This window comes from Hakea prostrata, chromosome 10, assembly GCF_041222555.1.
Source record: "Hakea prostrata isolate BN-2017 chromosome 10, UWA_Hpros_2, whole genome shotgun sequence".
In the NCBI taxonomy this organism is placed as follows: Eukaryota; Viridiplantae; Streptophyta; class Magnoliopsida; order Proteales; family Proteaceae; genus Hakea; species Hakea prostrata.
In genome coordinates, this window is record NC_142609.1 from 13600339 (window position 1) to 13671248 (window position 70910).

General features: G+C 36.6%; 8 protein-coding genes, 1 non-coding gene and 1 pseudogene across 11 annotated transcripts in view; 9 read left to right on the top strand and 1 right to left on the bottom strand.

Annotated features, from left to right (window-relative positions):
• The first annotated feature begins 272 nt into the window (after positions 1-272).
• LOC149002001 (F-box protein At2g32560-like) lies at positions 273-5640 on the top strand. Of its 3 annotated transcripts, XM_089137849.1 has the most exons (7): positions 273-418; positions 523-572; positions 818-1810; positions 2084-2166; positions 2324-2502; positions 2725-2799; positions 5070-5640. In XM_089137849.1, exons 3-7 carry the CDS (start codon positions 1142-1144, stop codon positions 5291-5293), a joined length of 1230 nt encoding a protein of 409 aa, XP_088993975.1. In that variant the 5' UTR covers positions 273-418; positions 523-572; positions 818-1141; the 3' UTR covers positions 5294-5640. The 3 variants fall into 3 exon arrangements, with proteins under 3 accessions (XP_088993975.1, XP_088993974.1, XP_088993976.1); XM_089137848.1 differs by having other exon boundaries at positions 273-572; XM_089137850.1 differs by having other exon boundaries at positions 273-572; positions 2087-2166.
• Positions 5641-9271: 3631 nt separating this feature from the next.
• On the top strand, positions 9272-9838 carry LOC149002002 (17.8 kDa class I heat shock protein-like). The gene has a single exon (XM_089136698.1). The coding sequence runs from the start codon at positions 9338-9340 to the stop codon at positions 9800-9802; it is 465 nt and encodes a 154-aa protein (XP_088992824.1). The 5' UTR covers positions 9272-9337; the 3' UTR covers positions 9803-9838.
• Positions 9839-14405: 4567 nt separating this feature from the next.
• LOC149002003 (18.1 kDa class I heat shock protein-like) lies at positions 14406-14967 on the top strand. Its single transcript, XM_089136758.1, has one exon. The coding sequence runs from the start codon at positions 14406-14408 to the stop codon at positions 14871-14873; it is 468 nt and encodes a 155-aa protein (XP_088992884.1). The 3' UTR covers positions 14874-14967.
• A 6604-nt stretch (positions 14968-21571) lies between these two features.
• LOC149002004 (18.1 kDa class I heat shock protein-like) lies at positions 21572-22040 on the top strand (annotated as a pseudogene).
• A 164-nt stretch (positions 22041-22204) lies between these two features.
• On the top strand, positions 22205-22726 carry LOC149002005 (18.1 kDa class I heat shock protein-like). The gene has a single exon (XM_089138620.1). It carries the CDS (start codon positions 22205-22207, stop codon positions 22724-22726), a length of 522 nt encoding a protein of 173 aa, XP_088994746.1.
• A 4182-nt stretch (positions 22727-26908) lies between these two features.
• On the top strand, positions 26909-27515 carry LOC149002006 (18.1 kDa class I heat shock protein-like). The gene has a single exon (XM_089136745.1). It carries the CDS (start codon positions 26909-26911, stop codon positions 27374-27376), a length of 468 nt encoding a protein of 155 aa, XP_088992871.1. The 3' UTR covers positions 27377-27515.
• Positions 27516-36734: 9219 nt separating this feature from the next.
• LOC149002007 (salicylic acid-binding protein 2-like) lies at positions 36735-38266 on the top strand. Its single transcript, XM_089137767.1, has 3 exons — positions 36735-37297; positions 37388-37507; positions 37767-38266. The coding sequence occupies exons 1-3, from the start codon at positions 36797-36799 to the stop codon at positions 38136-38138; spliced, it is 993 nt and encodes a 330-aa protein (XP_088993893.1). The 5' UTR covers positions 36735-36796; the 3' UTR covers positions 38139-38266.
• Positions 38267-51089: 12823 nt separating this feature from the next.
• Positions 51090-51173, bottom strand: TRNAS-UGA (transfer RNA serine (anticodon UGA)). Its single transcript has one exon. It is a non-coding gene; the product is annotated as a tRNA-Ser (tRNA).
• Positions 51174-55218: 4045 nt separating this feature from the next.
• On the top strand, positions 55219-55686 carry LOC149002009 (18.1 kDa class I heat shock protein-like). Its single transcript, XM_089136550.1, has one exon. It carries the CDS (start codon positions 55219-55221, stop codon positions 55684-55686), a length of 468 nt encoding a protein of 155 aa, XP_088992676.1.
• A 13840-nt stretch (positions 55687-69526) lies between these two features.
• Positions 69527-70910, top strand: part of LOC149002010 (salicylic acid-binding protein 2-like) — a 1573-nt gene continuing 189 nt past the window's right edge. The window contains exons 1-3 of the mRNA XM_089137751.1: positions 69527-70074; positions 70165-70284; positions 70543-70910. The exon at positions 70543-70910 is cut by the window's right edge and continues 189 nt beyond it. Coding sequence (XP_088993877.1) covers positions 69574-70074; positions 70165-70284; positions 70543-70910 — 989 coding nt within the window. The 5' untranslated portion in view covers positions 69527-69573. The remainder of the gene's footprint in view (positions 70075-70164; positions 70285-70542) is intronic.

The following is a 70910-nucleotide window of genomic DNA, read 5'->3' on the forward strand; positions in this document are numbered from 1 at the left end:
TGGTCCGGATTGGTCTAAAAGATGATTCCCAGATCTCAATCCAGAGGTAAAATAGCCCACACCTCGCAGTGCAGTGAATCTCGCACTAATGAATAGTTATTGAGATAAAAAATTGCTTTAGGACTTCGGAACTTTTGCCTAGTTCTTGCAAAACTTTATTATTGAGAGTGGAACCATTGTGGAATGGAGAGAGAGGTGGTGATTTGGTGGAAACTAGCCATGGATCAAGTTGGGTTGGGTGGGTTTTGGTTCTTATGGAGGGCATTGTCGTTTTCAGTGCCTTCTGTTTCCACTTTCCATTTGTCTGGGTTCCGTTTTCCAGTGAGAGAGAGAGACAGAGACAGAGAGACAGAGAAGAGCAATGCGTAGCTTGGTTTTGATGAAAATAATAGATGAGCTGAAGGTGGACCCACCATAGGTTCATCTTCATCTTCATCTTCATCTTCATCATCAATTTCCCATCTCTTCTCCTGTCAAATTTTATTATCTTCTCTTTCTTGATCAATTTTCTGCTTTGTACAGGTGTTAGTTGCAACTACTTTGAGGGCTGAGACCCATCCGTAACTACTCAGGTCTGTTCCTCTGTTTTTAACCTTTTTATTTACTTTGTTCTGTGTTTGCTTTATAAAAAGTGATTTGGAAAGTTTTGGTGTTTGTATCTGCGTCTAGATCTCGCTCTCTTTTACATTTCATGCTTCGAAACCCTTCTAGTATCTGATCTTCACAATTTTTTTTCCCATTACAGTATTTTTTTTTTGTTCTTCAATTTTCTTCTGCTTTTTATTTACTGACCGCTGGCTTTGGCTCTTTACTGCAGTTCAATCTCTGGATTGATGACCACTGTACGTGGATGCTGCGTTTGTCTCTTGGGTCATTGACTACATAGCTTCTCTGTTAAGTCTTTGTCTTGGCAAGGCCCCACTTGAACACTCTTGTGGGTGTTGTGGCCAGAATTTAACTTATTCATCCACACTTTTAGAGGAAGTAGATTCCTTCTTTTTTTTACTTCCGTCTTTTCTTTTCCCCTTCTTATAAATGGCTACCATAATACCATTGCTTTTTAGCAATTGGTCCTTTCTGCCTCTTTTATCATTTGTGCGACATTATTTGGAACTACCCATCTGAGAATTCCTCATATCTGATGCTTTTCTTCCTGATATCATGCCTCTCCTTTTTTCTCCTCTCCAAGTCCTTTCCTCTCAAGCCCCTTCCACCATGGGCAAGTGAGATGAGGTTACTGTCTCTTTGGTTCTGGAAAGAGTTGTCTTGTTTCTTTGTATCTTGGCTAAGAAAGAGTTGGGTAAGTGGCTTTTTCCTTGAAAACCCATCAGCTATGTCCATGAAAAGGAAGAGTTTGTCTGCAAAAGTGGAGAATGTGGAGGAGTCTGAGGAGGCATCTGTATTGGATTTGCCTGAATTGGCTTTGGAATGCATTCTGGGGAAGCTTCCTCCTGAAGGGTTGTGTACTATGTCAGGGGTCTGCAGTGCTTTGAGGGATAGGTGTAGAAGTGATTTTCTGTGGGAGAGGCACATGAAGGAGAAATGGGGACGATTGATTGGTGCTGCAGCTTATCGTGAATGGCAGTGGCAAATTGCTTCTAAGAGGGATTCAGGTGTTGCGGAAAGATGCAGTCAGAAGAAGCGCTTGATAAGGTCCCTGTCTTGTGCTTGGCCTTTTTCATGGATCAAATCCAAGGTGGAGAGTAGTAATAAGCAAAAGAGTTCCTTGCCTGCTGATTCATTGATGTCTTGGTATCTCTCTCTTGAGAGTGGGAAATTCTGGTTCCCTGGCCAGGTTTACAACCGTGAGGTATTGAGTTTAGATCCACAAACTTGTATGATTTATCTGTCTTTCATATTTGACATTTCATGTCCTTCTCTTTTCTGTTGCTTTCACTCTATGTTTTGCTTCAATTTGCTTTAATTTAACAGAAGCCATAGGATTACAGCCCTAATTGATCTGCAAGCTCCTTTCCTCTAATTTGTTTGCCTGTATAAGTCTCTCAATGAAATGGATTTAGTGCTGAATGACAATCTTTTCTGTCGGACATATAACTGATTATTCTGTGCTTCTCTTCTCTAGCAGAATGGGCATGTTGGGTTTATGTTATCATGCTATGATGCAGAACTTAGCTATGATTCTCACACAGACACCTTTCATGCAAGGTAATAATTGGGATAGTCTTCTCACCCAATTTCTGAAATAATGTTTCTGAATTTTCTTTAATTTTTACTCTTAAGTTTACAAGCTAAGGATAACAATAGTGGTGTATGTTACCGTTTAGCTTCATCTCCTTATTTGCAAATGGGTTTTCTCTCACAGATACCCACCACATGGGCGTCGGACCGTTGTGATAGAAGATAGGGTGCAATGGCACAGATTAAGGGCACCACCTGTTGATACTCTTCCACATGATCTTCATGTCTCTGACTGTTTGCATGATTTATTCCCTGGGGATCATATTGAGATTCAGTGGAGAAGAAACAAAGAGTTCCCTTATGGTGTGTTCAATAAGACCTCAGATGTTCTACACTTCCAGATTTTGTGGTTTTTTGTCATTATCACAGTGCTAGATTCAGTTTGCTTTCAACCTTTCAAAATTAGCCTTTTTATGTCTCCATTATTCTTCAATCAAATGTGGCTTTCTGTGCTGATTTACAGCTGAATTTAACCCGTATGTAGTTAACTAAAATTAAGACCTAATTATTTGTGTTTCATTCCAGGTTGGTGGTATGGCGTTGTTGGTCACTTAGAAACATGTAGCGGGAATGAGAATCTCTGCAACTGTTATTCTAGTGGTAAGAAAACTGAAGAATTTATTATTTTTCCATTTCTCTTCCCTCTGAACTAAAAAGATTTCTGTTACCTCATAGTTAGATCCCATCTCAACTAGAATACTGGAAAGACAAATCATATATGTAAAGAATACAAACATAGAAATAAGGTTTGAAGCAGAATAATAAATTCCCTAGTAGACAAGGATAATCTATAGATAACATCTCTGTCTGAATAGACAAGTGGATAATAAAAATGTTTTGGATTAGGTCCAAATGTTGGTACTTTTCTTTCTTGAAACCTCTCAAGCCGGTGGACAAATATGCCTCCTTCCTTGGAAATTGCAATCTATGTTCAAGTAATTAGAATCAGCAACATGATCAGCCTCAGTGGATTTTGATCCAGCTGAAATTTTGCCTGCATTCAGAATGCAATTGGATTTGCCAGGTGGGTTGGGCTAATTGCGGTTAAAATCTCCTCCCAGCAACTCTTTAAGCTGCTTGAATGGACTCAATACACTCTTAACCTCCCTCACCAACAGCAATTCCGTACGACTAAGCCAATCAAGGCTCCTTGATTTTATCTGTTTCTTCAATCAGTGTTAACTATATCCAATTTTAGCAGATAAGACCACAAAGGATAATAAGTCCATGTTTTATTGAAAATACCTGATAAACGGTTTTTGTGTTACTATTAAACTTGCAGAGGCAACTACTTCTGTTTGGTACTTTCTTCAAATGCTGTTTGAAGTTTTGTTACATTTGAGATCCACCTGGATTAGAAACTTGTGAAAGACCATATAGTTACTTTTCTTATCACTTCTAGTACCCTAGGCATGTAAACTAGATTCTTCTTGGACTCCAATTTTTGCTTATCTTTGCAAAGCAGGTAGGTAGTTACTTTAAACCAAGCAGATTTTCTTTTATAGCTGTTGGTTATTCTGGCCTTGATTGTTTGGTAGTATGTTTGCTTATATGAGTTACTTATAAACTTGACATAGTAGATTCAACACCTGGTCAATGTTTGGGATTGGCTCAATGGCAATAGTATCTACTCTGATGCTAAATTTCAAATGGCATCTGGGGGATACTCAACTTCTTCACCTTATCTGTTATCTTTAGGTTTCTCTCTATATTATATGTGGCTGGAATCAGTGTCCAGTTCACTCTCTCACGGAAGATGGATTAAAGTCTCCTTGCCTTAGAGCCAAACACCGCCTACTGGTTTACCCTGTATCAACGGCCTTTTGCCTTTACTAGGGGCTTAGGGTATGGACTGGGCTCTCTGGCAATTAGATCCTTCCCAAAGACAGAGCATAGTTCAGCTCATCCTTTTAGGGAGTTTGCAGATGAGTTCTAAGCTATATTCAATAGATACATGACTATGCAAAAAATTCAGTGAGGCCTAAGGAGAGGCAGAAGGAGAGGCAGAGGCAGGGCTGTCGGCATGCCATCCAAATCCTTCCACCAGAAATTAAGGGGAATTTTTTTTTTTTTAAAAGAGTGGGTTTGGAATTGCCAACTTTGTCTCTAATTCTACTGTCTTAGCATCTTTTGAGAGATGTATTGGTAAAGTTGTTCAATGTAACTAACCTGTCTGAGGAAACTGGAATCTTGTCATAAACCTTAGAGACCCAGCAGAAGTACCCTTTTTTGGGCAAAAGGCCATGCTAGGGGAAGTGCACAAGTTGCTGGTATTTATTGCAGAATCCTGTTTTTCCTCTTGCAGAGGAATTAAGCACGGTTGTGCTAGCAAAAGAAAGAAAAACCCCGAGAACCGGTTCCCTTCCGATCACAGTCATGCCCATATATATGAATTCTGATGGACCATTTTCTGCATTTTTTGTTGATGGATTCATTTTCTTGATTTTTCATTCAAATCGTTGCATAAGATAGGATATCAACTTGGTGGATCCAGAAAATGATGGGTCCTTGCTGTCTTACTAGTATGTCACTTTAGATGTCAGAACCACCTTATGGACCACCAGTTGGGGTGTTATTGCAGATAGATACAAGTCCTGGTTAATCATATGATCAAATGGTCATGGGTTTGAGTCTGAAAATGACCTTTATAGGAAAGCAAGGCTATTTGTCCTATAGCTGTGTACATTATGACCCTCCCCATACTCTGCTTTTGGGGGGGTGGGGTCTTCTTGTACTGGGTACACCCATCTATTGACTTTCTATTGTTCCACTTTGATAACATTCTGCAACTTCATATTTTGCACTCTGAAAGCTTTTAAGCTGTAATATATTTGGTTGTTTATTAAATCTTACACAACTCATGGTGACAGATACTGTCGCCTTGGAGTTCAATCAATACACTCCAGGATCACGATGGAGGCGAGCCTCGATAAGCAGGAAGCATCATCGGGAAGAAGGAAATGAGGCAGATGGGTTTTATGGAGGAATCAGAAAACTGTATAGCATGGAAGAGATCTCAATGTGGAAGCGGCTTTGGCCAACAGAAGTCTTAGGAATAGGTTCGCATAGCCATAACTTACAGAAATTTAACTAAATATCTGAGCCTATTTGATGAGCCAAAGTCTCTGAAATTAATGACTCAATATATTGTGTCTAAGATGAGCAACAGGCTTTGGCTTTTGATGCATAGATGAACAGAATCCATAGCCATTTCATGCAACTCTCCTATCCATGCTTGAGGCCTCCTTGGCCTGAGTCTTAGGATCATTGCAAATACAACTGTACCATATTAACACATTATAGAAACTCTAGTTTTGTTCTTCTATCAAATCAGCTAAACCTGTACAAAACTCATTCTACCAGTTGTAAACTTCTTTTGCTGATTATAAGCATTCATGCATCACTGTTCTTCTTTAAGTAAAGGAAACATCTTTTTTGACATGTTGAACTCCTGGAGATCTAAGGTATATGATGTTTAGTCAAAGTGGCCACTAGGTGAGCTATGTTTATTTTGAAATGGGTTTTGCACTAAATTTGAGACTTTAGGGATTGGGACTAATGTGACTCCTGAAAGCTTGTTGATTAACAATCTTGTGCTCATTTTGAATTAAAGCTGTTTTCCAACAATGTTGTTATCACTATAAGTAATTTTTTTTCCCTCAAACTTCAGATGTGACTTCTTATTGACAACAATTGGTTCCAACAAGGGAAATCTGAAAGCCCAAAATGGATTTCAACACCAATTGTTGATGCCATCATAAACCCTTGATAGAGTGTTGGAACCAAAATATCCAAGCTCTCCAAAAACACTAAGCTGCCCATGAGTACCTATTTTATGAGAGTTGTGAAGGCAGGATGCAAATTTTGACATCCCATCATTCATAAGATTTAAATATACCTTATTTACTTAATCTAGTTTGCTTAAGCATAAGATTTCATCTGAAGAATTATAATTAGAAAATTTTTACATATCAACAAGTTTTTCCACTTTTCAAAATGAAAATTTCCGTCCAAACAAATGCTACAATTGATAAATATTAGGGAAAATTTCAAAGACACTGCAAAAATAAATAGTAAAAATCATAGATACCTCCAAAATAATATCAAATTGGCAAAGACACCTTGAAATGTGTCTCAAATTAGCAACCTGTTGGAATAATAAGTTGAATTAGAGGAAAAGACAAATATATTCTTAGTAGTACTTCTGTACTAAAAATTAAAATTAGGATTTTAATTTATTCTATATATTATAACTTAGGAAAACTACTATACCTTTTATCTTTTTTCTTCTCCCATCAGTCTTTGTTCTTCATTTCTCCTCTTCCATTCTTTTTTTTTTTTCCCTTCAATTTTTCTTCATTACCCCCCCTGAAATCAAGTAAAAAAAAAAAAAAAGGGTGGCCACCACTTTAAATCCCAACGGCACAATGCTGTGCATTAAATGCGTAGCACTGAAGCACAACACATTGGTATCTACAAAAAAAAAATAATAGCATTAGTAGGTAAATTATAAATTTTCAGGAGTGGTTGGGACTTAAAATTACAAAAAGAGACATTAAAGAGCATAGACTTGATGTCTACCAAAATCATAATTAAATTGATAGGCCATTGTTTATTGGGTGGGGCCTGTAGGTAGAGGGTTGCCTCTTCATCATTGAGCCAAATATGTTGAATTTGACCTGTCTCTAATTTGTAGTATTGTAAATCTTTCTTAATTATCCATAGCAAAGCATATAGTGTACAACTTGTCTTCAAGCTCCCTGAATTAGAATAGATGATTTTGCCATCATCCATAATTTATATGCTCCAACTTGCTAGATTCAAGAATTCATTACATACCCCTGCACACAATAAAGTAAGAGAGTGAGTAATATATGTAGCGGCCAGCGAGGGAGTTATAGCAGTTTGTACTTTTTTGTAATTGGTTATTTTCGAAATGATCACAAGGTGTTATGTTTAGGTCTATAATCCACATGTTGATACTATTTATTTCAATTGCCTATTATTACATTATTTCTTTCAATCCATATAAAGTAACAAGTGATTACAAAATCTAAGAAAAATCAACGGTTTTTGTGTTTGTCAAGTTGGAATTCAACTAGAAAGCTATTGCAGAGTTGCAATAAGTTTTCATGGACTAGGTGTTCTATTCGTAGTCCAAAGGGTTCCACCACCCATATTCTCTTGGTCCATTTGCAAGAAATGAAAATATATTAAAGAGTGTATGTTTTATCTTCGCACAATTCACAAAGATCGTGCATCAGCGTCAATTCAGATAATACATATCTAATTGGTAGCCTTGCATTTAAGAGACGCCAAAAGAAATATTTGAGTTTGGGATGTAATGGTAGTTTCCAGAACATTTGCCACCATTGTGTATTAACATTGAGCACTGTAGGGTGCTTCTGTTTCAAGAGAGCCCTAGTTGCTAATTTAGTAGAGAAATCATCATTATTACAGATACATGAGGTCCAGACATCATTTGAGAGTGTGAGAGTGTGAGATTTAAATATTTGAAGTTTAGAAATACTCTTTGTTCACTGGTAAGTATTTGGCCATTTGGGCAACATCGGAGTCTTTAGGTTTACGTTAAAAGTCTTTCGAAGGAAGATGATAACCTAATCAACTAGATACCACCATCACTATAATTATTAATTTATTACCTAAACCCATTTGAGGGTTGCATAAAGGCATCAGGCCAGAAGAACATCAAGGATTTGCTTTATCATAGGCAAGTGATTAAAGGAAATACTAGAAAATCACAAGACATTAAAGGTAATTTAAGAATTATAAATTGTATATCCATTTAATGGAATTTGTCAATGGAATGTACGATTGTGTTAGTTTGAGAGACATTTTGGGGGGTTTCTTTGCTAATTTGATATATTTATGGGTTGGTGTGATTTTCAATATTTATTTAGAGTGTTCCTAAAATTTTCCCTAAATATTATCTAGAGAGAATTCTAACCACTCTTACTCTTCTTTATTCGAGGGTAGTAAAGACATTTTAAATAAAAGGAAACTTCATATGCACTTCTTTGCAAATTATCATGTTTATATTTTCTAAAACTTATTCATTACGCTTCAAATTATTTTATCAAATGACCTAGGTGCCACCCAACCCTCCTCCCTATTTGGTATAAAAAGTGTGGGTTATGTTTTTTTTGTTTTGTTTTTTTCTCTACGTTGGCGTTTCATAAAACTTGTTTCCATAAGTAAAAACAATACCTACATACGTTTGATAAAACCTGCTTTCATAAGTAGAAACAATAATCGCAGGCATTTGATAAGATTTGTTTCTTGAAACAAATTTAGAAATTATAATAAAACTCGACAAATTCTTCGTTGTTAATTGTATGTTTACAGTGTCAAATTTCATAAATACCCCTTCTAAAACTGTTTTAGTTAAAGCCAACTCGCATTCAATTTTTATTTAGAAAGTGTTTCTCAAAGCAAAATTTTTCACAAATTTCAATTTATACGAAAATCATGCGAAATAAAATGGTTTTCGGCTAATTTGTCTCCTTACAACGTACAACCCAAAAAAGATACCAACAATTGTTTTTTAGTGGTTAATTAAATGGGTTCTAAGTAGTTATTCGGTTCGAGTCCGGATCAGCTCCCCCAAGTGTTCCCGACCACACAAAAGCAGTGGGCCCACGGTGAAAAACACTTTTTGAAAAAAACAAAAAAAAAATTTAAATTTTACCCATGGGCCCAATGTTTTGTGTGGTCAGGAATCCATCGGGGAGCACTCTGTGCTACCCGACGGGGTGAGAATCCAGATTCATCCGGTTCCTGGGCTAGGAATCAGACCCAACAATCTTGGGCTTCCTTTTATTAAATTAAATTAAATTAATAAAATTAAAAAAAAAAAAAAAAAAAAAAGAAAAAAGAGAAGAAAGATTAGCATGTCCGAGAAGGTGCTTGAATGTTCAGGAAATTCGAAAGTTTCGTAGAAGACAGAAGCAGAAGAAACACCTGGGAAGTACTGGAATTTTCCTTTCTATGTTCTATAAATACAGGATTAATGTCGTTCATCCGCATCGCTCAGGAAGTCATAACCAAAGAATCAAGCAATCTGCGAAGCTCCCGTAATTCGTTTCAATTCATAAAATCAAAGCTTTAATCAGTGGCAATGTCGCTCATCCCAAGCTTCTTTGGTGGCCGGGGAACTTTCTCCGATCCATTTTCAATGGATCTCTGGGATCCATTCTCAACTCCCCTTTCTGTTCCTCGTTCGCAATTCTCCAACGAAACAGCTGCGTTTGCGAATGCCCGAATCGATTGGAAGGAGACCCCAGAAGCCCATATCTTCAAAGCTGATCTTCCGGGGATCAAGAAGGAAGAAGTGAAAGTGGAAGTGGAAGAAGGCAGAGTCCTTCAGATCAGTGGAGAGAGGAGGAAGGAGCAGGAAGAGAAGAATGAGCAGTGGCACCGTGTCGAGCGTAGCAGTGGTAAGTTCCTGCGAAGGTTCAGGTTGCCAGAGAATGCAAAGCTTGATCAGGTGAAGGCTGCCATGGAGAATGGAGTTCTGACTGTCACCGTGCCCAAAGAACAAGTGAAGAAACCAGAGGTGAAAGCAATTGAAATCTCCGGCTAGAAGCTCTGTTTTGCTTACACCGCTCCCTGACGATTCAAATATAGGCTTCCTAAAGGAAATAGAAAAAGTTTCAAATATGGGTTTGGATTTTCAGAGAGTTCCCTTGTACTTTTGAATTGGCCCAGGGTGTAGGTTGTATTCAGAAAAAATAAAGTTCCATATTGAATTTGATATTAGGTTTGTTGGTTTGATAGCGTTTTTTTGGTTTTTTTTTCTTCCTTGAGGGGCCTGTGGCAGTGAGAGTGGGCTTTTTTTCTTATTAAATTTTTAAATGCCTGGAATGACTTAGAATTTTCTTGTTTTCTCTTTCACTCTGTCAATCCAGAAGACCAAGAGCTGATATGTTACTAAATGGGAGCAATGATTCTTATTGTGTTCCAAACAACAAAAGGGGAAAGGGATTTATCATAGTCCTCCAAATCCTTTGTGGGTTAATTGATAAAAAATGCGAGATCGAATCAAGGAAGAAGACTTCTAAAACTGTTTCCCTTCGTTTTTTTTTTTGGGGGAGGGAGTCCTACGATATTAGTATCAGCAAGAGAAAGAAGGACAATTCCAAATATATCATCATATTGTCGCATTCATTGATTTCAACTGGGCACAAAAAAATCAACAATAAGCCAACCATCATTTTTGAAATTGTACATGATTTCTAGTGCCTTGAATTCTGTGAATCACTATCTCAGCCTCCCCTGTTGACCCTCTCTGTTTCTCACAAGAAGAAACTGTAACTCATACATGAATATTTTGTGTATGCTCAATTATGTTAGAAAATCCTCTTCATTCATTCATTCAAAATAGTTCAAGCATGTAGCCCCCAAAGGATGACCTCTACACAAAAAGTATGAATTTGATGTTCAACTTGATGTTTTAGATATGAAAAGCAAAGAATGACTCCTGCTATAAAGAAGCCCATTTGTCACTTGATGCAGCCAAGGCAACCTTCAGATTCCACAAGGTGGCATCCATGCACCTGAATGAATTGGTTAATGATCCCCCATTTGCATCTTCCTCTTCTGTAGATGAACCCTCTTTACTTGTCAGATGTTATAATATAAACACAAATGATGCTTGGTCTTCAAATTCAGCAAGAGGAGTTTATAAGTTGCATTATTTGGGATCTTAAAGGAAGTTTCTTGGCAGTCAAATGCTTTATAAGATGCAGCCCTTGGTTAGAGCCATGGATCTTGAAGCTTTATAAGGGAAAACATTCTCCTCTTTAGCTCTTTACAACTGAAGCATATTTGCTTACACTCTGATTATTGACAAGCAATAAAGTTGTTGAATCTTCTTCCATGTTTCGGCAATTGGGCTTCTTTAGAAAATTGCATCTAAAAAATTTTATATCTTCTTCCATGAGAGGGAGCACTATGAACTTTCTAGGATCTGTATGAGATTTTGCCATCAATGACTAAGTGTCTTATAACCTCTATATTTGGGATTTGAAGATTTTGAGTGAACCAAGCTCCTTTAGCAAACAAATAACTTAGGAATGCGTGATCGACACTGCCCTATTAACAAATGCTATACCTATTGCATATCGGATCAATGGGAATAGTGGAGTGCACCAAAAGCTTGACCTGATGGAAATTCTTGATGGTAGCACCTCTAAACTAGTCTTTTAACTTTAGGAAATTTTACCATCTCATATCCTTTTCCAAATTGCTTGTGTTACAGAGGAAATTGCCAAATGAGATAGTAAATTGTTAAACATACCATATAAGCATATGACGAAAATTAGTTCCTAGTTGCACTACAAAGAAGATGATTTGGTGAACCTCAAGGGGTAGGCGTAGTTGGCTTACAAATGTCTTATAGTATGAGGTCACAAGTTTGAATATGTTGGGTTTGACCCATCTTAGGTTCAGCCATATCATATTAGGTGGCATTTATTGGATGAAGAGCCCACTTTCTTATAAAATAAAAAGGAGAAGAAAATTATCATGTGAAGAAACCAACGAAAATTGAAAGAGGCTTGTTGAGTACTTTTTTTTTTTTTTTTTTTTCTTCTAAGAAAACAACGGAATTAAGGACTCAAAGAGAAACTAAAAGGAAGCAGCATCACAATCCGCCTGAAAGATCTCCTCCAACCCGTGGGGAACATCCTGAAAAAACACCCAAGAGAACTCCAAATCGAGTGGAAACTTAGATATCCAATCAGCAGCACGTCCAACATATACGCATCACGTACTCACCATCTCATGCAGCAAAACACCAATTCGCTCAACTAAACGACCAAACCTCCCACGATCCACACAACATGGATCCAAAAGCTCTATTGCTTTCTGAGAATCCGACTCCAGCTGTAGCGGCAGGAGATGACTATTCGCCGCCAGCTCCAAACCTTGGCAAATGGCTTCAAGTTCTGTTTCAAGGACACAACTTGACCGAACCCTTCTAACAAAACCACCAATAAAATAACCCGTAGAATTGCAAAATAAACCATCAATGCGAACATCCACACCCCTACGTCGAAAGGCAGCATCCATGTTTCCTTTAATCCAACCACCGTGAGGATTAAACCTCAAAGACACTCCAGAGCCTACCGACTGCTTGAAACGAGTACAAGAAGCCCAGACATTTACCACCGATTTCCCGTATTCTAAAGCTAACTGTCTTCCAAGAGAAAAGTGTTTTGAAAGTGACTTTCATCTTTTGCTTTTTGGAGAGAAAATATAGAGTATAAGCCACTGTTTGAAGAAACGTTTTGAGCTTCTTTTTGGAGAAGAAGAAGAGTAGAAAAATATTTCAGCAAGCACTCTCTTATTTGTTGTTTATTTTGGAGGTTATGTTTATTTAAGCTTTTGGGTAATTTATTTCTAGCTTTCAAGATGTGAGAAAGAATCATTTTGGTTATATTCTTGTTAGTTTCTTCAAGTGTTCAATTTTCTCTTTGATGGTTGTGTTATCTTAAAGATTTTGTAGAAAGCTTGAGAAGAAGTGTTGTTTATAAACTCATTATTTATCATATAGTGGAAGATTTTCTAGGCTAGGCCATGTGGTTTTTACCTTCGTTTTAAAGGGTTTTTAACGTTAAAAATTCTGGTGTTCATGTGGTTGTATGCTTGACTGTTTGTCTTTGTTTTATTTGTTTCCATATTGCAAGTTCTTCATCTATTGTCTTTAATTTACAAATAGGCGGAAAAAATTGTTTCCCAACAAAATGTACTTGCGGTGAGAGGTAAAGCCCTATTGTATATTTAAAAGCTATCAATTGCAATATAGTTGAAGCACATGTAGTAGTATGCACAAATCTTAGGGCGGGTTTGATAACGTTCTTAAAAAACGTTTTTGGCGTTCTTCTGTTCTTTGGAAACGAAAGAACAAGTTAGAAGCGTTTGATAAAATGGTTCGTTCTTTTGTTCTTTAAGAATGGACCGGTCAGAAACGTGTTCTAAAGAACGCTTTTTGCAGAACATAAAAAAGATGTTTTTACAAAAGAACATAAACGGAAGTGATAAAATTGGTTCAAATTGAAGCCTTAGAACAAGTTTATCAAACACCAACTTATTTTTTAACAAAAAAAAAAAAAAATCAACATATTATATTTTAAGTGTTCTAAAACTATTTTTAAAACGGATTTATCAAACGCCCATCTTCAAGTAAAGAACAGTCTTTTAGCATAGAAACATTAAAAAACGGTTTTGCATAAGAACTGGTTTCTCAGAATGGAAAAGTTACCAAACACATACTTAGTTTCCCAAAAAATAAACAAAGAAGATGACTTGGCCAAACATGCTATTCCATTATTTATAGGATTTAAATTTACTTTGATTACTTAAATTCTGGTTCTTTAAACATAAAGTTTCATCTTAAATTTATAATTAGAAAATTCTGAACTTTTAAGGAAAAGTTTTTTTTTTTGGGTAAACAATGAACAAAATAAAGTTTACATGAAAACAAAAATTGATCGATAAGACTAGATGAAATATTATATAATTTTTTTTAAACAGTAGTTCTATTATATGTTCGAGATGGAGGTATTACATAATGTAAAACGGAGCTTTACCGATAGCTTCAAGGAGAATCGAACTTTGACATCTTTCATAGATGTATTAATGTGTTACCGATTGAGCCACTCTTTGAATTTAAATAGGAAAACTTTTAGCCATTATTTTCTTCTTTATCCTTGTAATTAAATGAAGCCATACTCTAGGTGTGCAACCCGGGACGAACACTGGATTAGTCAGGGCAAAGCCTTGAAAACCGGGGTTGACCAAAAAAAAAAAAAAAAAAAAAAAGCCATACTATTCACGAAATCCGTAGGAAAAACAAATCAGGGAAAAGCACCTGGGATCCATTTGGGTGGATAGGGTTCCTGGCCAGGAACAAAAGGCCCAACAACTTTGGGCTTCGCTATAGAAACGAAGAAAGATTTGGAATGCTTGAGAAAATGCTACAATGTTCAAGAAATCAGAAGTCATTGTAGAATCCGAAGGAAAACTCTAGAAAGTACTGGAATCTTCCTTTATTTTTATAAATACGGCACTGATGTCGTCCATTCACAACGTACAGAAATTCAAACGCAGGGAATCAAGCAAGTTGCAAAGAAACCTCTCAAGTTCGTTCCAATCCATCAACCAAGTTTAAGTCGCACCTGGCAATGTCGCTCATCCCAAGCTTCTTCGGTGGCCGTGATCCATTTGCAATGGATGTGTGGGATCCATTCGGCAACTTCCCCTTCTCAACTTCCCTTTCTGTTCCTTCGTCGCAATTCTCCAACGAAACTGCTGCATTCGCCAATGCCCGAATCGATTGGAAGGAGACCCCAGAAGCCCATATCTTCAAAGCCGATCTTCCGGGGATCAAGAAGGAAGAAGTGAAGGTGGAAGTGGAAGAAAGGAGAGTCCTTCAGATCAGTGGAGAGAGGAGCAAGGAGCAGGAAGAGAAGAATGAGCAGTGGCACCGTGTCGAGCGTAGCAGCGGTAAGTTCCTGCGAAGGTTCAGGTTGCCTGAGAATGCAAAGCTTGATCAGGTGAAGGCTGCCATGGAGAACGGAGTTCTGACCGTCACCGTGCCCAAAGAAGAAGTGAAGAAACCAGAGGTGAAAGCAATTGAAATCTCTGGCTAGAAGCTTCCGTTCCTTTACGCCGTCTGTGGTTACAAATATGAGTTCAAGATTTTCAGAGATTCTTGCTGTAATTTTGAGTTAGCGCCACCTAGTATTAGGGTTGTATGATTTATGAGCGTTCTATGGTCATATATCAATATGTAAACGTCAACATAATGATATTGGACTATTGGTTATAGGATCATGGATTTAAAAAATAATTTTTTTTTTACATATAGGCTCCTCGCGTTTGACATTTATAAGAGCTATTTATATTTATTTGCACGTAATAGTTAAAATTCAAAATATTTTTTGATTTACGTATAGGCTCATTAATATTTGCCCCTAGTGTATTATAATAATTCACAAATGTTTTTTAATCTAATCTTATTTTCAACTTTTAACCATACATAGAAATAGGTGAAGGAGAAATCTCTTCATCCACTTTTTACTTAGTTAACCACAACTAGATCTGTAAACGGTTCGGATTTGGCTTGGATACACCAGTATCCGAATCCAATTAGAATCACTATTTGAATTTGAATCTCAATTCGGCAAAAATTTAAAGAAGGTGTCCGAATGCTAATATGAAACTTTATCGGATATCCGCTAATAACCCGATTCTATAAACTGACTATTGATTGGTGATTGTTATTATTTTTTTCTTTCGATTTACAATTTTTGGTTGCCGATTACCGATATCTAAATCCGATTATCAGTCATTTTTTGTGAAAAGTGTTTAACTTTATTCTAACCGGATAATTTTTTATTTCCGATTATCCGTTTACCCAGTTTCCAAATTCGATTATCATCCATTTTCAGAGAAAAATATGTTGAATACTTTATTATATCTGAATATTATCCAATCCGATAAGCAATTATTCGAATCTGAATTCGGTTGCTTAATGGACGAATACAACTATTTTTCGGTAAGAAAAATTTTGGATACAGACACCCTTAAACGAATAAGAATGGGAATTCGGAGGTAGATTTTGGCTATCCATTTACAGGTTTAGCCACAACTCACATCTGGGTCGCTAGTACCTCCAGCCTTTGATGACCTCTTAACTTTCAATCAGGCTTCAAGTGCTTACCTTTTTGTAAGTATGTGGTTTGAATTTATAAGTTGAGAGATTTACGTAGTAGAAGAGTTTTATAAGAGATTGATTAGGATTGGGAAGTTCCGGATGGGGTATGTTGCTCTAAAAACATGTTTGACACAAACGAACACCTGTAAAAAACGCACTCAACTAAGTTGGTTAGGGAACATCTCCAACAATTAAGTTAATGAAAGCGCATAGCTTTAGAATAAGAAAACAAGTTGTAGAGCTTATAATGCTCGAAAGAGTAATCCAAGAAGGTGTACCTGATAATGGTGAAGTTGTGGGTATTTATAATTTAGTAGGTTACTTTGATTGTGTGGTGATAAAGCTCAAGTTGAACTCTATAATCTTCCAAAAGAAGAGGAGAAATCTTATCCATTGAGAGAGTATTATTTGGTTTGGAGTTGTGGAGTCTAATCTTGATCTTAATAACAATTCAAACTATCCGACATGATTAGGATCTTTATCCTTATTTGTGAGGAGGTTGTTCATGATTTATATTGTACACGTTGCTTAGTGCATACGTTACATATGTTTATTTGTACTGGTCCAACCAAGGCTTGGTCAGTCAAGTTTTATCCTCGGTCGAACCAGGTCGGCCTAGTATTGTTCGACCACATCATAAGCCCAGTCACTTGGTCACGTTAAATTCGTGCTTGGGCCAAGGGACTAAGTTTTCTTGGTCAAGCTTTGATCTGGTCGAGTGATTTTTTATTTGACTTGTGCTCAGTTAATTTTGAAGACAACGCAAACGATGAATTCAATGTTGATGTGACAGTAGAGCAGAGTAATACCTGCAGTAGGGTAGGATGCTAGAATTGGATCTAATTGTTTCTTTCTTGAATTACAGCTCAGAAAGTGGACTTTCTTTGATTTGCTGAGCATTCGCAGGATTATCTCCGATTTTGTTGAGGAGAAAAGCGTGACGGTCTTCAACGCCGGTGATCTTAGTGAGATTTGTTGTTAGGTCATTCAAAGGGTTGCGAAGACGGTAAATGCTTATCTTGGTGAGATTGCAACTTATGGAGAACTCAGTACATCTGCTTACCTTCCTTATGAGGCAATCTAATCTCGACACCGGAAAATGATTCATCTGGGAAGTGAGCTTTCGAAACTTTGACGCTTCTCCTGGACTTATGGCTTCTTTGAAAATCCTATATGGTGAGTATCATAGCTGGCCCCACTTCTCAAATATCTCATCTTAGCTTCCAGATATGGAAGGGCATGCAGTTTTATCTTTCATCCAAAGCTATAAAGCTTGTACTTCCCATCAATCATGGAATCATAAAATGGATAATTCTTCATCCACATATTACCAAAATTAATATTGATGACTCCTTTTTTAAGGAGAAGTGTCTCGTTGGCTATGGTGAAATTACGAGTAATTATCTGGGCAAGATGCTATTTGGTTTTGGGAATGGTTCTTCATCTCAAGATGTACTCACTCTTGAGGCTCTGGTCATGCGGCAAGCTATGCTTTGGGCCAAATATTTCAAACTGCCTTCAATAGTTATGGAAAACAACAACCAAACATTAAGTGCCATCCTCCAAAAGCATCCTAAGGAGGTATCTTGGAAGTTTTATCCAATAATCTCAGATTTTAAAGGGTGACAAAGACTTTTCGTTATATCTTTTTCATTCATGTCTTTAGGGAGGCAAATTTAATGGCAGATGTTTTGGCTAAGGAAGGGGTGTTATCGCAGGGAGCTTTCTTATACTTGCACCCCCCTACTCATGTTAGGTGGTTAATGCTATTTCATGTATTATCTCTAGGTTGTAATCACAGTTTTTCTATCTAATAAGATTTTTTCTTAAAAAAAAAAAAAAGAAAAAAGAGAGAGCATGCTTCTGACTCAATCGAGCTCTTGAGACGACTAGATGTGGTTTTTGAGAAGAACTGAGGAAAGGGGATTGACTTGTTCAAGTTTGCAGAGTTAATGATGTCCTCTTAAATTGACACTTGTAGAGAAGAAAATAGGCTATAGTAAATATAATCAAACTATATTGAAAGTGTGTGCCTTTCTTTTATTTTTTTGGTCAATCAATTTGTTAGGAAAGGGTAAGTAAAAATAAGGAAACTTCCTTTGAGGTTGTTTTTGTTTCAGCGAAGTTTGTTATGATCAGAATAAAACTCATAATAAGAACTATCCTTCTAACGTTAAAACAAGAACAGTAAAGAACCTTCTTTAAAGTATTCAGTTCTCATTTCTCTTTTGTTTTCATCAGATGATACTAAGAGTGAAATAATCATGATATTGAGATCAGAAAACTAAAGAAAGCAAATTAACGAGACCTTGCCTATAGCTTTTTCAAGATTAGAATACATAAAAATTAAACCAACAATAATGAATGCAATGCCAATCTCAACAAATCATGATGAAACCAAACAAATTGTGATTGAATGCAATTTCACCTTTTTCACGCACGTTATTTCTTAAGTGCATGATTCTCATAATATGTAATTCCAAAAGGATCGAATTTTAACTCATCAATCACAAACATACCATAGGGCTGCTTTAGTATTCCTAATATGACTTATGTACATGATGACTTTTTGATCAAATTTTCATAAAACGGGACCAATTGTTGCTCTAAAAACCTGTTTGATAGCGCAAGTGAACAACCTGCAAAAAACGTGTTCGACCGAGTAGGTCGAAGAATGTCTCAGACAATCAAGTCAGTGGAAGCATATAGCTTTAGAAGAAGAAAACAACTTGCAGAGCTCACAGTGCTCGAAAGAGTAACCCAAGAAAGCGTACCTGATAATGGTGAAGTTGTGGGTATTTATAGTTTAGTAGGTTACCTTGGCTGTATAGTGATAGAGCTAACTTGAACTTTATAATTGTTGCTAACTTCCCAAAGGAGAGGAAGAATTTTATTTACTGAGAGAATATTACTTGGATTGTAGTTGTGGAGTATGATCTGAATTTTAATACCAATTCAAATTCTTTCGGATTCTCTACTAACTCATTTTATGTCTGTGGGTGAAAATGGGTCATCGTTATATATTACAGTTGTTACACATGATAAAATTTTGAAATCCTAATTCTTTAGGATTATTTACTGACTCGTCTCATGTCTCCAAGGTGAAAATGGGCCATTGTTTTATATTACGGTTCCTACACATGATAAATATCTAAATTCAAATTTAAAAATTAAAACTTTTAAATTTAAAATTGAAATTCAAACATGAGATTCATATTTGACTTGGTTTATCATCCCCTCAAACTATGGGTGGCAGCAAGAGTAGTTTGGTTTTGAATAGGTGGAGTGAGAGCCCTTTGGCGAAGATGTCTATTGTCTTTTTTTTTTTTTTTTTTTTTGCAAAAACTGAAAAACTTCAACTTGAAAGGAAATACAGACATGTCAAAGGAAAAAAAAAAAAAATACAAAAAATAAATGCATGAAAACACAAGATTCTATCCGAATCAAAGAATGGAAATTAACCAAATGTCTTACATGCAGTAAACAAGGTCATTCAGGCTAAGGAATGGGACGAACCCAATCCCTTAGAATAATGGTTGTAACAACCACAACAACAAGTAAGCATAAATAATACGATATACGTATCCATCACAAACGCCCCAAGAGGCGACGCTGCAATAACGGACATAGACACTCCACAAGAGCGGAGAAATAACACACCACAAGGGCGGAGAGATAACACGCCACAAGGGCGGAAATAACCTGCGGAATGCTCTATCAAATCTCGCATCTACCTGAATGTTTCTTCTTCTTTTCTCTAACAAGCTGAAACTTCCACTAAATGGGGAAAAGAGAAAACAGATAGACAGAGAAGAGAGATTGAGAGATTTTTTTCCCCTCCTCTCTAAACCGGTTGGTCATGGGAGAGAGGGAGGTGCGGAGTAGAACAGGGTGGGGGTATAGATGGAGATAGCGAAACAGAGAGGCAGAGAGGTCGCGGGAGACAAAGAGAGAGAGAGACGGAGAGAATGAGAAACCTGAGAGTTTTTTTTTTTTTGAACCAATCACGGGAGAGAGGCAGAGGGAGAGAGGGAGGTGTGGAGCAGAATAGAAAGGTGGAGAGGGAGAGAGGAGTAGAGGTAGCAGGTGGAGGTGGAGAAACAGAGGGAAGTGTGGAGCAGAACAGAGAGGCGGAGAGGGAGAGAGGAGTAGAGGTATTAGGTGGAGGTGGAGAAACAGAGGGAAGTGTGTAGCAGAACAGAGAGGAGGAGAGGTAGCAGGTGGAGGTGGGGAGACAGACCTCAAATCGCAGTGGGGACGAACAGTGTCTTCAGAGCGGCGCTAGGGTTTTCTTGACATGAGCGGCGCTAGAGACGCATCGATCACCATCCACGACTCACGATTGTGTGGATGCTGATGTCTATTGTCTAGTCATTTGATTAGACAAATGTTATTTGAATTTTATTATTGAATACAAGATTTCATGCAAAATGATAATCCAGCTCAATGTATATTATGTTCGAGGATGAAGAGAATAGAGTTTGCAAACATTTAAGTTGTTGATAGACTATCATAGTATATTTGGGAAGGCATTGAAATCTCTATTTTTGAGTCTAATAAAATGTAATATAACCATAGCAATTCTGAAATAAAGGAAAGATTTGATTTTTCTTTTAAAAAAAGAATTCAACGAGTAAAGGAAATATGTAGTGATCAAATAAAACTTAAAATAGAAACTAAAATATTAGAAAATATCAAATGTAATTTAAAGTTGGAAATTGAGAATCACCTAATATATGCCAATCATTATGTATGTTACCAAATTTCCTATCAATTAACATCTAATAGGCTAATTTGTTTGTTAAACTTTCATAATTGTAATTGTAAAAAGTTTACGTGGAACATGAAAGTTTTAACAACCATAAGTGTGTAGTTCCACCAAATCTAAAATTTATTCTAAAATATAATATTTAAATATATAATATAAATGTAGTTAATGTTATATTTTTGGCTTCTTAATTTTAATGAATGGTAAAATAGACTTTACATATTTGATGTTAACAGTCATTTAACATCATTAAAAATGGGGGAGCAATAATAATCTCATAAAGAAAAAAAAGATTTTATTAGTAATAAAACCAAAGTACAAGAGGGCAATAATAATTTTATCCTTTTAAATTTTGATTTTTTAAATCCATTTTCTAATAAAAATAGGCTGTGCAAATTGTACCAAACACTATTATTTCAATTTATTTTAAGTAAAAATCAAAAATAAAAATCATGCCAAAAAAATGCCTTAAAAGTCCAAACGGTGGAAAAGTTGCCAGCCAAACAAGCCACAGAAAGTATAAGAGTGTCTGTGCGAGCGTTTGGTCCTTTTCGTTCGCGCTAGATTAGGAGACTTTTACGAATGATTGAGAAAATGCTAGAATGTTCGGGAAATCCTAGGAAAACAAACCTGACGGGGAAAAGGAAATTCTAAGTTTCTAACCAACCTTCTCGTCCGATATTTTCACGGAAAATGATGGAAAACACTGGAAAGTACTGGAATTCTCTTCTTCGTGTTATATATATTGGAGCCATGGCATTCCACATTGTTCAGGAAGTCCTACGCGAAGCAGAAGTTATCTGTAGAAAAGCCTCCGCAATTCGTTTGAATCCATCCATAAATCAAAGTTGAAATCAGTGAGAATGTCGCTCATCCCAAGCTTCTTCGGTGGCCGTGATCCATTCTCAATGGATATCTGGGATCCATTTGGCAACTTCCCCTTTTCAACTTCCGTATCTGTTCCTCGATCGCAATTCTCCAACGAAACAGCTGCATTCGCCAATGCCCGAATCGATTGGAAGGAGACCCCAGAAGCCCATATCTTCAAAGCTGATCTTCCGGGGATCAAGAAGGAAGAAGTGAAGGTGGAAGTGGAAGAAGGGAGAGTCCTTCAGATCGGTGGAGAGAGGAGCAAGGAGCAGGGAAGAGAAGAATGAGCGGTGGCACCGTGTCGAGCGTAGCGATGGTAAGTTCCTGCGAAGGTTCAGGTTGCCTGAGAATGCAAAGCTCGATCAGGTGAAGGCTGGCATGGAGAATGGAGTTCTGACTGTCACCGTGCCCAAGGAAGAAGTGAAGAAACCAGAGGTGAAGGCAATTGAAATCTCCGGCTAGAAGCTTCCGTTCCTTAACGCCGCGTGTGGATTTTCAGAGATGCTCTTCTCTTGTTGTTGTAATTTTGAGTTAGCGCCAGCTGGTGTTGGGGTTGTTGTATGAGTACTTATGAGCGTTCGTTCTATTGTTATCTATCATTCTATCAATATGTAGATGTCAAAATAATGGAATCACAATTTCACCTTCCCCCATTTGCCCTAGCTTTCATTATACATAATCTAGCGTTCATTATACACAACTCTTTTTCTGCGTTTAGGACTTTTACCTGGAAAACCTTCTTATCATGTGATGTTTGGGTGAATCTAACACCTTTTAGTGAAGAGATTGTGAGTTCGACTCTTGCTAAGGTATGTCAATATGCCCGAATCGATTGGAAGGAGACCCCAGAAGCCCATATCTTCAAAGCTGATCTTCCGGGGATCAAGAAGGAAGAAGTGAAAGTGGAAGTGGAAGAAGGCAGAGTGCTTCAGATCAGTGGAGAGAGAAGCAAGGAGCAGGAAGAGAAGAATGAGCAGTGGCACCGTGTCGAGCGTAGCAGTGGTAAGTTCCTGCGAAGGTTCAGGTTGCCAGAGAATGCAAAGCTTGATCAGGTGAAGGCTGCCATGGAGAATGGAGTTCTGAATGTCACCGTGCCCAAAGAACAAGTGAAGAAACCAGAGGTGAAAGCAATTGAAATCTCCGGCTAGAAGCTCTGTTTTGCTTACACCGCTACCTGACGATTCAATTCCTAAAGGAAATAGAAAAAGTTTCAAATATGGGTTTGGATTTTCAGAGAGTTCCCTTGTACTTTTGAATTGGCCCAGGGTGTAGGTTGTATTCAGAAAAAATAAAGTTCCATATTGAATTTGATATTAAGTTTGTTGGTTTGATAGCGTTTTTTTGGTTTTTTTTCCCCCTGTCAGTGGGTGTTTGTCAAGAATTTTATTTCTTGAAATCTCTCTGAAATGTAGGTGTTGTCCTTATGAGCATGATTCTTAGATTTATCATTCAATGTAAGTAAGGAGGGAAGAATCTTATTTGGATATGTTCAGCGAAAAGAAGGATCTATTCAGTCGTTCTTCAACCAATCCATTACAGATAAATTCTCAATCTCGTGGAAAAAGAATATTCTACAATCTCGTGTAAGGATGACCTCTACACAAAATGTATGGATTTGATGTTCAACTTGATGTTGTAGATATGAAAAGCCAAGAATGAGGCAGGAACTCATTTGTCACTTGATGCAGCCAAGGCAACCTTCAGATTCCACAAGGTGGAATCCATGCACCTGAATGAATTGGTTAATGATCCCCCATTTGCATCTTCCTCTTCTGTAGATGAACCCTCTTTACTTGTCAGATGTTATAATATAAACACAAATGATGCTTGGTCTTCAAATTCAGCAAAAGGAGTTATAAGTTGCATTATTTGGGATTTCAAAGGAAGTTTCTTGGCAGTCAAATGCTTTACAAGATGCAGCCCTTAGAGCCATGGAGCTTGAAGCTGTAAGGGAAAACATTCTCCTCTTTAGCTCTTTACAACTGAAGCATATTTGCTTACACTCTGATTATTGACAAGCGATCAAGTTGTTGAATCTTCTTCCATGTTTCGGCAATTGGGCTTCTTTAGAAAATTGCATCTAAAAAATTTTATATCTTCTTCCATGAGAGGGAGCACTATGAACTTTCTAGGATCTGTATGAGATTTTGCCATCAATGACTAAGTGTCTTATAACCTCTATATTTGGGATTTGAAGATTTTGAGTGAACCAAGCTCCTTTAACAAACAAATAACTTAGGAATGCGTGATCGACACTGCCCTATTAACAAATGCTATACCTATTGCATATCGGATCAATGGGAATATTGGAGTGCACCAAAAGCTTGACCTGATGGAAATTCTTGATGGTAGCACCTATAAACTAGTCTTTTTAACTTTAGGAAATTTTACCATCTCATATCCTTTTCCAAATTGCTTGTGTTACAGAGGAAATTGCCAAATGAGATAGTAAATTGTTAAACATACCATATGAGCATATGACGAAAATTTGTTCCTAGTTGCACTACAAAGAAGATGATTTGGTGAACCTCAAGGGGTAGGCGTAGTTGGCTTACAAATGTCTTATAGTATGAGGTCACAAGTTTGAATATATTGGGTTTAACCCATCTTAGGTTCATCCATATCATATCAGGTGGCATTTATTGGATGAAGAGCCCACTTTCTTATAAAATAAAAAGGAGAAGAAAATTATCATGTGAAGAAACCAACGAAAATTGAAAGAGGCTTGTTGAATACTTTTTTTTTTTTTTTCTTCTAAGAAAACAACGGAATCAAGGACTCAAAGAGAAACTAAAAGGAAGCGGCATCATAATCCGCCTGAAAGATCTCCTCCAACCCGTGGGGAACATCCTGAAAGAACACCCAAGAGAACTCCAAATCGAGTGGAAACTTAGACATCCAATCAGCGGCACGTCCAACATATACGCATCGCGTACTCACCATCTTATGCAGCAAAACACCAATTCGCTCAACTAAACGACCAAACCTCCCACGATCCACACAACATGGATCCAAAAGCTCTATTGCTTTCTGAGAATCCGACTCCAGTTGTGCGGCGGGATGACTATTCGCCGCCAGCTCCAAACCTTGGCAAATGGCTTCAAGTTCTGCTTCAAGGACAAAACTTGACCGAACCATTCTAACAAAACCACCAATAAAATAACCCGTAGAATTGCAAAATAAACCACCAATACGAACATCCGCACCCCTACGTCGAAAGGCAGCATCCATGTTTCCTTTAATCCAACCACCGTGAGGACTAAACCTCAAAGACACTCCAGAGCCTACCGACTGCTTGAAACGAGTACAAGAGGCCCAGACATCTACCACCGATTTCCCGTATTCTAAAGCTAACTGTCTTCCAAGAGAAAAGTGTTTTGAAAGTGACTTTCATCTTTTGCTTTTTGGAGAGAAAATATAGAGTATAAGCCACTGTTTGAAGAAACGTTTTGAGCTTTTTGGAGAAGAAGAAGAGTAGAAAAATATTTCAGCAAGCACTCTCTTATTTGTTGTTTATTTTGGAGGTTATGTTTATTTAAGCTTTTGGGTAATTTATTTCTAGCTTTCAAGATGTGAGAAAGAATCATTTTGGTTATATTCTTGTTAATTTCTTCAAGTGTTCAATTTTCTCTTTGATGGTTGTGTTATCTTAAAGATTTTGTAGAAAGCTTGAGAAGAAGTGTTGCTTATAAACTCATTATTTATCATATAGTGGAAGATTTTCTAGGCTAGGCCATGTGGTTTTTACCTTCGTTTTAAAGTGTTTTTAACGTTAAAAATTCTGGTGTTCATGTGGTTGCATGCTTGACTGTTTGTCTTTGTTTTATTGTTTCCATATTGCAAGTTCTTCATCTATTGTCTTTAATTTACACATAGGCGGAAAAAATTGTTTCCCAACAGAATGTACTTGCGGTGAGGGGTAAAGCCCTATTGTATATTTAAAAGCTATCAATTGCAATATAGTTGAAGCACATGTAGTAGTATGCCCAAATCTTAGGGCGGGTTTGATAACGTTCTTAAAAAACGTTTTTGGCGTTCTTGTTCTTTGGAAACGAAAGACGGTTAGAAGCGTTTGATAAACGGTTCGTTCTTTTGTTCTTTAAGAACGGACCGGTCAGAAACGTGTTCTAAAGAACGCTTTTTGCAGAACATAAAAAAGATGTTTTTACAAAAGAACATAAACGGAAGTGATAAAATTGGTTCACATTGAAGCCTTAGAACAAGTTTATCAAACACCAACTTATTTTTTAACAAAAAAAAAAAAAAAATCAACATATTCTATTTTAAGTGTTCTAAAACTATTTTCAAAACGGATTTATCAAACGCCCATCTTCAAGCAAAGAACAGTCTTTTAGCATAGAAACATTAAAAAATGGTTTTGCATAAGAACTGGTTTCTCAGAACGGAAAAGTTACCAAACACATACTTAGTTTCCCAAAAAAATAAACAAAGAAGATGACTTGCCAAACATGCTATTCCATTATTTATAGGATTTAAATTTACTTTGATTACTTAAATTCTGGTTCTTTAAACATAAAGTTTCATCTTAAATTTATGATTAGAAAATTTTGAACTTTTAAGGAAAAGGTTTTCTTTTGGGTAAACAATAAACAAAATAAAGTTCACATGAAAACAAAAATTGATTAATAAGACTAGATGAAATATTATATAATTTTTTTTAAAAAAACAATAGTTCTGTTATATGTTCGGGATGGAGGTATTAAATAATGTAAAACGGAGCTTTACCGCTAGCTTCAAGGAGAATCGAACTTTGACATCTTTCATAGATGAATTAGTGTGTTACCGATTGAGCCCCTCTTTGAGTTTAAATATGAAAATTTTTATTCATTATTATCTTCTTTATCCTTGTAATTAAATGAAGCCATACTCCAGGTAAGCAACCACGGTCGAACACTGGATTAGTCAGGGCAAAGCCTTGAAAACCGGGGTTGACAAAAAAAAAAGAAAAAGCCATACTATTCACGAAATCCGTAAGAAAAACAAATCAGGGAAAAGCACCTGGGATCCATTTGGGTGGATAGGGTTCTGGCCAGGAACAAGGCCCAACAACTTTGGGCTTCGCTATAGAAACGAAGAAAGATTTGGAATGCTTGAGAAAATGCTAGAATGTTCAAGAAATCAGAAATCATCGTAGAATCCGAAGGAAAACTCTAGAAAGTACTGGAATCTTCCTTCAGTTTTATAAATACGGCACTGATGTCGTCCATTCACAACGTACAGAAATTCAAACGCGGAGAATCAAGTGAGTTGCGAAGAAACCTCTCTGGTCCGTTGCAATCCATTAGCAAAGCTTTAAGTCGCAGCTGGTAATGTCGCTCGTCCCAAGCTTCTTCGGTGGCCGTGATCCATTCTCAATGGATATCTGGGATCCATTTGGCAACTTCCCCTTTTCAACTTCCGTATCTGTTCCTCGATCGCAATTCTCCAACGAAACAGCTGCATTCGCCAATGCCCGAATCGATTGGAAGGAGACCCCAGAAGCCCATATCTTCAAAGCTGATCTTCCGGGGATCAAGAAGGAAGAAGTGAAGGTGGAAGTGGAAGAAGGGAGAGTGCTTCAGATCAGTGGAGAGAGGAGCAAGGAGCAGGAAGAGAAGAATGAGCAGTGGCACCGTGTCGAGCGTAGCAGTGGTAAGTTCCTGCGAAGGTTCAGGTTGCCTGAGAATGCAAAGCTTGATCAGGTGAAGGCTGCCATGGAGAACGGAGTTCTGACTGTTACCGTGCCCAAGGAAGAAGTGAAGAAACCAGAGGTGAAAGCAATTGAAATCTCTGGCTAGAAGCTTCCGTTCCGTTACGCCGTCTGTGGTTACAAATATGAGTTCAAGATTTTCAGAGATTCTTGCTGTAATTTTGAGTTAGCGCCACCTAGTATTGGGGTTGTATGATTTATGAGCGTTCTATGGTCATATATCAATACGTAGACGTCAAAATAATGATATTGGTTATAGGATCATGGATTTAAAAAATAAATTTTCTTTTACATATAGGCTCCTCATAAATGACAACAAGACTTGTGAAGCCTGAAGGATGGCTAACCTTACATATGGGCACCTCGCGTTTGACATTTATAAGAGCTATTTATATTTATTTGCACATATTAGTTAAAATTCAAAATATTTTTATTTTACATATAGGCTCATTAATATTTGCCCCTAGTGTACTATAATAATTCAAATGTTTTTAAGCAAACCTTATTTTCAACTTTTAACCATACATAGAAATGGTTGAAGGAGAAATCCATTCATCTATTTTTTACTTAGTTAACCACAACTAGATTTGTAACCATTCGGATTCGGGCTTAGCTACACCAGTATTCGAATCCGATTAGAATCACTATTTGAATTTGAATCTCAATTCGGCAGAAATTTAAAGGTGTTCGAATGCTAATATGGAACTTTATCGGATATCCGTTAATAACCCGATTCTATAAACTGACTATTAATTGGTGATTGTCATTATTTTTTCTTTCAATTTACAAGTTTTGATTACCGATAACCGATATCCGAATTTGATTATTAGTCCTTTTTTTGTGAAAAGTGTTTAACTTTATTCTAATCGGATAATTTTTTATTTCCGATTATTCGATTACCCAGTTTTCAAATTCGATTATCATCCATTGTCAGGGAAAAATATGTTGAATACTTTACTATATCTGGATAATTTTTTATCCGGATATTATCTGATCTGATAAGCAATTATTCGAATCTGAATCCGTCAGTAAGAAAAATTTTGGATACAGACACCCTTAAATGAATAAGAATGGAAATTCGGAGGCAGATTTTGGCTATCCATTTACAGGTCTAACCGCAACTCACATTTGGGTCGCGAGTACCTCTAGCCTTTGATGACCTCTTAACAGGTAAGTTATTTTCTATTAGTTATTTTTAAAGAATAAAAGTTTAATCAGGCTTCAAGTGCTTACCTTTTTGTAAGTATGTGGTTTGAATTTATAAGTTGAGAGATTTACGTAGTAGAAGAGTTTTATAAGAGATTGATTAGGATTGGGAAGTTCCGGATGGGGTTTGTTGCTCTAAAAACATGTTTGACAACGCAAACGAACAAACTGCAAAAAACGCACTCAACTAGGTTGGTCAGGGAACATCTCCAACGATTAGTTAATGAAAGCGCATAGTTTTAGAATAAGAAAACAACTTGTAGAGCTTATAATGCTCGAAAGAATAATCCTAGAAGATGTATCTGATAATGGTGAAGTTGTGGGTATTTATAATTTAGTAGGTTACCTTGGTTGTGCGGTGATAAAGCTCAAGTTGAACCATATAATCTTCCAAGAGAAGAGGAGGAATCTTATCCATTGAGAGAGTATTATTTGGTTTGTAGTTGTGGAGTCTAATCTTGATTTCAATAGTAATTCACACCATCCGACTTGATTAGGATCTTTATCCTTATCTTTGAGGAGGTTGTTCATGATTCATATTGTACACGTTGCTTAGTGCATACGTTACATATGTTTATTTGTGATCCAACCAAGGCTTGGTTGGTCAAGTTTTATCCTCAGTCGAACCAGGTTGGCCTATTATTGTTCGGCCACATCATAAGCTCAGTCACTTGGTCACGTTAAATTCGTGCTTGGGCCAAGGGACTAAGTTTTCCTGGTCAAGCTTTGATATGGTCGAGTGATTTTTTATCTGACTTGTGCTCAGTTAATTTTGAAGACAACGCAAACGACGCATTCAATGTTGATGTGCAGTACGAGTAATACCTGCGTAGGGGTAGGATGCTAGAATTGGATCCGATTGTTTCTTTCTTGAGTTACCACGAGTGGACTTTCTTTGATTTGGGCATTTGCGGGATTATCTCCGGTTTTGTTGAGGAGAAAAGCGTTGTTACTTCTATTACGCCGGTGATCTAGTGAGATTTCTTGTCTCATTCAAAGGGTTGCGAAGACGGTGGATGCTTATCTTGGTGAGATTGCAACTTATGGAGAACTCAGTACATCTGCCTACCTTCCTTCTGAGGCAATCTGATCTCGGCACCGGAAAACGATTCATTTGGGAAGTGAGCTTTCGAGACTTCGACGCTTCTCCTTGCCTTATGGCTTCTTTGAAAATCCTATACGGTGAATATCACAGTTGGCCCCACTTCTCAGATATCTCATCTTAGCTTCCAGATATGGAAGGGCATGCAATTTTATCTTTCATCCAAAGCTATAAAGCTCGTACCTCCCATTAATCATGGAATCATAAATGGATAATTCTTCATCCTCATATTTGTGGTACTGGTTCTTACAGGGGTTGATTTGGAAATTTTCGTGGCCGATCTAGAGTTTTTAGAGGACCTGAAAATTATCAACATAATCGTGGTGCTGGTTTTTGTTGCTCATTTTGAGAGAAATTATGGGAATGTTTGTCAAATTTGTAGTTGTAGTGGTCACTTTGCTCAATCTTGTTTTCAATAAGCACCGTCTCCTCAAGCGCATTTTGCTTCCTCACCTCATGGATGGTTTCCTGACACTGGAGCTACCCACCACATGACACCTAATCCTCTTCTTTGAGTTTCATGAAAATTGCTTTTATGTTAAGGATTGATTCTCGGGGAATATCCTTCTCACGAGCCTCATTGAAGGTGGTCTCTATCGATTGGATCTTCATTTAACTCTTGGTTCTTGCACTGCCCTGTCTGCTATTCGAGCTTCCCCATCTCTATAGCATGCACGTTTTGGTCATGCATCTGACCCAGGAGTTCAACACATTTTACAGCAAGCTAAGCTCTTTGTTGCTTCAGATCCAAATAAATGTATTAACAAGACTGTTTGTACTTCTTGTCAACTTGGCAAGGCTCATCAAGAACCTTTTAGTTCTTCTGTTTCTTCTACCACTGCCCCCTTTACAATTGATTCATTCGAATCTCTAGGGGCCTTCACCAATTTTGTCTCTCATTGGACATCACTATTATGTGCTCTTCATTGATGATTTTACTAGATACACTTGGATTTATAGTTTGGCAAGAAAGTCTGATGCACTCACAACTTAGTTGTTTAAAAGTTTAGTGGAAAATCAATTTGGTACAACTATAAAGAACTTTCACTCTGGCTAGGGAGGTGGATATAGAAGTTTTACTCGTTTCTTATCTTCTTGTGGTATTCATCATCATTTTTCATGACCACATACTTTTGCCCAAAGTGGAATTGTTGAGAGGAAACATCGACATATTATTGATATGGGTCTTACTTTGCTTGCTCATAGTCATTTACCCTTTGAACTCTGGACTGATGCCTTCATTATTGTTGTCTATATTATCAATTGTTTACCTACTTCTTCTTTTTTGTCATTTCAGTCTCCTTTTGAATGTCTTTTTCATGGTTCTCCTGATTACTCTTTGTTTAGAGTCTTTGGGTGTGTTTGTTATCCATTACTTTGGTCTTTTAATTCTTACAAATTTAGTTTTCACACTTCTAAGTGTTTGTTTCTTGGAGGTGTGCCATGGATGTTGAATTTAATGCTTTACTTGGTTATGGCATATGGGACCTTACCCCCTTACCTTCTAATCGTCACCCTATTGGATGTAAATGGATTTATAGAATAAAGCAAAAATCTGATGGTAATTTTGAATGATACAAGGCACGGTTGTTTGCTAAAGGTTTTGCTCAAGAATATGGGGTTGATTATTCAGAGACCTTTAGTCTAGTTGTTAAAACCACTACCATACGTTTACTTCTTTCTTTGGCCATTTCACGTGATTGGGTTATTCGTCAGCTTGATGTCACTAATGCTTTTTTGCAGGGGTCCATCTGTGAGGATATATATATATATATGGTGCAGCCCATTGGTTATTTCAATCCTCAATATCCTGATTATGTATGCAAGCTGAAGAAATCACTATATGGCTTGAAATAAGCTCCACGGGCCTGGTTTCATCGTCTCTGCTCCTTTTTGGAGTCACTTGGTTTTTTTGGATCTAATACCGATTCTTCTATTTTTTATCGGATTGATTCCTTTGGCCCTCTTTACATTTTGATCTACGTTGATGATATTTTATTACTTGGGCCCAATAAGTGTTGCTATTGATACTCTTCTGGCCAAGATTTCTAAAGAATCTGCCATTAAGGACTTGGGTCCAACCCACTATTTTCTTGGTATTGATCTTACACCAAATGCTGATGGGCTTTTGTTATCTCAAAGAAAGTATTTGCTTGGGCTTCTCTAACGAACAAATATGGTTGATTGTAAACCCGTTGGCTCTCCCATGGTTTCTTCTTCATCCCTGTCTCACTATGATGGCATTCCTTTCTTAGATCCAACCGAATATAGAAGTGTTGTTGGTGCCTTGCAATATGCTACTCTCACTAGACCCGATCTCACTTACTCGGTCAATAAGCTCTACCAATTTATGTCTTGCCCATCTGATGTTCATTGGGCTGCAATCAAGCGTGTCTTACGCTACATCAAAGGGACCTTGTTTCATTGGTTACAACTATATCGGGCTTCTACTATGGATTTACATGCATTTTCGAATGTCAATTGGGCTGGTTGTGTTGATGACCGCAAGTCCACTGGTGAATTTCTTATTTTCTTGGGCTCCAATCTCATCTCTTGGCAGTCTCGTAAGCAATTTGTTGTTGCCAAATCAAGTACTGAGAGTGAGTTTGGGGCTCTTGCCTTAGCTATGGCCGAGATTGTTTGGATTCAATCTTTGTTGCGCAAATAGCATCTTTCCTTGTCCTCGCCTCTCGTGTTGTAGTGTGATAATATCGGGGCTGGTTACTTGTCTTCTATTCCTATTTTTCACGTTCACACAAAACACGTTGAGATTTATTTTCATTTTGTTCAGGACAAAGTTTCTCAAGGGATCTACTTGTTCGCTTTATATCTACTTTTGCGCAGTTGGCTGATGTGCTGACCAAGGCTCTCCCTACTCTTTGTTTTCTTCTCTTACGTGCCAAACTCAACCTCTTGGATGGTAGATTGAGTTTGCAAGGGGGGGGTGTTAAGGGAATATCCTAGTAATGTTTGTATGCCACTTGGCAATTTATTATTGGATGATTATAATGTATCTTTATCTATTAATAGAAGTAAAAACACTTCAGATTGATTATGATCTGAAGATTTCTAACAGCCATCAATGATTCAGTGTCTTTATAAGCTCCTTCATATTTGGAAAATGAAGATTTTGAAAGACCCAACCTACTTTAGCAAACGAAAGACCCAAATGTGTGATCCACAATCTGCATTACAACATTATGCACCCCAAAAGAAAATGGTGTTGGCGGTGAACCTCAAAGAGTTTGCAGTAAAGACCAATACTTTATAATATGAGGTCAAGGGTTTGAATCTCTATGATGCTAGGATGAAGCCTTGTCTTATATTTAAGCAATCATAAAACTATCTCCTCAACTGTCGTATATTTAAGTAGTTATAAAATTGTCTCTTCATATATATATATAATTTGAGGTTAAGGGACTATGGATAGGGACAAGCCTTGTCGTAGACATAAGCAATCATAGGTATATCGCAAATCGGGATAGGTCAAGTAGTTATAACCAACTTGTCTCCTACAGAGCATAGTTGAGGGTACATAGTAGAACAAACAAATCTAAATAAATAAATAAAAATAAATCAAGGCTTAGGGTCAAAGACAAGAATTCTAAATCCTGAATCACATTAGGACGGGAATGGACTTAACTAAATGTAGGGATGCAATTGGAATTAAGGACATGGATAGGGACAATCGAAGACAAAGACAATGATAGGCTATAAGGCAACATGTGATGAGTCAAGGCTTGAGCCAATTGGTCCCTCTTTGCATACATTAGGGCAAGGCTAATATATTAGTCTCTTTAATTCATTAAAAAAAAAAAAAAAAAGTGCACTCACGGGTTCTTGATTATTCAAGTTAACATGTGGTGAGTCCTGGAATCTTTTGATTTTTTTGTCTTACAGTTACATGTGATGAGTCCTTGAAATTGGTCTGTCTTTTCATACCAGGCTAATATATTAGAGTCTCTTTAATTCATTAAAAATAATAAAAAAAACCGGGGTGCGAACCCAGACCTCCCTGGGTTGGCTTGACTATTCAAGTAACCCATCATTGTGGTGAGTCCTGGAATCTTGGTTATCTATGTTTGAGCAAAAAAAACGTTGGTTATTTATAGTGTATATTGTTATTCTTGTTGGCTTTTCATATCAGAGAAATGTCCAATAATATCTTTAATTTATTAATATAAAATGCACTCACCATAGAATGGATCTAAATTAATGAAAACGAGGTCGAATCCTCAATTGAGATCACGAAGTTCTACGGTGTCAATAGAAGATCTCAACTACTGCAGCTCGCAATCTTGTTATCCATGTTTATTGACATTTTCTATTATACATAACAATCAATCTTTTCATATTAAGTGTGTTTTAGTGTGTGTAATGTTTCAAGTTGAATATTTGTCCTCTATTATGATACTCTCTTCATACATATAAGTATACTATATATAATCTCTTTACTTTATTTATAAATAAAAAATGCACTCCCCACGGTGCAATGGGTTCTTGATTATAGTTAATATGTGGTGAGTCCTTGGAAGTTGGTTATTTAAGATGGTTTAACGAGGTTTAGGGTTTATTTATTTTATTTTAAATATAATAAAATTAAAATGCATGTGTTCTATTGTATGCAAAGTTTCAATTTGAATTATCAAAAAAAAAAAAAAAAAAAAAGTTTCAATTTGAATATATGTCCTCTATTATTATACTATCTTCATACAAGACAAAATTACTATAACTCTTTAAATTTATTATAAAGATAAATGCACTCACCATGGAATGGATGTAAAATTGAAGAAAACGAGGTGAGATTCCCAATTGAGATCACGGATTTTGCGGTACTGATCGAAGATCTCAGCCACATCAGCTTGCAATCTTTGTTATCCATGTTTCTGTTCTTGACGTTTGCTATTATGCATAAGAACTCTATTCATATTAAGTGAGTTCCATTATGTGCAAAGTTTCAATTTGTATATTTGTCCTCTAGTATGATACTATCTTCAGACCAAACAAGTATACTATAATCTCTTTAATGCATTGTAAATAAAAAATGCACTCTCCATAGCACGATGGGTTCTTGATTCAAGTTAATATGTTGACAGTTGATTTATCAAGATGGTTTATCTATTTTATTATAAGTATAATAAAGTTAAAACGCATGTGTTCTATTGTTTGCAAATTTCAATTTGAATGTTTGTCCTTTGTTATGATCCTGTCTTCATACCAGACAAATATACTATAATCTCTTTCATACAAGGCTAATATATTATAATCTCTTTAATTTATTATAAATAAAAAAAGTGCACTCACGGGTTCTTGATTATCCAAGTTAACATGTGGTGAGTCCTAGAAACTTGGCTATTTATGTTTGACAAAAAAAAAAAAAAAAAAAAAGTAGTTTGGTTATTTAATAAGATCCTGATGAAATCTCGGTAAAAGTATGGAAGAGCTTAGGAATCCATGGACTAGTTTAGTTAACTAAGTTATTTAATAAGATTATAAGTACAGGGAAAATGCCAAATGATAGGAGGAGAAGTGTCATTGTTTCAAATTTACAAAAACAAAGGAGATATTTAAAGCTATAATAACTATAAGGGTATTAAATTGATGAGTCATACTATGAAATTATGGGAGAGAATAATTGAAACCCGTTTGAAACACTTAACTACAATTGCAGAAAATCAATTTGGATTTATGCTAAGAAGATCTACAATGGAGACTAGTTACCTAATTAGGAGACTTATGGAAAGATATAGATATTGTAGGAAAGACATTCATATGGTATTTATTGACCTAGAAAAAGCTTATGATAGAGTTCCTAGAGCATTAATTTGGCAAGCATTAGAGAAAAGAAGTATTAGAAATAAATATGTAGACAGTTAAGAATATGTATGATAGTTCAGTGACAAATGTAAGAATAGTGGGGGGATAAGTAATGAATTCTCAATTATAGTTGAGCTACATCAATGATCAACTTTAAGCCCATATATATTTGCACTTGTAATGGATAAATTAAGCAAAAACATTCAAGATGAGGTCCCCTGGTGCATGTTTTTTTGCTGATGATATTGTGTTGATTGATGAGACTCAAGTGGAGATTAATACCAATTAGGATAATGGAGAACAACTTTGGAATCAAGATGCTTTAAACTAAGTAGAATGAAGATAGAATATCTAGTTTATAACTTTAGTCATAATCGAGCAGGCGATGAGATAATAATACTTGACAATAAGGAGATTCCTCAGAGTGAATGTTTTAGATACCTATGTTCAATCATAAATCAAATTAGTGATATAGATGATGATGTTTCCTAAAGAATTAAAATAGGATGGATGAAATGGAGAGGTGCGTTGGGGTCTTGTGTGATCGGTGTATTTCTATTAAAGCTTAAAGGAAAATTTTATAGGACTGTTGTTTGACCAATTAATGATGTAAGGTGCAGAGTGTTGGACTGTTAAAAAGAATCATATAGATAAACTCAGTGTAGCAAAAATGAGGATGCTAAGATGGATGAGTGATAAAAATAAGAAGGATAAGAAACTGAATGATCATATTAGAGTTGGTTTGGGAGTTGCTCCCATAAGTGATAAGCTTCAAGAAAGTCGGTTGAGGTGACACGACCACTTTTAATAGATACTTATAAATGCCCTTGTACGGAGAAATTATATAATCCATATTAAAGGGACTAGAAAAGCTAGGGGTAGACCTAAGATAACCTTAAGAGAAGTGGTGAAAAATGATACGCATAACTTCTGCCTTATAAATAGCACGACCTCAAACTAGATTGATTGAAATGTAAGAATTCATGTAACTGACCCCATTTAGTTGGGACAATACTTATTATTGTTGTTGTATAGTGCAATGGGTTCTTGATTGAAGTAACATGTGGTGACTCTTGAAAGTTGTTTATCAAGATGGTTTTTCGAGGTTTAGAGTTAATCAAATTTATTATAAAATGTTATAAATTTGAAACGATCATGTGTGCTTGCGTTAGCCATTAAATTGAGATTCCCACTCAAATTGGAGATCATGGGGTCCGGACTTCAAGATTATCTATTCAATTTAATTAAAACAATCAACTGCACTAAGCTAAATAACTCGAGTTCCAACCCTATAAATAGTGGAAGAGGGACGAGACTAAAGTTATACAGAGAAAGATAAGACAGTGAGCTTTGGATCGTTTCAGAAATTAGGAGAAGTCGAAAATGGCTAGTTCTAGGAAGAGTGAAATGGGTTTGTCCGCCATGGTTGTGGTGGTGGTGGTTCTGTTGTTGCAGGTCTTGCTGGTCAATGGAAATGACCCGCAAGAATGCAACTTCCAAGCAGATCCTTCATGCCCTCAAATGCCCACAGGATCACTGGGTCATATCGTTCTTGTACATGGTGCTGGGCAAGGACAATGGTACTGGTACATGGTTCAACCCATGTTGGAGGCCGCAGGCTATTTCGTAACAACAGTTCAACTTGGACCTTCAGTCACCATGGCTAGAGATTCAATAGAAAACGTTACATTCTGGAGTTACTCCCAACCATTGTTTGATTTGTTGAAATGCATAGATCACAAGGTTTTACTTGTGGGTCACAGTGCAGGAGGTTTAACCATAGCTGTTGCAATGGAGTACTATCCCAAGAAAGTACATGCAGGTGTCTTTGTCGCTGCTTACATGCCTGATACAGCACACAACGTCTCCTATGTCCTTGATATGGTTGGTATCCCTAAACCCTAAACCATTTTCATTCTTTTTTCTTCTTCTTGAGCCATCTCAACGACTCTCTTCTCCCTTTATGTGCAATAGGGAAACAAGTATTCGCAGTACTGGGAAGACACTTGTATCGCCACCAGTGGGAACGAGACTTGGTATTATTTTGGTGACAGATTTTTGACTCGAAGACTCTATCAAATGTGCTCTGCTCAGGTACCTCGGCCCTTCTCCTCCTCCCCACCCTTCAGCACACACACATTAAACTGTTGGGAGTGCAAATATTTTACATGCCAGATTTATTTAGATTTTACTGGGAACATGAGATGTCATCTAAGTAAAAGATTTACATGCCATATTTATGTAGATTATGCTTGGAATCTTTTCATGTCATATATGTGTAGATGATGCTTGGAAGATGAGGTTTCATCTTATCAGAGTTTATATACATAACTATCATTTTCTTCCCTGCAAGGTTGTCACTCTAATGTACACACAGAAAAGGCCAGGATCGTTCTTTAACAATGAACTGGCTGAAGTACAACTTACAAATGAGAGCTATGGCTCAATTGATCGATTCTACATAGTGACCAGAGACGATTTAGCAGTTTATACTGAATTCCAACTTGAAATGATCGCCAATTTTCCCGTGAAAGAGAGGAAGATTATTCGAAGATCTGGTCATGAAGTGATGCTATCGAGGCCTGTAGAGTTAACTGCTAGTATCTCAGACATTGCTAGACAGTATTCAACTTATCTTGAGAATGCTGATGCTGCTGGAGATGCAACTTGGGTAGAGATGAAAGCAAAACTGAATTCAATCAGACGTAGTCTCTGGCACGCTTGAACCGACTTGTCGAACAATATGGTCTACTTGTTATGAGCTTTTCGTTCTAGAGAGTTACTATGGTTTTCTCGTTAGGGTTTCCTGCCAACAATGTTAAGGATGAATAAATATTGGAATCAACTATCGTAGCTATTATTACTACATAATTGTGCTTTCTATCCCCAACTGAGTCGACGTATTATATATATATTTTAAAACATGGGCGAGAATTACATAATATAATAAGAGGAAAAGCCTATACCAAGCTAATTTCTAAAAAAAGACGACCAAACTGCTCCTCCCTAACAAACGATTGCAAACAAACTAGGGAGCGCCTCAACATCAAGGTTAAGTTCACCGATCGATGGCATCATCGACGCCAACCAATCCGCACATCGGTTGGTCTCGTGGACATTATAGACCACCCACCAGTGTTGGAACCCTTCTAAGAGCACCTGAATCTCTTTTATTAGTTCAGCAATGATCCAAGGAGAACCAACTTCTCCCTGAATGGCCTGCACGACATTCAAAGAATCGCAACAAATCTCCACCCGAGAAGTTATGCTTCCTGGCTTCTAGAATACCACACCTGATGCCTCTCAATTCACATGGTAGAATGTTGTTGTTAGCGACACCACCTCCTATGGCAAACACCACCTGACCATTCCCCAATCTTCCGATGGCACCATATCCTGCTTTATGACCCTTCACCGAACCATCGGTACTTGTTCACAACCAGCCAACCCTCCGAAGGACAACCCCAATGGTGAATGGACAATTCTTTGTGGAAAAAGGAAACATCAATACCCCCAATGCCTGAAAAACTCTCTGTTAACACCGTTTTCTTCCACCTGCAACTTTTGGTCATCGAATCTATATTGAACCAACTACTTCACACGAGCACACACCTAGGCTATGCGCTTAGGCTCTAGATCGAATCGAATTTTGACGAGGATTTTTTATTTTCCATCAACTTTTAGGGAAGGGTTTTGCATGAAAAATCTACATGGATTAGGAAGAGAGTGAAAATTAAGTAACCAACCTGGTCTTTATCCCTCCAAATTGGATCTCTGGCAGTGTGATTGTTTTTATTAGAATCGGTTGGTGTATCATCTTGCCAGTTACCACCTGGTGGGGGGATTCACATCTTCTGTAATTCCCTTCCCTACAAGTCCCTGCAATTCCCTTCTAGGATTGTGCCACGTGGCATTTAAGTAATCCAACAGTTACCCAATTTAAACTAAATTTGAATTTTATTTAAATCCACCCATAAATTTGAATTTTATTTTGACTCTATTTTGTTGGGTAACTGTTGGATTACTTAACTGCCACATGGCACAATCTTAGGAGGGAATTATAGGGAATTGTAGGGAAAGGAATTACAGAGGATGTGAATCCACATAGAAGAGAGAAAACTGCTGCAAATCCGAGTTTTTTTTTTTGAATTTTGTGAAGAGAGAGGTGAGAGCCATGAGCATAGAAGGGAGAGTGAGAAACGAGAAGATCGCATAGATTCAAGGATTTTTCTAAATTTTAGGAAGAGAGAGGAGAGAGGAAAATATGATCCAGCAACACATAATGTACAATACACAATGAGAAACAACAAACTTGAGATAAAAGTATGATCTTGTGATCTGTATCAAACCTCTTAACAATCAGTATAGTGAATAGCTCAGCCCTTTATATCACTCAGCTCTTTGTTATCTTCTTCATCCTCTTTAGTAGAAATCAAACATAAGAAAATATTGAGAATAAGACACTTATAATAAATAGCCCTTATTTCTGTCTTGATAAAAGACAAATGTATTAAAACATCTATACAATTTTCATCTCATCTTTTCAATAGATCAATCAGAACTTCGGTAATGATAAGTTGTGAAGTAATGATTCTAATGAAGTCATCATTGTATGATGTAAAAAATCACATAGTAATACCTAATGGCAACAATATATAGGATAGATGAACTAGTAATAACTTCAAATACATCACACAACCAGGCTCGTACAGAAGAAGATTCAAAGAGTGATATTACTAGAACTAAATTGGAAAGGCTAGAATATACTACTAAACCTGTAAATAGAGGCAATCGAATCAAACTGAAAAATCTAACAAAAATGTTCCAAAACCCACATGGAACAACAGTCATTAGAAAGATGTTTTCTGGGCGCTAGCCAAACACCTGATCCATCAAATGACCCAATCTATATAAGTGAGCATTAGAACTAACCAATTTACTCATATAAAGAATAAATAAAAAATGGCATTCTCTGAAGAAAAAAAAAAAAGGACTCTCTTTAAGTGTTTATTTTTCATTGACATTAAAAGGGGACCTCATTTACATGAACAAGTAACTGGTACCCTTGGATATCCTTAACAGTAGAAGAAAAACAGAGTAGACTCCTCATTCATTGAAAGATCATAGCAAATTCATTTAATCTCATTCAAAAGGGAAAAAAAACACTATGTGGGGGGTGGGGGGGTGGGTGGGGAGAAAATTTCAGCAGACTCATTGACACTTGCAACCAGTGCTTGGTAAAGACTACAGAAAGAGAGATATTTTACAAAAAAGGGAAACAACAATGAAATTGGTTTTAAGGAAAAAAGAGAGGAAAAAAAGAATGAAAAAGGAATCACACGAATCCTTTTAGTGAGATAAATACCTCCAATTGCAGGTGAACGAAGATGAAGAAGTGTAAACTAGAGACTCGCTGATGAAGATGAAGTGGAAACCCTAAAATGATTGCAAATGAAGTTGAAATTGGAATTTGTTTTCTATCAAACTCGTATTCAACAATAGAGGGAGCTTGTGGCTTTGGTTGTAGAGAGAGGATTCTTCGCTTGCTTAGGGCTTAAGAGAGATGAGACAAGAGACAAAAAGTCGAGAGAGAAGCATACCGTTTTAGGGCTTTTGATAAAGTTAGATGGGAAAATGACGTTGATACCCCAATTCAGCATCAGCTTCCCTTGTGCATTGCATTTTCTATGAGAATTGCTTCTGTGCCCAAGAAGCTCCAATTTTAATTGGAGCTTCTTGTTGGCACATAAATTGTGTGCCAAACATCCGGTTCATCACACTTTTGCTGAACCAACCCACTTTTTTAGACCGGTTTACCATACAAGAGTTTGACAACTTTTGTGCCAAATGGACAAATGACACATAATAATGCGCCAAAATCATTGACAGGCAATCGTTATAGCCCATTTCACGTTAAAAATGATATGGATCTTGGATCTTGCCTCTTGCGCTTAAGGTCCAAACAAACTTTCTTTAACATCTTTAACCTCTTTAAAGAGTAAAATAAACTCATAATCTAATTATTAAAAAAAAAAAAAAAAAAAAAGATATCAATGTAGACACATAGAAAAACTATCATTTTAGTTGGAAAAAAACAAAAAATAAAAAAGAAACATGTATGTTTTAACATAAAAAAAAAAAAAATCAAAATGAAGACCATAACTCCAAAATATGGGCGCGAATAAAAAGTTAAAAATCAAAAGATTACTAAATGGTGGGCATGATCTAGCTGAGGTCATGGTGGCTAAGAAGACTGTAACACAACCTATTAGTAAGGCCAAGAAAGAACGGTCCTAGATTTGAGTAGTATTGCTCGTCTTAGTGATTGCTAACATAGTAGTCAGTAACACTTGTGTTCACATATTTATCTTCCATTTGAGGTTATGGAGAAAGATAATAACACAACTTGTAAGTAAGGTAGGAGAGAATGGTCCCAAATTTGATTAGAATTGCTCATCTTAGTGATCCCTAACATAGTATTCAATAACCTGTTGCCATATTTATCTCATACTTGAGGTTTTGGAGAAAGAGGGTATCAATGCAAATAGGAGGGAGAAACTGAGAAAGGGAAAGTATAATTGTAAAAGGTAAAACTTAAAAAACTAAAATTCAACATAATTATAACGGCTTACAAAGGTTTGGGCATTTATAACTGTTCAATCCGGTAATGGTTTGGTGCATTTAGTTACAGGTCACTAATGAGTTGACCTGAACCAGCCCAAAATTGTTTGGCTTTTGACCCCTCAGCCTGTACCCCTTCCAATATGTCTTGGTTTGGTTTGATTTGGGCCATAACAGGCCTGTTCATTATGGTCTTAACGGTTTGATCTAAAAATTGACCCCCTTAATTCACCCTAGCCACTGTGTTGCGTAATAGGACTCTTTCTAATAAACAAATCGAATTACCATTTATTTTTAGAAAAAAAAATGTTGAATACTTTACTCAAATATATTTGAATATTATCAGATCTGATAAGCAATTATCCAAATTCGAATCTGCATTCGAATCCGATTGCTTAGAAGATGAATACGGATATTTTCCTGTAAGAAAATTTTCTAATTAAGAGTCTGAATTTCGACTATCCATTTGATACGGAGAGATTATGATCAGATCGGGTTCATACCTGGTCCGACCCTCGACCCCGATCGAGACGTAGAGAAGCGACTCGCTCCCGAGCGAATCGGATCCAGAAGATGGCTTGCTGAAGAAGAAAGCTTATTCGGCTGCAAGCGTGCCCTAATCCTACTTATGGATTAGGGTAATCACCATAATGATGGCAGACTCGAATTGACGGCTGCGGATAATCATTATCGAAGGGATAATCATCACATAACCTAAAGGTTATCTCAGGAGTCCTCTACTAGTCCAAACTAGTAGAAGTCTATTGCTCAACGGATCTAACTGTTAAGATCCAACGACTACCCGAAGAAGGCTCAAGTGCATCCAACGAAGGAGATTCGAAGGTACACTCTATATAAACCTCACTACCATACAAGGTGAGGGGATCGAAAAGAATACTATCTGAGACTCGAGGTTCAGATACATACTGATAGACCTAAACTATCAGCGATCTGCTATCTAGATCACCTTTCCCAGTTCTTCATTCCTTAGCTCTGCGCTTCTAGCAGAGCCGTTTGTGATTAAGTTCATCAACTGATTTAGCCTTCGGAGGTGGACTCCCGACCCCAGCGGTCGGGTCACATCTGACGCTTTCGTTTTGCAGGTCATCACGAGGAGATCTAAGGGCTGAGCAGATTTTGGACGCAATCACTCATAAATGACAATAAGACTTGTGAAGCCTGAAGGATGGCTAACCTTACATATGGGCACCTCGCGTTTGACATTTATAAGAGCTATTTATATTTATTTGCACATATTAGTTAAAATTCAAAATATTTTTTGATTTACATATAGGCTCATTAATATTTGCCCCTAGTGTACTATAATAATTCACAAATGTTTTTTAATCTAATCTTATTTTCAACTTTTAACCATACATAGAAATAGGTGAAGGAGAAATCTCTTCATCCACTTTTTACTTAGTTAACCACAACTAGACCTGTAAACGGTTTGGATTTGGCCTGGATACACCAGTATCCGAATCCAATTAGAATCACTATTTGAATTTGAATCTCAATTCGGCAGAAATTTAAAGGTGTCCGAATTCTAATATGGAACTTTATCGGATATCCGCTAATAACCCGATTCTATAAACTGACTATTGATTGGTGATTGTTATTATTTTTTTCTTTCGATTTACAATTTTTGGTTACCGATTACCGGTTTCTGAATCCGATTATTAGTCATTTTTTGTGAAAAGTGTTTAACTTTATTCTAACCGGATAATTTTTTATTTCTGATTATTCGATTACCCGGTTTCCAAATTCGATTATTATCCATTTTCAGAGAAAAATATGTTGAATAATTTACTATATCTGAATAATTTTTTATCTGGATATTATCCGATCCGATAAGCAATTATTCGAATCTGAATTCGGTTGCTTAATGGACGAATACAACTATTTTTCGGTAAGAAAAATTTTGGATACAGACACCCTTAAACGAATAAGAATGGGAATTCGGAAGTAGATTTTGGCTATCCATTTACAGGTCTAGCCACAACTCACATCTGGGTCGCTAGTACCTCCAGCCTTTGATGACCTCTTAACTTTCAATCAGGCTTCAAGTGCTTACCTTTTTATAAGTATGTGGTTTGAATTTATAAGTTGAGAGATTTACGTAGTAGAAGGGTTTTATAAGAGATTGATTAGGATTGGGAAGTTCCGGATGGGGTTTGTTGCTCTAAAAACATGTTTGACAAATAAAAACGAACACCTGTAAAAAACGCACTCATTTAGGTTGGTCAGGGAACATCTCCAACGATTAAGTTAATGAAAGCGCATAGCTTTAGAATAAGAAAACAAGTTGTAGAGCTTATAATGCTCAAAAGAGTAATCCAAGAAGGTGTACCTGATAATGGTGAAGTTGTGGGTATTTATAATTTAGTAGGTTACTTTGATTGTGTGGTGATAAAGCTCAAGTTGAACTCTATAATCTTCCAAAAGAAGAGGAGAAATCTTATCCACTGAGAGAGTATTATTTGGTTTGGAGTTGTGGAGTCTAATCTTGATTTTAATAACAATTCAAACTATCCGACATGATTAGGATCTTTATCCTTATCTGTGAGGAGGTTGTTCATGATTCATATTGTACACGTTGCTTAGTGCATACGTTACATATGTTTATTTGTACTGGTCCAACCAAGGCTTGGTCAGTCAAGTTTTATCCTCGGTCGAACCAAGTCGGCCTATTATTGTTCGGCTACATCATAAGCCCAGTCACTTGGTCACGTTAAATTCGTGCTTGGGCCAAGGGACTAAGTTTTCTTGGTCAAGCTTTGATTTGGTCGAGTGATTTTTTATTTGACTTGTGCTCAGTTAATTTTGAAGACAACGCAAACGATGCATTCAATGTTGATGTGACAGTAGCGCAGAGTAATACCTGCAGTAGGGTAGGATGCTAGAATTGGATCTGATTGTTTCTTTCTTGAATTACAGCTCAAAAAGTGGACTTTCTTTGATTTGCTGAGCATTCGCAGGATTATCTCCGATTTTGTTGAGGAGAAAAGCAAGACGGTCTTCAACGCCGGTGATCTTAGTGAGATTTGTTGTCAGGTCATTCAAAGGGTTGCGAAGACGGTGAATGCTTATCTTGGTGAGATTGCAACTTATGGAGAACTCAGTACAACTGCTTACCTTCCTTATGAGGCAATCTAATCTCGGCACCGGAAAATGATTCATCTGGGAAGTGAGCTTTCGAAACTTTGACGCTTCTCCTGGACTTATGGCTTCTTTGAAAATCCTATACGGTGAGTATCATAGCTGGCCCCACTTCTCAAATATCTCATCTTAGCTTCCAAATATGGAAGGGCATGTAGTTTTATCTTTCATCCAAAGCTATAAAGCTCGTACCTCCCATCAATCATGGAATCATAAAATGGATAATTCTTCATCCACATATTACCAAAATTAATATTGATGACTCCTTTTTTAAGGAGAAGCGTCTTGTTTGCTATGGTGAAATTACGAGTAATTATCTGGGCAAGATGCTATTTGGTTTTGGGAATGGTTCTTCATCTCAAGATGTACTTACTCTTGAGGCTCTGGCCATGCGGCAGGCTATGCTTTGGGCCAAATGTTTCAAACTGCCTTCAATAGTTATGGAAAACAACAACCAAGCATTAAGTGCCATCCTCCAAAAGCATCCTAAGGAGGTATCTTGGAAGTTTTATCCTATAATCTCGGATTTTAAAGGGTGACAAAGACTTTTCGTTATATCTCTTTCATTCATGTCTTTAGGGAGGCAAATTTAGTGGCAGATGTTTTGGCTAAGGAAGGGGTGTTATCGCAGGGAGCTTTCTTATACTTGCACCCCCCTACTTATGTTAGGTGGTTAATGTTATTTGATGTATTATCTTTAGGTTGTAATCGCGGTTTTTCTATCTAATTAGGTTTTTTCTTAAAAAAAAATAGAAGAAAAAAGAGAGAGCATGCTTCTGACTCAATCGAGCTCTTGAGTCGACTAGATGTGGTTTTTTGAGAAGAACTGAGGAAAGGGGATTGACTTGTCCAAGTTTGCAGAGTTAATGATGTCCTCTTAAATTGACACTGGTAGAGAAGAAAATAGGCTGTAGTAAATATAATCAAACTATATTGAAAGTGTGTGCCTTTCTTTTATTTTTTTGGTTTATCAATTTGTAAGGAAAGGGTAAGTAAAAATAAGGAAACGTCTTTTGAGGTTGTTTTTGTTTTAGGAAAGTTTGTCATGATCAGAATAAAATTCATAATAAGAACTATCCTTCTAACGTTAAAACAAGATCAGTAAAGAACCTCAAAGGAAGTTCTTAAGTGCATGATTTTCAGAATGTGTAATTCCAAAAGGACCAATTTTTTTTTTTAATTTTCATATTGTTTGAATAATTTAAAAGTAACCGCAAGCGCACGGTATCGTGTAGCTAATGGGTCGATCTCAAAGAGATATACCACTTAGAATTCAACTTCTTAATAGTAATGCGAGAGTGGAATGATTCAATTTTTGTTAACTAATTAACTAAACTAAACGATTCTAATCCATACGTCTAATGCAATTGAATTGAAACGAAAAATAAATTAAACACAATCAATACTAAATAAAAGACAGGAAAAAAAAATGCGAACAATAAAAATAAAAATGAAAAAAAAAAGATGTAAAACCATTTAGTATGTTAAAGCAGTCAGTAAAATTTAGTTCATAGCTAAAATGCAGATGCAACACCACCCGTCACCAGAAGCAGAGGCACGCCTGTAGGCTTGCTCCAGTTATGCGATTCGAGGTGATGAATGAATAAGCAGAAAGTAAATAACAGAAAATAAATAACAAAGCAATAAACAAAGCAATAAAAGGAAAAATGAAGCCTTAACCAAAGGGAGACACGACTGTAGGCATCTCTGATCAAGGATCCAAGGGAAGGGAGAACAATAAATAATGCTGAAAGTAAATCCTAAATTAAGATGGAGGGGTAGATAGAAGCGAGAATGGAGGGAGGAGAGAAGATTAATAAAGAAGGTTACTTACTTGCGACTTGAACAAATGATTCGAATCTCAACCAACCCTAACAACCAGATCTAGATCTAGAATGATCTAAATTTGCAATTGCTAGACCCAAAGAAAAATGAATCTAAAAACTTGAAACTTGAACTTGAATTGCATTACATAAAAAAATTAAACTTAAACATTGAATCTAGAAATTTAAATCTCACAAATGCAAGGAAAGAAAACTAGAGAAAGCCTAAATAAACTAAAGAGAGAAGAAAGAATGCTTCTACTAAGCTCTAGAATATGTTCTCCTTTGATGGAGTATGCTCTCCTTTTATAGAGTTTAGAAGCACGGCTGAATTTGAATAAAACTTAGGGTTTCTACCTGACTCAGCCAATTAGGGTTTTGACGTAATAATTGCGCCAACGTAGAGAGATCAGATGCATAATTCCACCGTTGGATTTGAGATTGAAGTAGTCGTGAAGCTCTCCTCCAAAAATCAGCACGATCGGACATCGGATGACCGTTCGATGAAGGGTTTGATCGAAACTGGACAGAGGCATTCAAAAACGGGATTTTTCCTCTTTTTCTTTATGAATATAATTCTTTTTCCTCATTTTCTTTCTTTAATTAAATCCAAGATAGGAGATAAGATATTGAGGAATGCAAGGACTCTTTTCAATTTGGACTCTCTCAATAATATCTCTGTAGATTTGATTTAAAATCGCAGCCGTAGATCAAATTTGCCTTCTTTATCTCTTCAATATTTCGGAGTTGGCCCATAATCACACATCTCTAGCCCATCATGCTCCAGATCAGGCCCATTTTCGCATTTGAGAATTTGAATGGACTTCTTGACATGTAAAATAGCATGATTCAAGCCCAAAACTCCAAATATTTGCTTAAATCTTGAAAAGTTCTAAAATCTGCAAAAACAACATAAAACCCAAGGTAACTCCACTCTAAGTGTATAAAATGCATGCTTTATGCCCTAAGATTCCACACATAAATGTGCTAATCACATATCAACAATGAAACATCTCAATGCACAGAAAATTAATCATTATTCTAGTTAAAAGAGGAGGGTGAATGAAAAACACACCGTACGGTTGGGTTACTACAAAAAGACATTAAATGCAAATACCCTTGAATCATAGACGAACTCATCAATCACAAACATACCGTAGGGTTGCTTTAGTATTCCTGATACGGTTTACGTACATGATGCCTTTTTGATCAAGTTTTTATAAACAGTGCCAATTGTTGCTCTAAAAACCTATTTGGTAGTGCAAGTGAGCAACCTGTAAAAAACGTGCTCAACCGAGTAGGTTGAGAAATGTCTCAGACAATCAAGTCAGTGGAAGCACATAGCTTTAGAAGAAGAAAACAACTTACAGAGCTCACAATGATTAAAAGAGTAACCCAAGAAAGCGTACCTGAATAATGATGAAGTTGTGTGTATTTATAGTTTAGTAGGTTACCTTGGTTGTGCAGTGATAGAGCTAACTTGAACTTTATAATTGTTGCTAATTTCTCAGACGAGAGGAAGAATTTTATTTACTGATAGAATATTACTTGGATTGTAGTTGTGGAGTATGATTTCGATTTTAATAGCAATTCAAACAATCCAACTTGATGAAGATCCTTATCCCTATCTTTAAGGAGATTGGTTACGATTCACATTGTACACATGGCTTAGTGCATACGTTACATATGTTTATTCATGGTTCAACCAAGAATTGGTTGATCAAGTTTTATCCTCCAGTCAACCCAGGTTGGCCCATTATTTACTTTTTTTCCAGTAGGATTCTTTACCGACTCGTTTTATGTCTCTGGGTGAAAATGGGTCATCGCTAAATATTACATTTTGAACAACCACTTCAACACATAGAAAACAAAAGAAAACAAAAAGCATGAATCTTCTTGAAGAGAAAAGTGATATTTACATTTTGGAAGGGTTTGAAGTTCTCTTTTGCGAGACGATTGAGAAGTATGCCCTAAATCAAGAATGGAGGAGCTTGAAAGACAAAGTTATAAATAGATCGTGAATTTCATATTTTAACCTTCCTTATACAAATTACAAGCACATGCATTTTAAGAACCATGCAAAAATAAATGAAAATGATTTTCATAGAAAAATTAAAAATAGGTTAAAAATTATTTTTAATTTTAGGGTAATTATTGTTGCTCCCTTGTACTCTGATTTTATTATTACTATATCTCCTGTACGTTTTAAAATTACTAATTCAACATTTAATTTTGTCTACAATTACTAATGCCCCCACCGTAAAGTTCCGTTAGTTTATTGATGATGTGACATCTATATATTTTTTCAAAATCACAAAAATAACTTTGCATTTATTTCTTTACTTATTTACTATTTTGTCAACTTATAATACCACCCTTAGTTAATTATGGGAATAAATTAACTTTAAATTAATTAAAAAAAAAACCCTTCAAATAAAGGAAAGATTTGATTTTTCTTCTAAAAAAAGAATTCAACGAATAAAGGATCTATGTTCTTAAATAAAACTTAAAATAGAAACTAAAATATTTGAAAATATCAAATGTAATTTAAAGTTGGAAATTGAAAATCACCTAATATAGCCGATCCATAGCATGTACAATAATCATAATATAATCCGGCGACACCTATATTAGTAATATTCCCTCCACCCTATATATAAACTCTTCGGATTCAAAAAAAAAGAAAAAGTTATGTACAATAATCATAATAGGTGAATGCAAAGACTACCGTCTATCTATATCCATAGCTCAAGATGTTTGTATAATAACAAGTACATTGGCAAAGATTCCACCTCCAGTTACCAAGCATAGAATCCTTCACTGTGGATCTCCTCTTACCATTAAACCTTTCCAACCATAACACCCCATCAACATCCTAACTCTCAAGTGCTGCTGCACTTGTGGCAAGCAGCCCTGAGATTCCAAAATGGTTTAGTAGAGTTGAGCTTCAATGCCTTGACTAGAAAGATTGCAAGCAGTTTAAGGCATAACAATCAATAGCTGATAATTGATAAAAAAAATAATAAGTGCATCCATATAATAAGGCAAATCCTTGCTTCAATGTTGCACGCAGGATAACCAAGTGTGCAGCAGCAGCTGAAACATCAATAACTACACATGGATTTCATGCAACAGAAGGTTTGATTAAAATAATAAAACACAGACCGAACAGGAACATTGGAAGTATGTCATGAAATCATCTGTAGGCATGCTTTGATTTACGTGAATAGTAGTATGGAAATGTCTTTTATTACTAAAACTTGGTGGAAAAAGCCAAAGCTACTCTCATTCACTTTGTTCATTCTTCAGCTCTTAGAGGGACAGTTTTCTAGCTAAGAGCCATGGTTGTACTGTTGACATGAGAAAGAGCCCAGAGTATTGGCTGTCAGTAAACTCTATAGTTTATTCCATTACTTGTATTTTTTTCTGTTTTTTTAAGGTTGCAAGAGAGGCCAAATTGGGGGGAAATCTATGTGATAGAGTGCTAACATTAATATAAAGATAGGTGTGAGATAACCTAACCCAATCAACAAAAAGCAATTCAAATCAACCACTGGTTTTAGTAGTCTAGCTATTATATGAATGACTCCCTCCAACAGACAAAAATAGGTTTATTAATTCTCACTACTTCTAGCAATACAAGGTAATAGAGTTGGATAACCTCAGCCCCAAGGATCAACAAACAGCAGCTGTAGCTACTGCAGGCCTGTGATAGGGTCATCAACCAGGGGAATTCCCATAACTAAAATCATAAGCAATAGTTACTTGATGAGCTTCAAACTCCTAATGGTTCGTCTCAAAGGGGTGATTAACACCTAAAAATAATCAGACAAGAACCATAGACAGATGCTGATATTACAGAGATATCAATTAGAGACTATACTGATAAGTTAGTTATGAAGTTAGACAAACCCAGCCATGTGATGTACACCAACTAAGATTCAAGTAGAGATTTGATGTGGTTCACACATTGATGTGGTATGCTACATCATCGGACAAAGAAAAAGAGTTTTTCCATTATGTAGAAAAATAACAAAAAGAGATTTCAAAACCAAGAACTATTAGGCAAAAATCGTCGACAACAGAGTTTGAACCTACGCGGGCAAAGCCCAATATAGATTTCAAGTCTATCTCCTTAACCACTCGGACATATCGACGAGGTTGTGTGTTTCGGGTTTCATCTTAATAATACGTTAAATGGGAAAATATCTCCAAGATTCTGTGAATCGGTTCAGGTTCCCCTGTATATATATACTAGTAATGATACACATGCATATGCATCTGTGGTGTGTCCTGGAATATGATTGAGTTTTTTTCTTCTTTGAGTTGAATTTAAGTCTAAAAGTTATATGTTTTCGTCATTCTATATAAAAGATTTTAATTAAATGAATATCAAAGATTTTAATGGTTTTTTTTTTTCTTTTTCTTTTAATGGGCAAACTAAGAGGCTTCAAATCTTTGGGATTCTCAAGCAAAACCTTTGAAGATCCATTCAGTAAATATATTAATTAATAAATATTATTATATTTTCTATTTATAATGATTTTAATTAAATGAATATCATTGGTTTTGATGGACTTTTCCCTTTTTTTTTCTTTTAATGGGCCAACTAAAAGTTTCAACCGTTTGGGATTCCAAGAAAAACCTTTGAAGATTCAATTAATAATAAATATTATATTAATCATATTTATGGGTGTTAAATTACAATCTTAAACATAATTAATTATTAATGTAGCCATCTTCCATGAGTTCGTACCTTTTATAATAGTAATAGTAATAATAATAATAATAATAATAATAATAATAATAATAATAATAATAATTGACTGAAAAAAATTCTTTGTTGTGCACAGCAGTGCGGTACCACAATTCGACACGTAGTGTATTCTTAATAAACGGCTCAGATTAGAAGGCAGGGTTTTAAGTGAAACTGACCCACCTTAAGACCCATTTTTTTAGAAAAAAGATCCGTTTTAGTGTCCCGGTTAAAAGTAAGAACCATCCTTTGACTCAGCCAAGCTTCCCTCCATATGCTTATCATCAACAAGTGTTACTAAAGGATTATCCTCTGCCTTTTCTTCTTTCTCTGTCGTCAAGCCTGAATCGTGCTGATCAGCATCGACTTCAACTTGGGATTTATTTTCCTGCTCCAACTCATGTTCTGCATTCTCCACATGCTGACTATGAGTCATTGTTTCAGACATATGGATCTTGGAAACAAGAACCGGGGTTCATTCATATGTTTCCAACTTGTTTCTTTTGCTGCTCGTTTTCTCAATGTTTTAGAAACAGAGTATATATATATATATATACACACAAAAACGAGTTACAAAATTCAGATTACATGGAGTTCTAACAAAAATCAAGATAGGGAAACTGAATACCAGATTTTGAACAAAATGGGGCTTAGAGGAATAAAAGAATCACAACCAAAACCTCAGATTTTGAACCCCAGATTCACAAACGAAGGAGAAGAAGAAGAACGGGTTAATCAATCAGAGAGCTTTGAAGAAAAAATTCCTCCAAAGGTACCGTCCATTAGCCATATCAACTAGTGTGGCGGAGAGGAAGATTGATCAACGAGTGTGGTGGAGAGGAAGATGAGAATCAACCTCAAGGGAAAACATATCGATCGCTTGAAACCTAGAAACACAGCAAATCGATCTCTCTATAGCTCTTCTTCCACCTGCAACTACTACTGGGGCGACAGAGAAGGAGGAAAGGGAACATTGCATGGTAACACAATAGGAGAAAAATGGGAAAAAAATCTTGGCATCCATATTTAGAAGTGGGTCACGAAAATGAGTTATTTTTTTTTTTAAATGGGTCATAAGGTGGGTCAGTTTCACTTAAAACCCTGTCTTCTAATCTAAGTCGTTTATTAAGAATACACCACGTGTCGAATAGTGGTGTCGCATTGCTCTGCACAGCAGAGAGATGTGCACAACAGATGATTTTTTTTCCATATATATATATATATTTGATAATGTTACATTTTTGTCTTCTTAATTTTAATGAAGGGTAAAATACACATTATATATTTGATGTTAATAATCATTTAACACCATTAGGAGTGGGAGGAGCAATAGAAATTTCATAAATACAAATATTTCATTAGTAATAAAACCAAAGTACATAGGTATAATAGTAATTATCCCTTTAAATTTTGATTTGTTGTAACCATTTTCAAATAAAAGTAGGCTGTACAAATTATACTAAACACTACTATTTCTTAAGGGTGTCAATATGGTTAAAAAACCGTTAAACCGTACCGTACCGAACCGTTTAAACCGTACCATACCGTACCGTTTCGAAATTCGGTACGGTATGTACCGTTACCGAATTTGGTCATTCGGTACGGTACGGTTATGGTAAACGGTGTCATACCGTTGGTAAATACCGTTTACCGTACCGCTAAACCGAATACCGAATCCCGTTTTTCATACCGTATACCGCATAACTATAACCCTAAACCCCTAATTCTAAACACTAACTTTCCTTTGTTCGTCACAATCGAAGAGAAGAACAGAGAGCAGAGGCAGCGGCTGTTGAGATTGTCTTATAGCTTGTTGCGCATTTGTTTCTTTTTCTGGTTCGGTGGGCAGATTGTCACCTTGCTGGTGCCCTTGGATTGCTTAGAATACTTATTTACAAGGTAATTGTTGATGAAATATTCATGAATTTTGATGTTAGTTCTTATGTATATCAACATGTTTGAGCCTACTTTCCCTTGTTTGGCATCGAGTTTGATGTCCTTTGGAACCTGCTTTTGGTGTTTATGGTCATTTGCTGCAGGCTTATGCTGATGGCTTCAAGCTTCTCTGCATCAACGAAGGAGATAACAGAGAGGTTACAGTTAACGAATGCCATTGTTAGTGTTTATGGGTTGCTGGTTATTTTCCTTCCCAAAGAGTCTCCTTTGGCGCTTGGTTGTGGCACTTGATGTGGTAATTCAACTCCTCTGTTCTTGGTTTGAGTTTGTGAATTTGAAAAATGGATAGATTTAATGAAATTGCTCTTTTATGGGATTTTGTAGATCATGGCAATGTTGCTCAGCTCAAGCATTTCAGCAGCTTTAGCAACTACATATGTGGGTAACAAAGGGAATAGCCACGCTGGTTGGTTGCCTATCTGTGGTCAAGTTCCCAAGTGCTGCGACAGAGTAACTTGAGCTCTTATCGCCGGCTTCATTGCAACAGTCATTTGCTTGCTGCTGCTTCTTCAATCCATCTACTGTTCTTGATCCACTTCTTATTAATAAGTGAGAGCTTAAGCACTTATATTATATGTAGGTCTTTCTCTTCTTATCTGTTTCCAGTTGATGAAATTGTACTTCCAGTAGGTAATTTTATTTGGATTAGAAGAAGAACAGTGGGTGAGAGACAGAGTACAGAGAGTACTCAGAAAGGGAGAGTGGGGAAGGATGTTATGAATTTCTGCACTGGTTGTGGTAGTGTGGTTGTATAAGTCACTGTACGTTGATGTATGCTTATTATAATTCACATCGTGCTTTTTTGCATTTTTCAAACTTGGTATGTTCCCATACAATACCGTAATAAAACCACACCGTATACCGAACCGTGCCGTTTTTCCATACCGATTTCATACCGGTTTCATACCGTACCGTTTTTTAAATTACCGTTTTCATACCGTACCGTTTAAATATGGTACGGTACGGTTATGGTTTGAGGTTTTCAAATTCAATACCGTACCATACCATACCGAATTACCGTTACCGTACCGAATCGACACCCTTACTATTTCTATTTATTTTAAGTAAAAATAAAAAATAAAAATCATGCCAAAAATGCCTTAAAAGTCCAAACGGTGGAAAAGTTGCCAGCCAAACAAGTCACAGAAAGCATAAGAGTGTCGGGCGTTTAGTCCTTTTCGTTCGCGCTAGATTCGGAAACTTTTACGAATGATTGAGAAAATGCTAGAATGTTCGGGAAATCCTAGGAAAACAAACCTGACGGGGAAAAGGAAATTCTAAGGTTCTAACCAACCTTCTCGTCCAGATATTTTCACGGAAAATGATGGAAAACACTGGAAAGTACTGGAATTCTCTTCTTGTGTTATATATACTGGAGCCATGGCGTTCCACATTGTTCAGGAAGTCCTACGCGGAGCAGAAGTTATCTGTAGAAAAGCCTCCGCAATTCGTTTGAATCCATCCATAAATCAAAGTTGAAATCAGTGAGAATGTCGCTCATCCCAAGCTTCTTCGGTGGCCGTGATCCATTCTCAATGGATATCTGGGATCCATTTGGCAACTTCCCCTTTTCAACTTCCGTATCTGTTCCTCGATCGCAATTCTCCAACGAAACAGCTGCATTCGCCAATGCCCGAATCGATTGGAAGGAGACCCCAGAAGCCCATATCTTCAAAGCTGATCTTCCGGGGATCAAGAAGGAAGAAGTGAAGGTGGAAGTGGAAGAAGGGAGAGTCCTTCAGATCAGTGGAGAGAGGAGCAAGGAGCAGGAAGAGAAGAATGAGCAGTGGCACCGTGTCGAGCGTAGCAGTGGTAAGTTCCTGCGAAGGTTCAGGTTGCCTGAGAATGCAAAGCTCGATCAGGTGAAGGCTGGCATGGAGAATGGAGTTCTGACTGTCGCCGTGCCGAAGGAAGAAGTGAAGAAACCAGAGGTGAAGGCAATTGAAATCTCCGGCTAGAAGCTTCCGTTCCTTAACGCCGCGTGTGGTTACTACTTACAAATATGAGTTAGGATTTTCAGAGATGCTCTTCTCTTGTTGTTGTAATTTTGAGTTAGCGCCAGCTGGTGTTGGGGTTGTTGTATGAGTACTTATGAGCGTTCGTTCTATTGTTATCTATCATTCTATCAATATGTAGATGTCAAAATAATGGTATCGTTCATTGGTTTTGTTTCGGCGACATATGAAAAAACCCATATCGTTCATTGGTTTTGTTTCCGGTTCTATCGACATGGCAATATATCGCTGAGTTTTGGTAGGAACCTTATTTTGAATTATTGACCAGACATAAAAACATAGAAATAGCTGAAGGGAAAATCCCTTCATTCATCTTTTAACTCTCCATTTATCACAACTCGCATCCGTCACAATCATCGGTAACCCCTCAGCTGTTGATGACCTCTTAACAGCCCTAGGTGACATTTCTATTACTTATTTTCAAAGGATTATTATAGCTCAATTTAGTTAGGGTTTCAGCTGTTTACCCTTTTGTTAAGTAAGTTGAGAGATACACATCCTAGAGGAGTTCTACAAGAGACAGATTACGGAAGGACATGCCCTACTCTTACAATGTGACATGAGCAATTCCTAATTCCTTAGGATTCTTTACTGACTCGTTTTATATCTATGGGTGACAATGGGTAGATAACAATTGTTACACATGCTAAATTTCTAAATTCTAGTTCCTTAGGGTTCTTTATGATTCATCTTATGTCCTCCCGGTGAAAATGGGTCATTGTTATATACTACTGTTCCTATATATGATTAGTATTCACTTCAATATATTATGTTCGAGGATGGAGAATAGAGGTGGCAGGTGTTTATAAACAAAGTACACCTGGGGAGGCATTGAAATCTATATTTCTTGAGTCTCTTAAAATGTAAGCCTTCTAAATTGTGATTGATGGTACTTTGAAACTCTGTGAATCACAATTTCACCCTCCCCCATTTGCCCTCTTTGTTTCTCACACGAAGAAACAATAACTCATACGTTCTTTTTTTTTTTTGTATGCTAGATTATGTTCGAAAATAACTTCCTTAAGACTTGATGTGGGAAATATCTTTCTTAAGACTTGATGTTGGAAAAATATCTTCCTTATAAGCGCCCTCTTCATTCCTTCAAAAAGTTCAAGCATGCAGTCCCCAAAGGATGACCTCAACACAATATAGGAAATGGTGTGTTAAATGTGGAAAGCAAGAATCAGACATAAAGAGAGAAGGATAGCCAAAGTTCACTAGAGACAGCTGATCCCAGAGAATTTGTGACTCAGAAACTCATAACTCAGTTACCCACCTTGACTCGGCAGCCAACTCAGTATTATTAGTTAGTGCATTTATTAGTTTCTATAAAGCTATATGACCTGTATATCTTTCATAATACGAAACACATCTTTCATCATGGTATCAGATTCGTAACAGGGCTCCCTTTTTCTTTTTCTTTTCGATCTTGATTGGTTTCATCGTCTCCATGATGTCTCTGTCGCTGCTATGCTTCCGGTGTCCTCGCAGCTGGTTTTGTTACCAAATTTGTCATCGGCGCTTCCAATTAAGCTGAATGATTCCAATTTTCCTTTGTGGAGAGCGCAATTTCTCCCTTTTCTCATTGGGTATGATCTGCTGAAGTATGTTGATGGGTTGTTTCTTTGTCCCTCTCTTCCAGCCATTGATTCTTCTCAGAGGTTCTTGCGTCTGGTTCTTCGACAATTTCTCTTTGGAAGCGACAAGACCAATTGGTGTTAGGATGGCTAATTGCATCGTTGTCTAAGGGCACTCTGCTTCACATTGTTTCTGCTCGGACCTCATTTGAAGCATGGGAAACATTGAACACAGTATATGCATCACGCTCCAAAGCTAGGGTTCTTGATTTGAAAGAACGGTTGTTTTGTGTGCAGCATGGCTCCTCTTTTATCTCTGATTATATTCTTCAGATTCGAAGTCTTGGTGATGCCCTAGCAGCGGCTGATACACCTGCTTCTTATGTTGATTTAGTTCTTGCCACTTTGAGGGGTCTTGGTGAATCTTTTGAAAGTTTTTCAACTTCTGTACGGCTTCGTGCAGATCCTGTTTCGTTTGTAGATCTTTGTGGTCTTTTGTTAACTCATGAGTTGCATCTGAGTTCTTCGGCCTCTGGCTTCGTTAGTTCTATTTTAACTGCAAATATTGCTGCTACGAATGCCTCTGTTGATGTGAGATCTCAACCTTCTGCGAGTCGAAATGGCATGTCATCTTCTGATTTTAGGTCTGGTAGGGGAAGAAGACCTTGGTTTCGTCGTTCGTATGGCAGAAATTCCGGTCGATTTGTAGGTGACCGATTTGCGGGAAGATCTGTTTCTTTCTCTGATCATTCTAGTGCAAATGGTTCTCGTTCTGGTGAGAATTTTTCTCCGTCTTTCTTGCATGAGCATCGGCCAGTATGTCAGTTGTGTCGAACACCTGGTCACTTGTGTGCACAATATCCTCAATGCTTTAATCATGCGTTTGTTGGTGAGTTTTGTTGTGCTTCTACCATTTCTTCATCAAAATTGCTCAGTAATGGTTCTTCTTTAAATTCTTTGACATGGATTTTGGATACTGGGTCTAATAGTCACATGACTGTAGATCTTGCTCATCTGGCCATTCGTGAGCCTTATACTGGTGCAGATAGTGTTTTTGTAGGTAATGGTTGCCCAATTCTAATATCTCATATTGGTAGTTCAGTAGTTGAAGCTTCAGGACATCAGTTTCTTTTGTCAAATGTGTTGTGTGTTCCTGATATTAAATATAATTTTCTATTTGTCTCAAAGTTCTCACTGGATAACAATGTATGCTTTGAATTTTTCTCCAATTCCTTTGTAATCAAGGACAAGAGGACACATTTGGTGCTGTTGAAGGGGATTGCTATTAATGGTCTCTTCACTGTGCTCTTTTCAAGTCTTGACCAACAGCAACTCTCCAAGTCTTCTGTGCAGCAAACTGTTAACAATTTTACTAGTCTTGCTGTGTCTACTGTTGATTGGCATCGGCGGCTAGGACATCCAACACCTCAAAGAACTAAACAAATTCTACAACAACTTGGTTTTCCAGCGTCTGTTTTTCCTATTTGTGATGCTTGCAAGTGTTCTCATAGTCATAGACTACCATTTCTGTTGTCTTCTTCTGTTAGTCGTAGACCACTTGATCTCATTCGCACAGATCTATGGGGACCTGCCCCAATCGTCTCTTTTGATAAATTCAGATATTATGTGGTGTTTGTTGATGATTTTACCAGGTATACATGATTGTATACTTTACGGAATAAATCTGATTTGTGTGCTGTCTTTTTGCGGTTTAAAGGCTTGGTTGAGAATTATTTTTCTTTGAATATCTGTTGTTTACAAAGTGATGGGGGCACTGAGTTTCAATCTCTATCTTGGGTGTTAGTAAATAGTGGAATCACTCATCGTCTGTCTTGCCCATATACACCGCCACAAAATGGTGTTGCCGAGCACAAACATCGCCATATTTTGGAGTCTGGTTTGGCATTGATGTTTCAAGCTTCTTTATCTCAGAATTTTTGGACTGCTTGTGTTAGAACAGCTGTATATCTTCTTAATAGATTACCATTGGATAAGTTTGGATCTAAGTCTTCTATTGAGGTTCTGTTTCAGAAAAAGCCTGCTTACAATGAATTAAAAGTATTCGGATGTCTTTGTTATCCTTGGCTTCGGCCCTATACGGCTTCAAAGCTTGAACCTTGTTCCAAGCCATGCGTCTTTCTTGGGTATCATTCTTCATATAAAGGCTATTTATGCCTAGAACCCACTACTGGGAGAGTCTATACATCTCGGCATGTTTAGTTTGATGAGAATGTTTTTCCTTATAGAGAGCTTGTAAATTCTTCTTCATTGCCTTTTGCACCTGAGTGGCTTTTGGTTGTCTCACCCTTACTAGTACCTTGTAATTCCAATTGTTCTTCTGTAACAGAAAAGTCATTTTGTTGTAATGGGCCAAATCCTTTGGCTGGGCCTTCTATTTGTAATCCATATGATGTATTTTCCCCAACCCCATTACATATTAGTGAAAATACCCCAACCCCACTTGTTGTTGTTGGGCCTCCAGCTACTGATGGGCCTACTGTTGGCTTTCCAGTGGGCTGTCGAGAGATATCTCTGCCTAGTCCAAGCATGGTTGAAGTTGGCCAAAGCGTTGCTAATCCTAGCAACATTTTGACTAGTGGGCCTCATTCTACACCGCTTGATTTAGTCAATAATCATGTGGATTCCTCAACTACTCAAGATATTCCCACGGGTCCTTCTACTATAAACAGTGATCTAGTTGTCTCTTCTCACGTTCCACTTATTCCATCTAGTTCTATGAGTAATTTGGATTCAGTTCATTCAATGACTACTAGATCTAAGACTGGGTCGCTCAAAGCAGAGGTTAATTTTAGTCTTGCTACCACTGTTCAAGACTTGGAAGTACCCACTTGCTACTCAAAGGCTGCTTTATCTCCTCATTGGCGACATGCCATGCACGAAGAACTTAATGCATTTGTTCAAAAATGGAATATGGATTCTTGTTCCCTCAACACCCTCACAAAATGTCATCGGTTGTAAATGGGTGTTTTGTGTTAAGAGAAAGCCTAATGGGTCCATTGAGCGTTATAAAGCTCGTCTTGTTTACAAGGGATATCACCAACGTCCGGGCTATGAATTTGGGGATACATTTAGTCCTGTTGTGAAGCATACAACCATTCGCCTTATCTTATCCATGGCTATTCAACATGATTGGCCTATAACACAATTATATGTTTCTAATGCTTTCCTGCATGGAAATCTTGACGAAACTGTCTTTATGGCACAACCTCCTGGATTTATTGATTTCGCTTATCCATCACATGTTTGTCAACTTAAAAAGTCCTTATATGGGCTTAAACAGGCACTTTGAGCTTGGTATCATCGGTTGACTTCGTTTGTTCTTTCTCACGGGTTTAGTGGAAGCAAAACTGATACTTCGTTGTTTTATTACAAGACTGATTCCATTACTATCTATTTTCTTGTTTACGTGGATGACATCATTATCACATGGAATGACTTGTCTGTTATTTCTTCTTTGATAAAGGCTCTTGCTACAGAATTTGCCATCAAAGATTTGGGAGACTTACATTATTTTCTTGGGATAAAAGTGACTCGTTCTTCTAAGGGTTTGCTTATGTCTCAAAGAAAATACATTACTGATTTGCTTGCACATACTAGCATGGGTTTGGCCAAGTCAGTCTCTACTCCTATTGCATCAGGCGTTAGTCTTTCTTTAAGTGATGGGACCTTATTATCTGATGGGACTGAGTATCATCATACGGTTGGGTCATTAAAATATCTTGCTAATACCCGTCCTAATATTGGTTTTGCAGTCAATCGCATGACTCAATTTATGCATGCTCCCGCGGATACTCATTGGAGTGTTGTAAAGCGGATTCTTCGTTATCTTAGTGGTTACTTCTACTATGGGGATCTTTTTTTCTCAGAAATCCTCTATGTCTTTATCGCATATTTTGATGTCGATTGGGCGGGGTGTCCTGATGATCGGCGGTCTACCATGGGATTTTCTATTTTTCTTGGCTCTCATCTTATTTCCTAGTGCTCCCGGAAACAACGCACAGTTTCTAGATATTCTACTGAAGCTGAATATCGTGCCATAGCATCTGTGTCTACCGAGTTGATTTGGATTCGTTCCTTACTTGGTGAGATTGGAGCGTTTCTTCCATCTGCTCCTCAAGTTTGGTGTGATAATATTGGAGCCACTTACATGACTTCTAATCCTATCTTTCATGCGCGTATTAAGCATGTGGAGATCGATTTTCATTTTGTTCGTGATCTCGTTTCTTCTCGCCAGCTTATCGTCCGATACATTTCTACTATTGATCAGTTGGCAGATCTCCTCACTAAGGGACTTCCTCGTGCCAGATTTACTTTTCTTCGTGACAAGCTCACGGTGATTGACCCGTTACGCTTGAGGGGGTGTGTAAGAGAATCTGTGACTCAAAAACTCATAACTCAGTTACCCACCTTGACTTGGCAGCCAACTCAGTATTAGTAGTTAGTGCATTTATTAGTTTCTATAAAGCCGTATGACCTGTATATCTTTCATAATACGAAACACATCTTTCATCACCAAGTGAGAGGCATAAAAATGGCAAAGGCAAAATTCCAATTGAGGTATGAGCAATGACACTAGCCCTCTTGACGCTTGATTCAATAAAAGAGGCATCCCAATTTATGGCAATGTGTTTTGCGGGCGTGACCTGAATGCTGCACTGAAGTTGAACCCATGTTTTAATTTGCAGATCACACATTTTGTTTTGGCAAGGCGATGAGATCCAATGCAATAACACTCCGCAGTATCTTTCATGAGTCAGTCGGGCCTTGAGATTAATCAAGGTGAACCAACCATCTTCTCTTCTTTGCTAATACAGCTGAGATGGATCAAGCTTATATTGCAGATTATTGGATTCTCGATTGGTGAGCTTCCTATGAGATATCTTGGTGTAACTTTAACTTCCAAGAGACCTTCTGCAGTTGATTTTGCAGGTTTGGTGTCTAAAGTTGAAAACAGACTGTCAGTGTGGAGAGCTAAATTCCTTTCTTTCGCGGGAAGATTATCCTTAATCAAATCGGTCATCATGGGTATGATGGGTTAGTGGCTTAGTGTCTTTCAACTCCATCAGAGAATCATCTCTCTGTTAGAGAGATCCATGGCGAAATTTCTTTGGCTCGAAGCTGCTGATACAGGGACTTATATAAGTTGCTTGGAAAAATGTTTGTACTCCCCTTTGAAGAAGGTAGTCTCGGTGTGTATCAACTGCAGGATTGAAATACTGCAGCCTTAATGCGTAATAATTTTTGGGTCTTGGCCTCTGAAAAGAAAACGTGTTGGACGGAATTTGTGAGATGTAGATGGTTGAAGAACCACTCGGTGTGGTGTGATCACTACCAGGGCCTTCAAAAATTGTGAGCAAATCGGACAAATGACCATTTGAGATGAACTTTTGACAAATTTCAGCCACTTTAACTAGCATTTTTACCCTACAATCTTGCATATGGATGCATGCAATAACAAGGTCGTTTGAAGAGAATTTGTCTTCATGTGAACCGACAAATCCAGGCCTTCCTTCACCACAAAGAGTTCAAGAACTTTATGATATAGTTGAGGTGCATATAAGTAGAACAGCCGAATCTCAAAATTTTCTTCCCTTTTTATTTATTTGGTGAAATTTGATATTCAGTCATTCATAGAATTTAAGTGTACTTTAATTGCTTAAATTTTGTTTGTTTAAAAATAAAGTATCATCTACAAGATTATAACTAAAATTGATATTCCATCATAAAATTCAAACGTACCATATTAATGCTATTGCTTACGGATCTTATATTCATTGAAATGACGAAATTACACCTATTAACCCACTTAGGTTATCATAATGATCACATGGCCCACATCTAAGTTCTCATTCAGTTCATACTCACATCACTTTAGAGGTAATTAGAATTTAACTGAACCTCAAAGATTCATCTAATTAAGAAATTATAATTAAAAATTTTCAACTTTTAAAAATTACAATTATTAAATATCAACAAGGGTGAATTGAAATCCTCTTTAGATACAGACAAGTATGAAATTTTGTTATTTTAAATATATAAAATTCCCTTCTATTCTCTTGATTTCTCCTTGTAGTTGTAGCTAAACGAAGGCACACTGAGAAAAGAGTGAAGGCTAGCAAACCCTCCTTTCTTGCCTATGAAATTTGAACTAAAACAAAGAAAATCATCCTCCTTGTGGAGTGTACTCTCTTTTCTTCCTTTGGCATGGCAGTATTCATATCTGTGAACCATCATCTCGCCAGAAAACTTACCCATGGAACCAACCCCGGCCTCCAAATCCTGGGGACATCATTCCCTTCAACCCACAAGGTAGTCCAGATCATTACTCCTGCAACCCTTCCCCTCCTCCTTTTGTAGAAGACGAACTTACCTATGAAGATGATAGTGATGACTCGAATGTTGAGGTCTGGCTTGATGCTGCGGATGAAGGCTCTTTTTGGTCTCAATTCTCATTCTCTATTATACTTATTTAAAAAAAATAAGTACAAGAATTCATTATTGGTCAAGAATGAAAAATTGTTTGGTGAATTTTGTCCAAAATAAATTATGAAATAAAAAATAAGTTTGGTGTCAAAATAAAAAATTATTGAAAATGATAGTGAACAAGTGAGAAAAGAGGGAAAAAGTACGGTTTTTATAAAAGAATATATATTGACTATTTTTACCCTCATCTTAACTATAAAACTTTAAGTAAACTTGGACATAAATGAAGAGAATGAAATTTTCACCATAATCCATAATAGACAAAAAGTTTATTATGAATTTTTGAGGTTTTTCTATTATTTTAAATAAAAATAAAATTGATAATAGAAGCCAAACAATTTAAATAATGAAAAATTCTCATAATTAAGAATGATAATTGATACCAAAAAGAGCCGAAGTCAGGGTAAGGAAAACATGAGAGAGTATGTTGACTAGATTCATTGTAGAGGGTAGACCATTTCGCAAACAAGCCGTGATGGAAGGGCTTATTGCTGTGTGGAATATGCATCAACGAGTCAAAATTACCTTCATAGAGGATCGTAAATTTTCTCTTTCAATTTGCTCATTCGTTTAGAATAAAGTTGTATGTGAAACTAATATACACACGCAACAAAGAGATAAACTTTTATTTTTTAAAACAAACTGCGGTTTTGGATTTTATAGTTTTAAAGAGTGGGGAAGGAATAGAGAACTCAGCCTCTCAGCTTCACCTACCATTCTTAAGTTAAAAATCTCAATCAATCAGCAAAAAGAGAATGGTAGAGGAATATGCAAAAATCTTTTGTAGAAGGAAGAATGGGGAGAGAATCACAATCAATTCAAATCCTGAATCTTTGAATTGAGAGAGATAAGGAATTCTCACTATTTCTTAGATTCATGGGACAAATTTGATTTAGTAAGATCTTTCACTCACATTTTTTTGCACAAAAAATGGGAGAATTACATAAAAGTTGGAGTTTTACCATTTATAATGTCAAACAAATGAATTGTAGCCCAAGCAATCAAGAGATCAGAGCCTAGGAATGTGCATATATGAGTTGTTTGCAAAAAGATAATATGGAGAAAATTTGTAGAATAAAAAGAAAGACTACCCTAACGTGTTTGTAGGGAAAAATCGATGGTTTTTACCTTTTCTTATGTTGCTATTGATTTGGCCAAATTATTCACATATAATTCGATTATATCAGAATTAATCATGAATTTTACTCATACAGGTAAAAGTCGAGAATTTTAATGAATCAATATAACTATGTATTAACCCCCATTTACATTTTTACTTCTTTTTAATGCAAATAATTGGTTTTTAATTAAAAGAAACAATAGATACTTGACTGTCATTGAATAGGTTTTTGTCTTTTAAAAAATATTTTTTGTTGGTAAGGGTTACTAGGGTGTGACTGATATTTTGATTTGTTTTATGATGATATTAATATTAGAAGATAAATCGCAAAGTTCCATTAATAATTTGCCTATATTGTATGAAAAACTATTGTTTGCACCATTTAGATTAAGTTTTTTTTAAAAGTCTTATATGTTGATTAGGCATGTATTAAATTTAGAATAATCAACAAATATAAAATCCTAAACATTACATCAAATTGTGTTTATTATTACGGTTATTAGATGATTCAAATTGAACAACATGTTAGATTCAAAATTAACAAGAAGTTATATTATGCATTTTATCAATTATATACATAAGAAAATATATTTTCAAATTTGATCAAGGATAGGGATAGGGACAATTGAAGACAAAGACAAAGATAGGTACGGGCCAATCAAGGGATAGGGTCAGGCCTAGAGCCAACCTGTCCCTACCAGGCCCAATTAGAGACAATCAGTACAGTAATGGGCTTGACTCGATCTGTCAAGGCCTAGGGTCAATGACAAGAATTCTAAACTTTGAATCACGGTTAGGGCGAGAATAGACTTAGCTAAACGTGCATGAATAAAATTAGAATTAGAAAAACCCGGTCCAGCCAGTCCCTATTGCTGCCTTACAAATTAACATGTGATAAGTCCTTGAAATTGCTAATATATTATAATCTCTTTAATTTATTATAAATAAAAAAACTGCACTCACGGGTTCTTGGTTATCCAAGTTAACATGTGGTGAGTCCTAGAAACTTGGCTATTTATGTTTGAAAAAACAAAAAAAAAAAAAGTTTGTTTATTTATAGTGTATATTGTTATTTCTTGTCGTCTTTTCATATAAGAGAAATGCCCAATAGTATCTTTAATTTATTAATATAAAATGCACTCACCAGATGTAAAATTAATGAAAACGAGGCGAATCCTCAATTGAAATCACAAAAGTTCTATCGTGTAAATAGAAAATCTCAACCACTGCAGCTTGCAATCTTGAATATCCATGTTTCTTGACATTTTCTATTATGCATAACAATCAATCTTTTCATATTAAGTGTGTTCTAGTGTGTTCAAGGTTTCGAGTTGAATATTTGTCCTCTATTATGATACTATCTTCATACATATAAGTATGCTATATATAATCTCTTTATTTTGTTTATAAATAAAAAATGCACTCCCCACCGTGCGATGGGTTCTTGATTCAAGTTAATATGTGGTGAGTCCTTGGAAGTTGGTTCTCTAAGATGGTTTAACGAGGTTTAGGGTTTATTTATTTATTTTAAATATAATAAAATTAAAATGCATGTGTTATATTGTATGCAAAGTTTCAATTTGAATATATGTCCTCTATTATGATACTATCTTCATACAAGACAAATATGTACTATAATCTCCTTAAATTTGTTTTAAAGATAAAATGCACTCACCATGGAATGGATGTAAAATTGAAGAAAACGAGGTGAGATCCCCAATTGAGATCACGAATTTTGCGGTACTGATCAAAGATCTCAGCCACAGCAGCTTGCAATCTTCGTTATCCATGTTTCTGTTCTTGACGTTTACTATTATGCATAAGAACTCTTTTCATATTAAGTGTGTTCCATTATCTGCAAAGTTTCAATTTGAATACATGTTTTATAGTATGATGCTATCTTCAGACCAAACAAGTATACTATAATCTCTTTAATGCATTGCAAATAAAAAAAATGCACTCTCCATATTGCGATGGGTTCTTGATTCAAGTTAATATGTTGACAGTTGATTTATCAAGATGGTGTATCTATTTTATTATAAGTATAATAAAATTAAAACGCATGTGTTCTATAGTTTGCAAATTTCAATTTGAATGTTTGTCCTTTATTATGATCCTGTCTTCATACCAGACAAATATACTATAATCTCTTTCATACAAGGCTAATATATTATAATCTCTTTAATTTATTATAAATAAAAAAAGTGCACTCACGGGTTCTTGATTATCCAAGTTAACATGGGGTGAGTACTAGAAACTTGGCTATATATGTTTGACCAAAAAAAAAAAAAAAAAGTAGTTTGGTTATTTAATAAGATCCTGATGAAATCTCGGTAGAAGTATGGAAGAGCTTAGGAACCCATGGACTAGTTTAGTTAACTAAGTTATTTAATAAGATTATAAGTACAGGGAAAATGCCAGATGATAGGAGGAGAAGTGTCATTGTTTCAAATTTACAAAAACAAAGGAAATATTCAAAGCTATAATAACTATAAGGGTATTAAATTGATGAGTCATACTATGAAATTATGGGAGAGAATAATTGAAACCCGTTTGAAACACTTAACTACAATTGCAGAAAACCAGTTTGGATTTATGCTAAGAAGATCTACAATGGAGACTAATTACCTAATTAGGAGACTTATGGAAAGATATAGATATTGTAGGAAAGACATTCATATGGTATTTATGTCGGGTTATGAAGAACCCACCGAATAGAACAATCAACAAATAAGAGAAATGAAGAACACAATAATAACAACTAAGAGAAAAGAAAGACACAATAATATATGGGCAAGAGAGAAAGCTCCTCTATAAATAAAGAAATATCCAAGAGAGAAGATATTTGGGATGATTAAAGAAGAAGGAAGAGGCATTCTTTTATAGCCTCTTCCTCTCCACATATTCCCACATCAGTCGATGTGGGACTAATATTACAACAATCGCTTTGATACCACTGTCGGGTTATGAAGAACCCACCGAATAGAACAATCAACAAATAAGAGAAATGAAGAACACAATAATAACAACTAAGAGAAAAGAAAGACACAATAATATATGGGCAAGAGAGAAAGCTCCTCTATAAATAAAGAAATATCCAAGAGAGAAGATATTTGGGATGATTAAAGAAGAAGGAAGAGGCATTCTTTTATAGCCTCTTCCTCTCCACATATTCCCACATCAGTCGATGTGGGACTAATATTACAACAATTTATTGACCTAGAAAAAGCTTATGATAGAGTTCCTAGAGCATTAATTTGGCAAGCATTAAAGAAAAGAAGTATTAGAAATAAATATGTAGACAGTTAAGAATATGCATGATAGTTCAGTGACAAATGTAAGAATAGTGGGGGGACAAGTAATGAATTCTCAATCATAGTTGAGCTACATCAATGATCAACTTTAAGCCCATATATATTTGCACTTGTAATGGATAAATTAAGCGAAGACATTCAAGATGAGGTCCCCTGGTGCATGTTTTTTGCTGATGATATTGTGTTGATTGATGAGACTCAAGTGGAGATTAATACCAATTAGAATAATGGAGAACAACTTTGGAATCAAGATGCTTTAAACTAAGTAGAATGAAGATAGAATATCTAGTTTATAACTTTAGTCATAATCGAGCAGGCGATGAGATAATAATACTTGACAATAAAGAGATTCCTCAGAGTGAATGTTTTAGATACCTATGTTCAATCATAAATCAAATTAGTGATATAGATGATGATGTTTCCTAAAGAATTAAAATAGGATGGATGAAATGGAGAGGTGCGTTGGGGTCTTGTGTGATCGGTGTATTTCCATTAAAGCTTAAAGAAAAATTTTATAGGACTATTGTTTGACCAGTTAATGATGTAAGGTGCAGAGTGTTGGACTGTTAAAAAGAATCATATAGATAAACTTAGTGTAGCAAAAATGAGGATGCTAAGATGGATGAGTGATAAAAATAAAAAGGATAAGATAATGAATGATCATATTAGAGTTGGTTTGGGAGTTGCTCCCATAAGTGATAAGCTTCAAGAAAGTCGGTTGAGGTGGCACGACCACTTTTAATAGAGACTTATAAATGCCCTTGTACGGATAAATTATATAATCCAGATTAAATGGACTAGAAAAGCTAGGGGTAGACCTAAGATAACCTTAAGAGAAGTGGTGAAAAATGATACGCATAACTTCTGCCTTACATATAGCACGACCTCAAACTAGACTGATTGAAATGTAAGAATTCATGTAACTGACCCCATTTAGTTGGGACAATACTTATTATTGTTGTTGTATAGTGCAATGGGTTCTTGATTGAAGTAACATGTGGTGACTCTTGAAAGTTGTTTATCAAGATGGTTTTTCGAGGTTTAGAGTTAATCAAATTTATTATAAAATGTTATAAATTTGAAACGATCATGTGTGCTTGCGTTAGCCATTAAATTGAGATTCCCACTCAAATTGGAGATCATGGGGTCCGGACTCCCAGATTATCTATTCAATTTAATTAAAACAATCACGCACTAATCTAAATAACTCGAGTTCCAACCCTATAAATAGTGGAAGAGGGACGAGACTATAGTTATACAGAGAAAGATAAGACAGTGAGCTTTGGATCGCTTCAGAAATTAGGAGAAGTCGAAAATGGCTAGTTTTATGAAGAGTGAAATGGGTTTGTCCGCCATGGTTGTGGTGGTGGTGGTTCTGTTGTTGCAGGTCTTGCTGGTCAATGGAAATGACCCGCAAGAATGCAACTTCCAAGCAGATCCTTCATGCCCTCAAATGCCCACAGGATCACTGGGTCATATCGTTCTTGTACATGGTGCTGGGCAAGGACAATGGTACTGGTACATGGTTCAACCCATGTTGGAGGCCGCAGGCTATTTCGTAACAACAGTTCAACTTGGACCTTCAGTCACCATGGCTAGAGATTCAATAGAAAACGTTACATTCTGGAGTTACTCCCAACCATTGTTTGATTTGTTGAAATGCATAGATCACAAGGTTTTACTTGTGGGTCACAGTGCAGGAGGTTTAACCATAGCTGTTGCAATGGAGTACTATCCCAAGAAAGTACATGCAGGTGTCTTTGTCGCTGCTTACATGCCTGATACAGCACACAACGTCTCCTATGTCCTTGATATGGTTGGTATCCCTAAACCCTAAACCATTTTCATTCTTTTTTCTTCTTCTTGAGCCATCTCAACGACTCTCTTCTCCCTTTATGTGCAATAGGGAAACAAGTATTCGCAGTACTGGGAAGACACTTGTATCGCCACCAGTGGGAACGAGACTTGGTATTATTTTGGTGACAGATTTTTGACTCGAAGACTCTATCAAATGTGCTCTGCTCAGGTACCTCGGCCCTTCTCCTCCTCCCACCCTTCAGCACATACACATTAAATTGTTGGGAGTGCAAATATTTTACATGCCAGATTTATTTAGATTTTACTGGGAACATGAGATGTCATCTAAGTAAAAGATTTACATGCCATATTTATGTAGATTATGCTTGGAATCTTTTCATGTCATATATGTGTAGATGATGCTTGGAAGATGAGGTTTCATCTTATCAGAGTTTATATACATAACTATCATTTTCTTCCCTGCAAGGTTGTCACTCTAATGTACACACAGAAAAGGCCAGGATCGTTCTTTAACAATGAACTGGCTGAAGTACAACTTACAAATGAGAGCTATGGCTCAATTGATCGATTCTACATAGTGACCAGAGACGATTTAGCAGTTTATACTGAATTCCAACTTGAAATGATCGCCAATTTTCCCGTGAAAGAGAGGAAGATTATTCGAAGATCTGGTCATGAAGTGATGCTATCGAGGCCTGTAGAGTTAACTGCTAGTATCTCAGACATTGCTAGACAGTATTCAACTTATCTTGAGAATGCTGATGCTGCTGGAGATGCAACTTGGGTAGAGATGAAAGCAAAACTGAATTCAATCAGACGTAGTCTCTGGCACGC

Bases quoted from the DNA above. Each gene is read 5' to 3' on its own strand.
- LOC149002001 (XM_089137848.1), top strand. From the start codon at position 1,142: ATGCTTTTCTTCCTGATATCATGCCTCTCCTTTTTTCTCCTCTCCAAG. The intron at 2,503-2,724 runs GTGTGTTCAATA...GTTTCATTCCAG, and splicing joins AAACAAAGAGTTCCCTTATG to GTTGGTGGTATGGCGTTGTT. The intron at 2,800-5,069 runs GTAAGAAAACTG...TCATGGTGACAG, and splicing joins CTGCAACTGTTATTCTAGTG to ATACTGTCGCCTTGGAGTTC.
- LOC149002002 (XM_089136698.1), top strand. From the start codon at position 9,338: ATGTCGCTCATCCCAAGCTTCTTTGGTGGCCGGGGAACTTTCTCCGAT.
- LOC149002003 (XM_089136758.1), top strand. From the start codon at position 14,406: ATGTCGCTCATCCCAAGCTTCTTCGGTGGCCGTGATCCATTTGCAATG.
- LOC149002005 (XM_089138620.1), top strand. From the start codon at position 22,205: ATGGAATCACAATTTCACCTTCCCCCATTTGCCCTAGCTTTCATTATA.
- LOC149002006 (XM_089136745.1), top strand. From the start codon at position 26,909: ATGTCGCTCGTCCCAAGCTTCTTCGGTGGCCGTGATCCATTCTCAATG.
- LOC149002007 (XM_089137767.1), top strand. From the start codon at position 36,797: ATGGCTAGTTCTAGGAAGAGTGAAATGGGTTTGTCCGCCATGGTTGTG. The intron at 37,298-37,387 runs GTTGGTATCCCT...TATGTGCAATAG, and splicing joins TCTCCTATGTCCTTGATATG to GGAAACAAGTATTCGCAGTA. The intron at 37,508-37,766 runs GTACCTCGGCCC...CTTCCCTGCAAG, and splicing joins ATCAAATGTGCTCTGCTCAG to GTTGTCACTCTAATGTACAC.
- LOC149002009 (XM_089136550.1), top strand. From the start codon at position 55,219: ATGTCGCTCATCCCAAGCTTCTTCGGTGGCCGTGATCCATTCTCAATG.